General features: G+C 28.4%; 2 protein-coding genes across 4 annotated transcripts; one reads left to right on the forward strand and one right to left on the reverse strand.

Moving 5' to 3' along the window:
• Window positions 1-14787: 14787 nt before the first annotated feature.
• On the reverse strand, window positions 14788-34592 carry LOC113385741 (adenylate cyclase type 8-like). The gene is made up of 25 exons (XM_026623580.1): window positions 34440-34592; window positions 32583-32723; window positions 31644-31806; window positions 31311-31528; window positions 30900-31049; window positions 30699-30832; window positions 26107-26251; window positions 25660-25796; window positions 25275-25424; window positions 24929-25076; window positions 24451-24531; window positions 24047-24189; window positions 23406-23573; window positions 22972-23093; window positions 22319-22397; window positions 21411-21567; window positions 21222-21314; window positions 21018-21161; window positions 18925-19144; window positions 18604-18711; window positions 18445-18518; window positions 18031-18229; window positions 17802-17926; window positions 17287-17361; window positions 14788-14981 (listed from the first exon to the last, which is right to left on the reverse strand). Exons 1-25 carry the CDS (start codon window positions 34590-34592, stop codon window positions 14844-14846), a joined length of 3465 nt encoding a protein of 1154 aa, XP_026479365.1. The 3' UTR covers window positions 14788-14843.
• On the forward strand, window positions 27438-52546 carry LOC113384463 (CDK-activating kinase assembly factor MAT1-like). Of its 3 annotated transcripts, none has more exons than XM_026622178.1 (6): window positions 27438-27624; window positions 27736-28032; window positions 28202-28431; window positions 28901-29079; window positions 29392-29509; window positions 52361-52546. In XM_026622178.1, exons 1-5 carry the CDS (start codon window positions 27501-27503, stop codon window positions 29492-29494), a joined length of 933 nt encoding a protein of 310 aa, XP_026477963.1. In that variant the 5' UTR covers window positions 27438-27500; the 3' UTR covers window positions 29495-29509; window positions 52361-52546. The 3 variants fall into 3 exon arrangements, with proteins under 3 accessions (XP_026477963.1, XP_026477962.1, XP_026477964.1); XM_026622177.1 differs by lacking the exon at window positions 52361-52546 and adding an exon at window positions 34874-34978; XM_026622179.1 differs by lacking the exon at window positions 52361-52546 and adding an exon at window positions 32072-32270.
• Window positions 52547-63197: the final 10651 nt, after the last annotated feature.

A 63197-nucleotide genomic window follows, 5' to 3' on the forward strand; every position in this document is an offset into this window, starting at 1 on the left:
ATGAAGTTATACTCATTTTTAATGAAACTAGTCTCTTAAAATTAGTTACAACCCCAATGTATGATTTTACGCAACTTTTATTGAATTCAGCACCAGAAAACGTTTACTTGGATTTTGTTCCAAGTCAGTCATTTCAAGATACAAATATAAGAAAATCTACGACTGTCAATTCAGAATTTTTGAGAATAACGTATTTGTACAATGATACATCTCAACATTTTATTGATTACAAAAAATATTTTGAAACAAGCCACGTGCCAATGTCAATTTTATCAACTGATTTGACCTACGAGCAATGCTCTACCAAAGTTATCATCGATAACTCAGGCAATAATAAAAATACGAATATCATGGTATATACTACAGAGTCTGAAAAAGAAAGTATTACTGAGATTCATCAGTTGAAAGTAAAATCATTTCAAAAATGCACTTGTCATCAACTCAAACAAATGGAACCACATCAAGACTGGCCGACAAATCATACTTTGTCATCACCTTGCGACCAATTCGATGATTTTAATCCTTCGACTTTGAAAGAAGAAGTTCATTTCTTGGCAACACCATTGCCACTTTCAATCAAAAATAATAATAAAATTGGCGTATTACATAACGAAAGTGGATTATCCATTGTACAGTATTCTGAAAAAGTTTCTAACCAGACTAAAATTTTGCTTGAAGATTCTTGCTCCGGTATTTCCAAAATATCAGCCAAGCGTGTTAATATTATTAGGCAATCTAATATAGAAATTTTTATCTCAAAAGATCGAATTTCAGATTTATGGCATAAGAAAAATATTTTTGATACTTTAGCTGAGCTAGACAACTCATACTTGAACCCTAAACCTTCTGATTCAAAAACATTAAAAAATGATGAATTGTCGTCAAAATCTATTACTTCAAAAAAATTATGCATCAATAAGAAAAAAATAGAAAAAAATCTTAGCACTGATTCTAGTACAAGAACTTATATAACCGATATACTTCATGAAGTTTTAACTTCAACAACGATGCTTCGAGAAGTTGGTGAAGCTGTCAATTCTAGAAAAATTCGACTAGGAAGACGAAAACTCAAGCGAAATAAAAATGATAGAAAAAACTTTACAGAAGAGGAAAATGTTAATGAAAAATATACGGTTTATCATATTACTAAAAGTGTAACAATTGAGACAACAATGATTCCAGATATAAATACATTCGCTGTCCAACAAAAACTTAAGTTAAACAGAGCTAGTGAATATAACATTTATTCTACTGATTATTCGACCATTATTACTCCTACTCCATCTGAGTTGGGCGAAAAAAACTACGATAGTTTTTTTCATACAAAGAACCTTGATGAAACTGATACATACATGAGTTCTGAAGATTATTTACGTGGTAACGATTACGTAAGTATAACTTTAGAATAAACAGTACTTTTACTTTTCTTTTTAAATCTCAATTTACTTCTGTTATAGATGCTATCTTTTGGAAGATTAAAACCGATCGATCTAAATGAGATATTATCTAGGTCCTTTTCCAAAGATTATGTTCTATTTACTGATAATAGATCCTGGGAAACTGTATCTGAACAATTGGAAGTTACTTCAAAAATATTTGAAAAATATACTTTTGTATATTCCGATCAAATGGAAACATCACTGAAGTCCATAGATGCAAACATTAAGAATAAAAGTACTTTTACGGAAGGTGGTCCAAAAACGGTCATTATGCATAGCGCAAACTCCATATATACAGATTTTCCAACAGTTCCAGAAACAGAAGTAAAAATAACAATGTATGAACGACCAGAGGAGTTTATAAGTGAGTCATATACATTAATTTTTAATTATATTACTGCCAATCCTATACTAAATCCAATGGACTTGTATGGTATTGGTAATACTCATCTTCTGGTAAGTAATACAACCAAAAGCAATTTTATTGAAATTAAATTAAATGACTTATCGTCTATGTTTTCAAGTACAATTTCTTATGATTTAGAATTTATGCATAACTATTCTCTCGTCTCAAATTTAGTGAGCGATCTAGTTAAATCTAATTTTTATAATACAGACGATATCAATATAGATTACGAAGAAACAACAATTTATAGATATAATTTTTACTTATCAAGGGTTGAAGGAGAGTATGTAATAATGTCAACTACGCATTCCACATATTTTTCTCCGATGATTGACTTTTATTTTAACAGATTATACTATATCACAGAATATGATACTGGGACAGAATCACGTATTGAATTGTATATGAATAAACATTTTTTAGAATATCCTACGCGAATATTTAACTATAACCAAACTGAGACAATTGAAATTTCAAGTTATTTAAATCTTATAGAGTTTACTCAAACTGTAAATTTGCAACACATGGAACTTAATTCATATATGCTGAGCAACTTCGAACAAAATATTGATGAGCATACATTTCAGTATGTATTTCCCGAGGAACAAAATGTATCCCGTATTTCAATTAACACTATAAAATTGTTTTCACAAAGTAATCTTGAATTTATAACTGAAGTTGACTCAAATATAATACCACACGTCAATCTGGGAACGAATGAAACTTATGACACTTCAATTAATATCAGTATTTTGTCGGTAATTACAACTGAAGATCTAAAATTATTGCCCACTTCAGATATTAACGTTGAATTCATTTCTAAAGTCGGCATAGATTTTATAACAGTCTTCAATTTGGGAATGTATGACTTACACAATACGTTGAGTACAACTCGCAAAGAATTCATAATATTGACAGAAGATCTAGATTTATCGCACAGCTCAGTAATTGACTTTGAATTTATTGCTCAAGTTGGCTTGGATTTTATACCTGACTTCAATCTAGCGACGTACGAAATGCATAGTACGTCAAGTACTTTTATCGATGAATCCATAATAATGACTGATGACCTAAATTTATTGCACAGCTCAGTAAATGACTCTAAATTCATTGCTGAAATTGGCTTGGATTTTATACCAGCTTTTAATTTACAAATGAATAAAATGTACAATACATCGAGTTTACCAAGCAATCAATCAATTATAATGACTGAAGCACGAGATTTACTGCACAGTCCAGTAACTGATTTTAAATTAATTGCTAAAGTTGGCTTGGATTTTATACCAGACTTAAATTTAGAAATTAATAAAATGCATAATACGTCGATATCATATAGCAATGATTCTATAGTAATGGCTGAAGATCGAGTTTTATTGCATACCTCATTATATGATTTTGAATTCATTACTGATGTGGGTTTGGATTCCATAACAAACTTTCATTTAGGATTGTATGAAATGCACTATACACCGAGTACATTCAGAAACAAATCTACAATAATAACTGATGATCTATATTCATTGGACAGTTCAATAACTAACTATGATTTTACTGCTAGAGTTGGGTTGGATTTTATACCAGACTTCAATTTAGGAATGTATACAATGCACAATGCGTCTAGTAGATTTAGCAACGAATCCACATTAACAACCGATGATCTAAACTTATTGCACAGCTCAGTAAATATTTTTGAATTCTTTACTAAAGTTGGCTTGGATTTTGGACAAGATTTCAATTTAGGAATGTATGAAATGCATTATACATCGACTACGTCTGGTATTGAATCCATAACAATAACTGAAGATCTAAATTTATTTCAGAGCTCAGTAACTGACCTTGAATTTATTGCTCAAGTTGGCTTGGATTTTATACCAGACTTAAATTTAGAAATTAATAAAATGCATAATACGTCGATATCATCTAGCAATGAATCTATAGTAATGGCTGAAGATCGAGTTTTATTGCACAGCTCATTATATGATTTTGAATTCATTACTGATGTGAGTTTGGATTCCATAACAAACTTTAATTTAGGATTGTATGAAATGCACTATACACAGAGTACATTCAGAAACAAATCTTCAATAATAACTGATGATCTATATTCATTGGACAGTTCAATAACTAACTATGATTTACTGCTAGAGTTGGTTGGATTTTATACCAGACTTCAATTTAGGAATGTATACAATGCACAATGCGTCTAGTAGATTTAGCAACGAATCCACATTAACAACCGATGATCTAAACTTATTGCACAGCTCAGTAAATATTTTTGAATTCTTTACTAAAGTTGGCTTGGATTTTGGACAAGATTTCAATTTAGGAATGTATGAAATGCATTATACATCGACTACGTCTGGTATTGAATCCATAACAATAACTGAAGATCTAAATTTATTTCAGAGCTCAGTAACTGACCTTGAATTTATTGCTCAAGTTGGCTTGGATTTTATACCAGACTTAAATTTAGAAATTAATAAAATGCATAATACGTCGATATCATCTAGCAATGAATCTATAGTAATGGCTGAAGATCGAGTTTTATTACACAGCTCATTATATGATTTTAAATTCATTACTGATGTGAGTTTGGATTCCATAACAAACTTTAATTTAGGATTGTATGAAATGCACTATACACAGAGTACATTTATAAACAAATCTTCAATAATAACTGATGATCTATATTCATTGGACAGTTCAATAACTAACTATGATTTCACTGCTAGAGTTAGCTTGGATTTTATACCAGATTTCAATTTAGAAATGTATACAATGCAGAATGCGTCTATTACATTTAGCAACGAATCCACATTAACAACCGAAGATCTAAACTTATTGCACAGCTCAGTAACTATTTTTGAATTCATTGCTAAAGTTAGCTTGGATTTTGGACAAGGATTCAATTTAGGAATGTATAAAATGCATTATACAACGACTACGTCTGGCAATGAATCCATAATAATAACTGAAGATCAAAATTTATTTCACAGCTCAGTAACTGACTTTGAATTTATTACTAAAATTGGTTTTGATTTTATACCAGCCTTTAATTTACAAATGTATAAAATGCACAATACGTCGAGTATATTTAGCAACGAATCCATAATAATGACTGAAGATCGAGATTTATTGCACAGCTCAGTAACTAATTTTGAATTCATTGCTGAAGTTAGCGTGGATTCTATACAAGACATTAATTTAGAAATGTATACAATGCACAATACGTCGAGTATATTTAGTACCGAATCCACATTAACGACTGAAGATCTAAACTTATTTCACAGCGCAATAACTATTTTTGAATTCATTACTAAAGTTGGCTTGGATTTTATACCAGATTTCAATTTAGAAATGTATAAAGTGCACCATAATTCGAGCATATCTAGAAATGAATCGATAATAATGACTGAAGATCGAGATTTATTGCACAGTTCATCAACTAACTTTGGTTTTAATGCTAAAGTTAGCTTGGATTTCATACCTGACTTTAATTTTGGAATGTATACAATGAATAATACATCTAGTACATTTAGTAACGAATCCACATTAACAACCGAAGATCTAAACTTAATGCACAGCTCAGTTACTAATTTTGAATTCATTGCTAAAGTTGGCTTAGATTTTATACCAGACTTTAATTTAGAAATGTATAAAATGCATAATACGTTGAGATCATCTAGAATTGAATCCATAATAATCACTGAAGATCGAGACTTATTGCATGGTTCACTACCTGACTTTGAATTCATGGCTAAAGTTGGCTTGGATTTTATACCAGACTTCAATTTAGGAATGTATGAAATGCACAATACACCGAGTACATTTAACAATGAATCTACCATATTAACTGAAGATCTATATTTATTGCACAGTTCAGTAAGTAACTATGAATTCACTGCTAAAGTTGGCTTGGATTTTATACCAGAATCCATAATAATGACTGAAGATCGAGATTCACTGCATAGCACAATAACTGATTTTGAATTCAGTGCTAAACTTGACTTGGATTTTAGACCAGATTTCAATTTAGGAATGTATAAATTGCATTATATGTCGACTACGTCTGGCAATGAATCCATATCAATAACTGAAGATCTAGATTCATTGCACAGCTCAGTAACTAACTTTGCTAAAGTTGGCTTGGATTTTATATTCGACTTTAATTCAGGAATGTATAAAATGCAAAACAAGTCGAGTACAACTAGAAATGAATCCAAAATAATGACTGAAAATCTAGATTTATTGCACAGCTCAGTAACTAACTATGAATTCCTTGCTAATGTTAGCTTGGATTTCATTACAAACTTTAATTTAGAAATGTATAAAATGCATAATACGTCGAGATCATCTAGCACTGAAGCAATAATAATGACTGAAGATCGAGGTTTGTTGCACAGCTCAGTAACTGACTTTGATTTTATTGCGAAAGTTGGCTTGGATTCCATACCAGACTTTGATTCAGGAATGTATAAAATGCAAATCAAGTCGAGTACATCTAGCAATGAAACCATAATAATGACTAAAAATCTGAATTTATTGCATAGCTCAGTAACTAACTTTGAATTCACAACTAAAGTTGCCTTGGATTCTATACCAGCCTCTAATTTAGAAATGTATATAATGCACAATGCGTATAGCACATTTAGCAAAGAATTGACATTAACAACGGAAGATCTAAACTTATTGCACGGCTCAGTAAATAACTTTGAATTCATTGCTAAAGTTGGTTTGGATTTTATACCAGATTTCAATTTAGGAATGTACAAAGTGCACCATACGTCGAGTACATCTAAAAATGAATCCATAATAATGACTGAAAATCTAGATTTATTGCACAGCTCAGTAATTAACTTTGAATTCACAACTAAAGTTATCTTGGATTTTACACCATACTTTGATTCAGGAATGAATAAAATGCAAAATAAGTCGAGTACATCTAGCAATGAATCCATAATAAGGACTAAAAATCTGGATTTATTGCATAGCTCAGTAACTAACTATGAATTTACAACTGAAGTTATCTTGGATTCTAATTTAGAAATGTACAATGCGTCTAGTACATTTAGCAAAGAATCGACATTAGCAACTGAAGATCTAAAGGGATTGCGCAACTCAGTAACTGACCTTGAATTCATTGCTAAAGTTGGCTTGGATTTTGTACCAGACTTTAATTCAGAAATGTATAAAATGCAAAAAAAGTCGAGTACATCTAGTAATGAATTCATAATAATTACTGAAAATCTGAATTTATTGCACAGCTCAGTAACTAGCTTTGAATTCATTGCTAAAGTTGGTTTTGATTTTATATCAGATTTCAATTCAGGAATGCACAAGGTGCACCATGCGTCGAGAACATCTAGAAATGAATTCATAATAATGACTGAAAATCTAGATTTATTGCACAGCTCAGTAACTAACTTTGAATTCACAACTAAAGTTGCCTTGGATTCTATACCAGATTCTAATTTAGAAATGTATATAATGCACAATGCCCCTAGTACATTTAGCAAAGCATCGACATTAACAATTGAAGATCTAAAAGTATTGCACAGCTCAGTAACTAACTTTGAATTCATTGCTAATGTTGGCCTGGAATTTATACCACATTTCAATTTCGGAATGTACAAAGTGCACCATAATTCGAGTACATCTAGCAGTGAATCCATAATAAAGACTGAAAATCTGAATTTATTGCATAGCTCAGTAACTAGCTTTGAATTCATTGCTAAAGTTGGCTTGGATTTTATACCAGACTTTGATTCAGGAATGTATAAAATGCAAAACAAGTCGAGTACATCTGGCAGTGAATCCATAATAAAGACTGAAAATGTGAATTTATTGCATAGCTCAGTAACTAACCTTGAATTCATAACTAAAGTTATCTTGGATTCTAATTTAGAAATGTATACAATGCACAATGCGTCTAGTACATTTAACAACGAATCCACATTAACAACTGAAGATCTAAAGGTATTGCACAGCTCAGTAAGTAACTCAGTAACTGACTTTGATTTCATTGCTAAAGTTGGTTTGAATTTTATACCAGACTTCAATTTAGGAATGAATGAAATGCAAATTACATCGAGATCATCTAGCAATGAATCTATAATAATGACTGAATATCGAAGTTTATTGCACAGCTCAGTAACTGACTTTAAACTTATTGCTAAAGTTGAGTTGGATTCCAAACCAGACATTAATTTAGGAATGTTTACAGTGCACAATGCGTCTAATGCATTTATCAACGAATCCACATTAACAACTGAAGATCTGAACTCATTGCACAGCTCAGTAACTAACTTTGACTTCATTGCTAAAGTTGGCTTGGATTTTGTACCAGACTTTAATTCAGAAATGTATAAAATGCAAAACAAGTCAAGTACATCTACTAATGAATCCATAATAGTGACTGAAAATCTGAATTTATTGCACAGCTCAGTAACTAGCTTTGAATTCATTGCTAAAGTTGGTTTGGGTTTTATACCAGATTTCAATTTAGGAATGTACAAAGTGCACAATACGTCGAGTACATCTAGAAATGAATCTATAATAGTGACTGAAAATCTAGATTTATTGCTCAGATCAGTAACTAACTTTGAATTCACAACTAAAGTTGCGTTGGATTCTACAGCAGACTCTAATTTTGAAATGTATATAATGCACAATGCGTCTAGTACATTTAGCAAAGAATCGATATTAACAACTGAAGATCTAAAAGTATTGCACAGCTCAGTAACTAACCTTGAATTCATTGCTAATGTTGGCTTGGATTTTATACCAGACTTTAATTTAGAAATGTCTAAAAGGTATAATACGTCGAGATCATTTAGCAATGAATCTATAATAACGACTGATGATCGAGGTTTTTTGCACAGCTCAGTAACTGACTCTGAGTTTATTGCTAAAGTTGGTTTGACAATTATACCAGACTATAATTTAGGAATGTATGAATTGCTCAATGCGTCGAGTAATCTTAGCAGCGAACTCACAATAATAACTGAAGATCTAAACTTATTACACAGTGCATTTTCTATAACAACAACAAGCATTTTAACTAGAAATACTCAAAATATAACAATAAACTTACTCTCAAATCAGTGGAGCTATTATAATCAGAATTATATAATTACTACTTCTGAAGCTGGACTACAACGGTCTGAAATATTTCCTAAAATTTCGTGTACTTCAATTTCAATTAGTCCAGATATATATACATTCTTACATGAACGCACTATGGATGATTTATATATTATTTTTCATACAACGATCGATGATAAGTTTGGTGTACATGTCAAGATTAATCACGCTAAATTCCAAACTATAATCCATACTCAAGTAACAGGATTGTTATTCGATTACGAAAGCCAAAACTTTGAATTGAATTCATATTCAAGCATGATAACTTCTAATTACAGCGATGATATAATCGAAACCCTGACTACAAAATTATTAGTCTTTGGAAGGATTTCTGAAGAGAATAATTTGCGAACTGGAGTAACTGTAAAATCGACAAGTAGCGAACATATAATTTCAAGTAACATAAATAAACAATTATTTGATACGCCAGAAACAACCATTTCAATAACCGAATTTAAAGTGTCTGATATAAAATTAATGAATGTAGATACTCAATCACATTACAAAGCAAGTTCTTTGATATCTTCAGTCACAGAATTTATAGCAAATGTAAAAGAAGAGAATGAACTAAGAACAATTGCAGAATTAAAATCTGATATTTTTTTAACTTCAACTATAGTAATGCCAACAAGTTTGATCAAATTTATTGTAACAGATGTCATTGGACGAGATACAGTTAAAATATTTTCTGATATAAGCAATGCAAATAAGTATACTCTTGATACAATACACATTTCGGAATTGCTTACATCGACAATGCCATCAACAAGTATTATCAAATTATTTTTATCTACCAAAAATATAAAAAATACAAGTCTCCGAACAGAAAATGAATTTGAAATTTTTACATTCCAAAAAGATACTTCATTACTAAATAAGCCGAATGAAATATACTATGTGAAATTAGAAATAGAGAATATGCATGAAGTTAAAAGTAATTATGTACAACTTGAAACTACTCAAATACATTCGACAACAACAGACCATATTGCTGATAGATATACTTCTGCATTAATTGGAAATACTTCTACTACCGATATCATGGATTATACACAAAATATGCAATTAACTATAATATTTTTCACTATCAAATCGCAAGATATCTTAGTGAAAACTCCTGGAGTTGGAGTAACAATCAATGAAATGGTGGAATGGAAAATGACATCTAATTCAATGATGCATAGCACTGGAATAAAAATGGAATCTAGTGGATCTCAAAATGTAGAGATTACAGAAAGATTTCCGATAACTATAAGTCAGTTCTTTGCAAAATCAAAAACTACTCAAATTCAAGTACAAACAGAAACTTCACAAGGTTCAAATTTTATTTCAGCATTTACAATATCTCCAAACAAATTAATATATGTTGTGATCCACGATGAACAAGCTATAGGTCTAAAAACTAACAAATCGACTGCTGTTACTGTGAATTTTATTTTTAATTCATATTTAATTAATATAACAACTTCATCTACTATATCAGAAGATCATTTAATGCATAGGACTTCAGTAAGCATGAATACAACACCCGTGAAAATTTTTCACATGCCAAATTATATTCCAGCTGGTAAATTGGTGTCTCTTCAAGCTTCCGATATAAGCCCATCAAAAGAAGGGATCTTTTATGAAATAACCACTGCAGAAAATATTTTGCGAGCTTCATTATCTTCTTCTACAGTATTGGCATTCATCGGAATAAAAACAATAGGATTGGATTTTATAGATAATGAAAAAATTGTTGAAACATCACAGAAATTTGATGGTATGAAGATCACAATAAATGATTTAAACACTCAACCAAATGACGTTATTTTTACTGAGAGAATGTTAGATGAAATAACTTCAATAGTGGTTATAACAAGTAAATTATCAATATTGAATATATCTGAGAATATTATTTTAGATTATGAAATGAAGAAGGCGCAGTCGTCTTCGATGACTATATCTAAATCTGCACCAAAAATGGCTTCCGATAGCTCTAATTTAATTAAATCACCAAGTAAAGTATTTGATAAATTCAGTGAAACAACATTTACCGTTAATATGTTTTCTTCCTTCACTACAATGCCGAAAACTTATGTAGTAAAATTAATTACCTTTGATCATGAAACAAATTTTATGTTGACAAATAGGACTTTAGATATTGACATGCTCAATTCGACAACCAATGTAATGTTATATAAATCTCCAGAGAGAATGCAAAACTTTACTAGTATTATAGAAACTACAAAAGATTTACAGACATCAACTATTGAAACTATGACTCCAATAGACACAGCAAATTATACAAAAAATATGAGCAAAATTATTTTATTTTCTAATATAATGTCTGATATTTCTATTGTTGCTATTATAAACGATGTCACGGAAACACTAGCACCTGAACCAATTGTCAATCATACAATAACTACTCAAAATCAAAATGAAATACAGAGCACTGATAAATCTATAAATATTTTGAAAGTAACAAAACAATCAATATTAGTTTCTAATTTATCATTCACAAATTCTAGAAATACAGTTCTTTCAACTATCAAAATAATAAATGAATTAACTAGTGCAGATGCAGTAAGTATTTCCAATCAATCATTAGGGCTAACTGTAAAAGTCACCAAAATCTTTGTAACTGATATGGGAAAATTTGATATAACGGAGGCATCTACATTATTTTCAGCAGCATCTCCAGCGATATCAGAGCACTTAACTACTACTTTTAGTAAAACGATATATCATCAAATTATTCATATAAATCAAAGTATTTCAGTAGCTGCTACTACCGTACTGCCAATTGTGGAAGAAGCTATTGGTTCTAAAGTTTTATTCAATGTACAGTTGGATAGTTTGTTTAAATCACCATCTTCAACAGTACAAATCCCGTTAAATAAAACCATTGGATCGGATAAAATATCCCACATAATTATCGATACAGACATAATAGAAATAATTACAGAGAGAGTACTCATAGCTGGGCAGACTTACGGGTTAACATCACTCAAATCACCTACTGATTATATATCAAGCACCATGACACCAATTGAAACAATAAATGATTACAAAATAATTTATCCAAAAGAAACCTTAAGCAGATTACCTGATTACCAATATCAAATTGTTCAATCCAATTTGCTTGATGCATTGCAAACATCATATTCTGGAAAACCAAATGCGTTAACTACAACAAAGATGATTTCATCAATAGAAGAATCAAAAACTACATCAATATTTGTTGACCAAAGTTCATCAAGTGAACATCATATTCTGGATGTGGTGATATTGCAAACATCATTTTCTGGAAAACCAAGTGCGTTAAGTATAACAAAAATGATTTCATCAATAGAAGAATCAAAAACTGCAGCAATATTTGTTGACAAGGATTCTTCAAGTGAACACCATATTCTGGATGTGGTGATATTGCAAACATCACATTTTGAAAAATCAAATGCAGTAACTACATCGAAAATGATTTCATCAACAGAAGAATCAAAAACTACAGCAATATTTGTTGACAAGAATTCTTCAAGTGAACATCATATTCTGGATATGGTTAAATTGCAAACATCATATTCTGGAAAACTAAGTGGGTCAACTACGAAACTGATTTCATCAATAGAAAAATCAAAAACTACAGCAATATTTATTGACAAAAGTTCATCAAGTGAACATCATACTCTGGATGTGGTGATATTACAAACATCATTTTCTGGAAAAACAAGTGCGTTAAGTATAACAAAAATGATTTCATCAACAGAAGAATCAAAAACTACAGCAATATTTGTTGACAAGATTTTTTCAAGTGAACATCCTATGCTGGATATGGTGACATTGCAAACATCATATTCTGGAAAGCCAAATATCTTAACTACAACAAAAATGGTTTTATCAATTGAAGAATCAAAAACTGCAGCAATATTTGTTGACAAGAATTCTTTAAGTGAACATCAATTTGGAATTGACTTGGTATCCCCAGATTATGGCATTAAAAGTTCAGAAATGCATAAAATTAGCATAAAAGAAGATCAAATTTCGCATAGCTTGGATGGATATGAAATGGAAAGTCTTAAGAATGTTTCAAGTATACTCAGTTCGGACTTTACTAGAAAAAGTATTCCAAATATTGAAGAAGAAACCGTTTTTTCGTCGATAAAAACTGTATGTTGTGAATCAAGTACACTATCGAAAGTTTTGGAGATAGTTAGTGAACGCATCATTGATTATACTAAAATAAATAAAAATATTAGTAGAATTTTTGCACAATATCATCATGGAAAAAAATATGAATTCAAAGATGAACTGACTACTGGAGTGAAAGAAGTACATGCAGCCACAGTTACTGAAATACGTAAGACGATTGAGGAAAAAATTGGCGATTTTATTGTGAAAACTACTCCACACATTCAAGAAACAAAAGTTATGATGGCTTATAAAATGACTGCATCGGTAGCTTCGGTTATAAAAGGTAGCAAATTACATTTGGTTTCGGAAACTGAACACGAGGTTGGAAATAATAAATCAATATCACAAGCAATAAAAATAAAAGAAACATTAAAAAATAATTTATTGCATCGTGAAGTTAAACATAATCTGGACGTAGAATATGACTTCTTATATTATGATTGTTCATCTGAAAAAAGTCTTACAAAGTCTTACTCAGCAATGAATGAATCCAACGGTATTTACAGTAAGCAGCTAGGAAGCTATATAAACCCCCAATGGTTTAAGGATCACGCACACAAAAATATTAGTTTGATGATGTCAGTGCATAAATTCAAAGGACAGAATGAGATTTTGAAATTCGATTCAAGTCATAAAGATGACTATAAACATCAAGACGACATTGAAATCAAAAAAGAAATAATGAGAAACAAGATAAAAAATATGATCAAATTAAAACTTCAAAAACAAGCAAAAAGCGAATTGTAGTATTTTTCTAATAATTAATTGACTAGATTAACAAATAGCATTTTATTTTATAACAAATAGCATTTGCTTTAATTTAATTATCTAATATTATAAAATGATTGCTTATATTTGTACCTTTGTATATTAATTTGCACAAACATGATGTAGCACATGTAATTAGTCCACTTTTAATTATAAATTAATATAATCAATAAATTATATTCTGTCATAGCTGAAATTGTTAGTCATTGTATAAAACTAGAAAAATATATAATGATTTTTGTCTGAAAAAAATCTATTTTCCGATACACGTTAACATGTCATATGTTAATTAATTTTATGTAATTATAATCATAGTTAAGGTATAAAAACTAATTTTTGGAACAAATAAATCTAATTATATTTAGTTATAAAATGTATTTACAAAATAAATAAATTTATTCATTTTCGTGTTTTTGATTGAAAATTATATGACTACTACTACATTATTTACATTTATTGATGATCTAAATTGTATTATATTTATGTTCGTAAATAAAAGTTCATAGAGTCATACTTCTGGATCCATAACTGGATAAAAAAATGACTATATTATATTATATTATATTGGATATTATATTATAAAGATATGTACATTATATGATCAGTTGCTGGCTTTTGTTATAAATATAACCAATTTTTGTATTTTTTATAAAATACTATTGAACTTATAATTTTTTACAAAAAAAAGAGGAAAACTGTCGCCAAATTCATAAAAAAATATGGCCATAATGAATTTTATGTGAATGTGTATACGTAAGTGAGTATTATTTATTCAACTTTATTTATAAATATTTCTTTTCCATATTATTTTCAACCTAATATATAATTATAGCTGTTAGGAAATCCAATTCTTTGTATGTCTATGTATGTTTAATAATGTATAATTCTATTTGTCTATTTTTAAATAGTTCTTTTTACATTTTCGTGGCTTCTTCAGTAGTTTCCTCAAATTTTACGTATGAATTTGGTTGTATTGGAATTGCAGATGGCTTTTTCAGAAGTCTGTCGTTTTCTCCCAATCTTACGAAGTATGTTGTAGTCATTCCTTTTCCCTAAATGGTTAATATAAACATGTAAATATGAGATAATAAACAACCGATAAAACTACCCAAATAATATTACTAAATAAAATACTTTAAAATATTGAGTTATTAAAAACTGATTGTAGTAAAACTTTAATAACTTTTGAGAAGCTATATTTAATTAACTCCATTTTACTTTATCAAGTTGGTTTAATTAAAATCATATTTATTTGATTAAGATACTAAAAGCAAATATATAATAAACTTGTTAATGACAATCAATTACAATTTTTATCATATTATTTATTTTATTGTATGATTTTGTAATCAAGAGCCACGTATTAATAATTTATTAGACAAAAAATGTTGGAACACAGTCACACACCCGACATTTAGTTTGATTAGTGAGCAATTTTTAGATATATATATATATATATATATATATATATATATATATATTTGTTGGCACTATTTGTCTCCCTTACATTAAAAATCTCTTTCCTATTTGGAAAAAACTATTTGAATTCGCGGATTTGCGTTTAGTTTGCAATATTGATCAGACTCTCAACTTTTTATTTTCGAACTTAAAATCACCGACAAGTTTAGATCGTATTTCTAACATCGTGTATAAAATTGACTGTACAAATTGTGAGGCCACTTATATTGGCGAAACTGGACAACATCTAAAAAAACGTCTTAGACAACATTATAACAATTCCAAAAATAAAAATCAAAATCAAACAATGATAACTGACCACATACAAAGTTTCAATCATATTTTCAATTTTGATGTGGCCACAATTTTATATCACGAATCGAATACATCTCAGAGACGCTTTTCAGAATCTTGTCTGATACACCTTTACAAAAATAGTTTAAACAAAAGATTGGATACTTCCTCACTGTGCGAGAATTACCAAGTAGTCTTAAACAATGTCTCGAAATTCATACCTTTAAAATAGTTACCTATCATGATCGACGTTTAATTATATTAATTTTAATGCCAATTTTTCTTTTTCTTTTTCTTTTAATTTTGATCTCAATTTTACTAATTATGTCCACCCTCACAATTGTCATGTTTTCATATTTCACTATATGTACCCTCTCGCGTTGTCAAATCTTAAATTCTTTGGTCAGTTCGTTTGCCTTGTACCTTAGCCCTCAACATGTGGTTCGCACATTGACGTACATTCAGTAGTCACCCGTACATCGGAGCACAGAAATGTACGGCGTGATGTACTTCACAAATTCATAAAAATCTCAGTCAAAAATTTATATATTGTTCAACTTAAAATGACAAGGATTGTTTTTTAGTGCACTGTGAACATTTATAATATGAAATATAGGATGCATTGTGAATATGAAATATTAGGATTGTGCATTGTGAACATTTATAATATGAAATAATTAGGATTAATTCAATTACATGTAAGTTCATACCATATCACTTCTTATATATTAGTTTTATTTAATAATTTCTATCTGTTCTTTCAATCTAGAGTCCACTGAAGATGACACAAAACAATGTGTCGAAACGTATGGAATAAATAAAAATGTTTTAAAGTCATACAAATTTTTTAATTGATGTATTGCCCTGAAAACTGAATATCACATATTTCAACATCAAAATTATATAAAAAATTTAATATACACATATATATATATAGATATATATATATATATATATATATATATATATATATATATATATGTAAACGGGGTGATAGTCATGCAAGAAACTAGAATAAAAAATATCTCAAGTAGTTTGAAAATTGGAAGCTTTTAGATGCAACCTAAAATATAAAAATTTTTTGGTTGCTATGGTTTAGTTTTATTAATTTTGTTACATTAAGCTTTGAATCCGTAATCAAGAGACACCCTATACTTATATACCAAAAATAATTTGATATATATATAAATATCAAATATATATATATATATATATATATATATCAAATTAACTATTAAATATGAGCAAACAATGCTCTTTTATGTACTCTATATTAAGTATTTTAAATTTTAGAAACATTTCGTGACTCAGTTTGTCTCATCATCTCTAGGATTGTCTTAGAATCATGAGTCTTGTGCACTAAGAGAACACGAATGTTTTGGTTTATGTTTTAGTGATTTAATTTAAAATTATTACACTAATGATGAGACAAGCGGAGAAACGTTTTTAAGTTTAAAATACTTAATAAATAGTGCAAAAATAGAGTTTTGTTTGTTAATATGGCATAGTCTATAGTCAAGTATTTAATAGTTTCTGCAAAATAAATAAATTTCTGTAATAATTTTAATACAGAAATTCTATCAATATTTTAGAAGATAATCTTACTTTTATAAATATTTCATCACGGTATTCGCACTGTACATCATGCCGGGCTAATATCTGCGCCGTCCTTTGGTTCACCTGAAATAGAATTCATGGTATTATTATAGTTCATATATGTAATATGACTTGCCTTTATTTCTAAGAAGTTTCTTTGGAAAAACATTTAGACAATCATATTATAAAATCATATAATATTTAGTAAATATTGCCAGTAATTAGAAGACCCCAAGAAAAATTTAATTATGGATGCTAATTGATTATTGATAGTACAGTCAAAACGTTTAATAATTAGGTAAGTGTTAAAATTCAAATATAGTATATATTTTAAAGTTTTGTATATCACCCTTCCTTATAATTTGATTCTATTATATCTTAAGTTCTCATTGCCCTTTCTTATAAATTAATTCTATTCTATTCTCAAAAAATATTTTCAATATATAAAAAATCCTAATTAACATCAGAGAGAGAGAGAGAACACTCAATATATGGTAGGTTGCACCTGAATTTTTGTGTTTTACCTGAATTTTTCCAGCTTGTCCTGTTGTATCTAATCTTGAAGCCATATTTACTGCGTGACCCCATATATCATAAAGCGGCTTTTTTGCACCGACCACTCCGGCAGTTGCATTTCCGTAATCTATTCCTGAAAGTTCAATTTTTTTATTCAGCAAGTTCATAGTTTATATCTTTTCAAATGCATACATTTAGAAGATAATAAAATTTTTAATGTAAGTAATAATTCGTTACCTATTCTAAGTTTGAAAGTTTGAAATGTCGATCGATTTTCTATGCGGAGAGCGCTAATCATATCAGATGCAAATTCAGCCAAAACAAGAACCACGCCTTCATCTGGATTTTCCTCCTTGCGCAGGCCGCAAGCCGCCATATAAGTCCAGCCTGACATTTTTATTTTCTCCACTGAAAATTTTCGCTTTTGAAATAATAGCTGCAAACACATAAAATATTTATATATATTGAAGTCAGAAGGCACTTACAAAATCTAGTTGCAATTATTAAACTTATTTATCCAATTATGTTCTATAATAATATACATCTTCTATAAAGGTATGTACTATAATATATCATTTCACAAAATAATTTTATTCTGCCTAGTACAGTAGAGAGTACTAATAAATATAAATTTAACATTGATATATTTACCGTATCAAAAGCACAAATTATAGTGTTCAGTACTCCCAAAACACCTTTTTCCGATAGTTGAGCAACTTCTTCACCTAATAAGTAATATTTCAATTGTTAGATAAAATATCAAATATCACATTCGATAAGTTAATGGAAGTTAAGTCCAAAATAAGTTACCTGATACCAATTCTGCGTCTGTTATGGATGCAAATAATACAGCAACGTTTGGATGTTCTTCATAATATAGTTCGCCCATATTTTGGGCTGGGTCTAAGAAATAGTTCGCTGAAATCAAATCAGATTTAATAAATTGACGTTTCAGCAAAGAAAACAGATAAATGTATTTGTTTATAAGTTTTTCTTTGTTTTGCAATATATTTGAATTACTTTGATTATCACTTTCAGAGTTATCTAGTGTTTTCAAGTCAATAAGCTTTGTGATAAGCATTGGATATGAGCTAAAAATTTGAAATCGTGTCTAGTTTTTTCTCTACTTGCCTGCAGCTTGTGGTAGTATATTGGCCAACAATACTTTGTTTACGAGGTAAGCAGTATTAAAACTTTCTCGTTCATTGAGCAAAATCTGTTTCCACCTGAAATCTAATCGCTGCACCCGTTCACATTGACGATCCGTTGCAAAGACCATCAGGAACACCACGCTCACCGTCAACGTATGAGCCCATCGTGGATCTAGGGTCGCATTCCAGCTAGATGAATTCTTAACACAATTATATATAATCAATTTCCTAATTTCTTATATTCAATATCACATATTTTTATTCAATGAACGAGTGCCTATTGGATTTTTAAGGTAAACAGGGAGGTCATGGAAATAGGATGAGATTATTGATGATTACATATCGTATTGCTGATGACATGATTGCAGCGAAATTTCAGAACAAATTTTATGATAACCTGTTTTTTATGAAGAAGAAGAATTCTGTTGTAAGACATATGACGCTATATTTTTGCTGCGCAATAGAAGTTTGACTTTTTTACCGTGATATAGAGGATTTGTGCTTTATCTTATATATAAAAATGGATCGCAAAATATGTTGGTAAGCGCATAACTCAACAACGCCTGGACCAATTTGGCCAATTCTTTTTTTAAAATGTTCGTTGATGTCCAAGGATGGTGAGAAAAAATCGAATAATTGCCGGAAAACCCTAAATACAGCCCTTTCTTTTTTACGTACAAACGTTTTCTAACTAAAACGTAGAATCCCTTTCCTTATCTATGGTAGAATCAATTTGAGCTTTAATTTTTTTATAATGTGTAAATAAATAAGGTGAATTAGCGAATTTATAAATGTAAACTGGTGAACAGGTAAATTGGAGGATATATAAAAAGGTAGAGAGGAGAAATGGTAGATAGACGAATATGTAGACAAATAAACAGGTTGACTGGTTAACTGGTAGACATGTAGCAAGGGATAACAGGTAAATTTGTAGGCTAGTAAAATGGTTGATTGATAAGCAGGTTGATAGGTAAATTAGTAGACAAATTGTTAATCAGGTAAATTGTTCAACAGGTAAATTATTGAACAGGTTAATTGGTAGACATTTAGAACGGGATAACATGTAAATTGGTTGGCAGGTAAAATAGTGTATTGATAAACAGTTTGATAGGTAAATAGGTTGACAGGTAAATTGATAAGCCGGTAAAATGGTAAATTGATTAATAAGTTGATAGGTAAATTCGTAGGCAAATTATTGAATAGGTAAATTGTTGAACAGATAGTAGTAACGTTAAACTAAATGTAACAAATACACATCTTTGTTCAACTTTTCAATTTAAGCTAAATCATGGCAAAGCGTGAACGGGTACAGCTAGTTATTGATATAAATGTTTTTGGATTCTGCCCCATTGTAAGTTGCACTGTTAAATTAATATTTACAAAATTTCAATCATATGCATAACCATTATAAAACTTATTCCGAAGTTTTGGGTTCATATTAATATAATATTTTGGAAACATCGACATACCGAACTTAAATATCTTTTTTTTATTTCGACATAAAGTCGACGGAATTGAAATTGCCTAATTATATTGCGCGTCAATTTTTAATTGAACTGTTACCAATATATTTTATTTAACAATATATTACTTATATTATCATTTTCTACGTTGTACCAAAGGATTCATCTGTGACTTATAAATTACTTTTTAATAACTTTTATTTTCATATTATTTTTCATAGTTTATACGGAATATTTAAATAATTAAACTTTTACTAAATGTTGATCTTTAACGGTATCTAATTGCGTATTATTATTATTGAAACTCCCGATAAGTAAATTGAGGCGTGAAAAATAAATTTATTGTAAAAGACCGAAAATGTAAAATGCAACAGAACTTTATATTGAAAATTATATAAATTTTAATAAGTTACGAGCAATGATTTTATGCCTTCTTATTTAACTACTATTACCGTAAGATCATAACTCATTATTCTGTTTCAAAACCATGTCATTTTAATAAGCATAATTTTGAACTAGTTTTAATAAAATTGTATATTACATCAATGAAATGTATTCTTATTTGTACTTATTTTGTATAATAATTTTACCAAATGTTGTATAAACTTACCGAATATAAATCAGTTCTAAAAAACCATATTATCCAGTAGTATATTATAATCACAGTCAAGCCAGTCGATAATTTTAATAAATAATGAATTTTATAAAACATAAAACACATCATGATAACTAAAGAAACACTATAGGTTGTGAACTGAAATAAAAAAAAAGTTAAATATATACTAAATTTAATAATTACATTTTGTAAACATACCCACACTGATATGGTGCATTTAGTAACAACTCGTAAAGCACTTATTTCATCACGAGTAATGGAAAGGCGTTTTCCAAGATTATCACAAAAGTGCTGCAAATTCACATTCAATGTCATTATTTTTATATTCTATCCTCTAAAATATATTATTAACTTAGTTTAGTTATTTAAAATTAAATTGGTAATTACCAAATTGATCATTGCACATGTGGCTAATATTAATATTAGGCCGCAGTAGACAAATGAACGAATGGCGGCGCTTGTGACAATTTTCCTTGATACAAGATATAACGCACGTGTTACAGCCCATTTTGGTTTTCGTTGAGGAGAATCCGGAGAACTTGTTCTAGAAAAATGCGTTTTATTTGAATATATATATAAATGTTATGTATGGAGCATAGCTCTGTACGGATCAGAGACATGGACTCTGAGAAAAGCCGACAAGAACTATCTGTAGAGTTTTGAAATGTGGTGCTGGATGCGAATGGAGAAGATAAAGTGGATGACAAGATAACAAATGAAGAAGTCCTAAGAAGAGTGGGCGAAGAAAAGACTCTACTGAACACGATTCTGAAAAGGAAACTGGATCGGACCCATTCTGCAAAATAATGCATCCTGCACGACGGCGTTGAAGGCAAAATAGAAGGACTCAAAGGATTGGGAAGAAGAAGAATGCAGATGATTGATGACTTACGCGAGAAGAGGAAATACAGGAAACTGAAAGCCGAAGCACAGGACCAGGAAGCATGGATGCAGAAGTTTGTAAAGAAAAATTTATAAAAACGAATATAAAGTGATTAATGGTCATTAATAGTAGTTAATTAATACTAATAGATCGGCAATGAGAATAATAAACAACGGAGGGGAAGGACATCATGGATTTGGTGGTGCTTCTATTTAATATTTATTATTATATATAAAATTATGTGTAAGTACAATTTTAGCTTGAAGAAAGTTGCAAAAACATGGACGAAAAATTGAATCGTCATGGTTGCATACAAAATTTTATTTTAATTTCTTTGCAAACGAATTTAAGTTTCTACTAATATAAAATTTACCATATGATAAATTAAAAAAATATAAAAAAAGCTTCTTACTCCGATAGTCTTCCAGGTACAGCAATCGATGTTCTGTTAGCTCGAGAGCTTTTGGTACTCTTTCTGAATATGCCTAAAACTGTGCAATTTGATCATGAATTTTTTAAAATTAATATATAATAAAGTGAATAATAATATATAATAAAGAAGTATAGTGAATGGGAATCCAACAAAAACTTAAAGAACAATTTTAATTTGATCAATCTTGAAACTATAATACACTTTATTTGCCATTTCTTTTCAAAATTATCTTTCTTTTTTGCTTTTTATGTTTGATGTCACATGTAGTAGTCATATGAAATAAAGAAATAATGTAAATCTGATCAAAGAGGAAAAATATTACATCCAAAAAAATATCTGCTATTATTAACTACATTTTAATTGCATATTAAGCTTATTTAGTTATAGCTAACTATTTACAAAAAGATTGATATAATTAGAAGTTCAAGATATTAGATGGAATAGAATTATTTACTTCAATATTTAATCATGTAATATTAACTACTTAACTTTATAGTACTATATACTACTTATCTCAGTCTATAGACTATATAAATTTTAATATTTTAGCCATTATCGATATTATACTTTAGATACAAATATAACATTTATATAATGACTGCATGTCTGTATTTTGTTTCTAAATTACTAACCTGATGATGATCTATCTCTTGTATCATATTTATGCCACATCCAATGAGACCAAGATAAAATGATTGTTATAAATAATATTATCGCTGATCCCAGAAATATTATGCACATTGTTGAATCCCAACTGTAATATTAAATAAATACTGTAAATATCTAAATAAATAAATAAGTATAAATATCATACAAATATCATAAATATAAAATTTGTAATTAATCCTCGTTATGGATCATAGTATATGAGTTATGATATGAAAGTTCCTTAAAGTGTTTTGATTGAAATTTGCTAACAATGTATAACATTTTAAAAATCACTTTATACAGGTCGATAAATTTTAAATTTATCTTTCAGAATATATGATGCCATTAAAAAAATTGATCTCTATTTTTGTAAACAATGTAGTTACAAATAAAATTAATGGAATAGTTGGTTACTTACTCTACTAGTGAAAGCCTCTCTATCATTATTATAATTATTAATACAAAGCAAGCAGCAGCAACGTAGTATTTGAACAGTGGATCGTTTTGTTTCATATATGGCAACTCCCACGAAGAATTTTTGAAAATTGTAAACATTGGCGAGCAATTATTGCACGTAGTAAATTGCCTGAAAAAAAAGAAATTATTTTAGGCGTTTAAAAATAATACTGATAATAATAGAAAAAAATAATTAAATGCTCTTTTCGGAAGCAAGCCTGTAAACTAAATTATATATAATTCAACTAATAGATAATTTCAAAATGAAATACAGCACTTAGGATTGGTCTGAGTAAAATATTTTTGAATCTAAGCATCAAAATATAAAAGCCATCTATCATATTTCTAATTATTCTAGGTACTTATGTATTTTTTGAACACTTGGTGCAGTTTAAAATAAAATTATATATTTGTAATGACTCATTTTGCTTATTATACGAAGTAATAATTTATTATCTTATAAGTGCATTTGTTCAGTAAAGTCACTCGTTCCAAGAATTTTTTACTTGGGTTTTCTAAAGATTAGTCTTGACGACTTTTTAAAAAACGATATTTTTTCAAATTTAATAACATTGCAAGTTAATATTAAAAATAATCATTTACCTGAAATCACCTATTGGCAATTCATCAATCGATACCAACATATCTTCATCTGCTTTTTGCTGTATCATAACACTTCGTTGCGAACTGCTGTTCATAAATGTTCGTCTTTGTGAAACGATAGCAGAATCAATATTTAGAGACAGCTAAAATTTATATAAAAATAAAATTTAAATTTAAATTCTTAGCTTTATCTAAATACAGAGAAATCTTAGATGTTCCAATGCAGAACATCCATTTCCAATTAGAAAGTCGTAGGTTTTTTGAGTAATTTCATATACTTAAACAAAGCAAAAATAAATAAAATAATTCATTTTAGTATAAATATTTTGCATTGGAACGAGAGTACATAGAATGCATAAATAGTACAAAAAAATAATGAATTTCAATTTTAAAATATATCTTACCGAATGTGGCTCATTTCGGATGCTGCTTTCGTGTGAGGTTTTTGAAACTTGTCTTTGATAAATCCTGGGAATATGATCCTTCTATGAATAAAAATTTCAAATACTTGATTATCAACTTAATTAATGTAGATATAATATTTCTAATTAATAAGTATAAATGCTGTGAACTTGGAAATTACCACTGAATTTTACGTTGACAACGAATTTATATACTTATACAATATATTATTACAGTTTATTTGATATACATAGTAAGAATAACTTTAAAATTATATTGTATATTAAGTTACTATCATTTTATCACATAACCTGGAGCTTCTTTTGCTTTATTTGTATTATATGGAATAAAATTCTAAATGTTATATTTTTTTTAAAAAATAAGAGCCCTTTTACAATTATTATTGTCTTTGTTAAAATGCATGATTTTGAAACTGAATAATTATAAATACAGTTTTAATTTGATTGTAATTATACTTACAGTTTTAATTTGAGTGGAGATCAAAAATGTTTCAATATTATTTTCTACAAGTAGTGGATGAGTTCGGGCTTGAGATTTTTTTGGAGATGGCTCATATTTGTATTTACCATCCAAAAGATCCAATGTTTGTTTTGTTACATGAACTTTACTAAATAAACAAATATATTGGAAATATTTATTAGTAGAAATAATGAAATTTATTGTAGATATTTGACTTCGTATTTTGTAAATTTCTTTATCACTTGATAATACTTAAGAAAAAAAACTATTTTCCATTATATTATATTGTGTAATATATAATCATTAAAATGCATCAATATAGTTAGTTATTTTGCGATTTACGTACCCTGGTGCACCAGTTGATTCCATGATGTTGGCTATTTTTACGTCGCGGGACCATATATCATACTGCCACTTTTTTGCGCCCAAAACTCCACTAATTACATTTCCAGAGTGTACGCCAATTCTCATATCTACGTCCAATGATCGACGACGTCTATTATTATATTATATTATAAAAATTTTATAACTCATTTCTGTATGTAATTGCTACATTGCTACATAGTATTATGATCATGGATCAGTATTATATTCTACAGTTAACTTAATTATTTTTCTTGTAGGCAATTTAAACTATTTTTTCGGACTACACTAATTTTATATTTAATTGCAGTTTATATAAGATCTTAAAATATTTTTTCAAGATTATGTGTTCATTATAATAAAACTACCTCACTTCACCAATAATCGTGATCATCTCCAGTCCGAGATCAACGCAGTTTCGAGCATGTCTAGGATCGTGTTTAGGAACTCCTGAAACACAATAGTAGCAATCTCCCAGAAACTTAATTCGCAATACATTATGTCTCTGGAAAGAAAATCTCAATTAATAAATTTTAATTTAGGAACATTTATTTTGAAAAAAAAAACTGCTATTTCAATTGTATTAATAAGTTTCACAAACGTTTTGAAAGAAACAAAAATTTAAAATGATGTTTCTGAGATGTTGCTTAAAGACTGAAATAGTACAATATATAAAAGGAAGTAAAATAAAGTTCAAATATAACAATGCTGCAATGCAATTTTTCACAACTTTTAACGCAACTCAAACTAACTAACTTCAATTTGATAGTTTGGAGTCTATTATATTAATTAATGCTTTACTCTACTATACTTACTTCCGAGGCTTTATCAAAATGTCCAAATAATTCATTCAGTGTTTCTACTAATTCTCTTGCTGATAATCTTGTAGTCATTTGTGTGTAGTTCACTATATCTGCATACAAAATAGATACATCCAGAAATTCCTGAGCGTAAATATCTCTGAAAATTTATGTTAAGGGTTGTGAGATATATTGCTAAATATTTAAAAAATTAGAAACAAGTAGTACAAGTTTCAAAAGAATGAAACGTTTAAATTGGGCTATTGATCTTAATCAATGTATATCTTAGCTATTTTATTATTATTAAGTTTTTTTATTATTAGCCCTTTTCACTCGGATGCCGATTCTCCGGCGGCAAAATACATACAAATTTCGTAATTCGCGAGTGGAAAGGGTTAACTTCTGCGTGGAGAAGTTTGTTTGTTCTAGATAGGTCTACTCTCCAGTATATTATAAAAATCACCTATATCTTGATATCCTTGTATTTTTGATTTTCGAATAATCTATTAACTTCCCGTAGGGTAAGTTATTATAATCGTTCAAAAATCAATTTTTTTACATATCTTCACATTTCAAAGGTTTATGAACATTTTGGCATACCTCAGAAAAATGGATGTGTGTGTGTATGTGTGAAGACAATTTTTCGTCGACGATTTCGGGCGTATGGATGAACAGATTTGTAAAATTCGAAAAGCAATCGATTCCTATTGATAGAGAGATGCGCTGATTAGCTTTTGCCAAAGGTGCTAAAAATGGCAGTTTTTGAGAAAACTTAGCCGATTTCAATGATTTAAAAATATATATAAACGTCGTCGTCCAATTCAAAAGTTCTTATGTTTCATCTATAAACTACGAATAGTGGACGAAGTTACAGTACTTATAATAATCTATTTGAAAACATTTAATATTCCTCGAACATTGTGTTCCGGTAAGGGAAGTTCCAGCAATTTGCCTTAAGGCACGATGCCCTACACCACTAGTCTTTGTCTTTTTCGTAAAAAACTATTGTTGTTTTACATTGAATACTGAGTGATGACTGAAAGCTTGAGCAGTTCATGAGGTTGAGGAAAAACTGCGATTTAAAATAAATTTTTCAAATGTTAATTATAGAAAAATGGGCAATAATTTTTGTGAAAAATAATTAACTCAAATTAACTGATAACTTCATATACCCTTCTTTTATCTATGGATAACTTATTGTTAGATTGGGCTGTGTGACGCAACCTTTAGCATAGATAAGAATTGGTTTTCTTACATCTATACTTCTTATCTATGGTCTAAAGATTGTTGTATTAAAATAAACGTCAAATTTTCTATTATAACCACAAAAATGTATACATAAGAATTATTTTTTTAAGAGAAAATTTGTAGTGTATTTTTATTAATATAAATTTATAAATAATTATAAAATGGATGATCAAGCGTGTCCGAGATGTAAAACAACTAAATACAGAAATCCGTCACTAAAGTTGATGGTAAATGTTTGTGGTCATGCACTTTGCGAAAATTGTGTTGATTTACTTTTTCTTAAAGGTATACATCATACATTATTTTTTGTAATATTATATAATTTTTAATCATCGAATAAAATTGATTATTCATGACTATTCAATGTTTGTTTACTAATATAATATTTTTTTATAGGATCAGGTTCATGCCCCGATTGCAATGTACCTCTACGTAGAAGTAATTTTAGAGTTCAAATGTTTGAGGATCCCATGGTTGAAAAAGAAGTTGATATAAGAAGAAAAGTTATTAGAGACTTCAATAAAAAAGAAGAAGATTTTGCATCGCTGGCTGAATATAATGATTATTTAGAGCAAATTGAAACAATTATTTACAATCTAGTCAACAATATTGATGTATTGAATACAAATAAATTGATTGAACAATATAAGAAAGATAACAGAGAAATTATCTTGAAAAATAAATCAAAAATAGGTAGGTTATGTACTACCAAAATATTATTAAAGAAGCTGAGTTTATTTCTCAGCATTTGAATCCCCATATTTCCCCTACTATTAATATTTTCTCCATCTTCATATATGTATGTTTATATTTATGCATAATTTGTATTTTGTTTTAATCTTATGCCTAATATTCAAAATAGGGCGTGAAGAATATGAACTAGAAGAAATGTTAGAAATGGAGAAAAGACATGAAGAACTTCGACAACAACAAATATTATTACAAGAACAAGAGACAGCAAAGAAAAAACAGCGTGCGAAAGATGCATTGATTGATGAACTGATGTTCAGTCATGGTGACGCAAAAGATATTGTAAAAACATTTGCTACCAAACAAGAACAAGTAAAAGAAGAACTCAAAGAGATACCAAAGGTTTGGATAATAATCATTAAATTTTTGTCTCAGTGACATAGAATGTTACATTTTAATGATAATTACGTTCTATAGGAATGAGAAATAATTGAGAATATTGTTTTTAAGTTAAGAGCACAATATTTCATAAATCAATAAAATTGTAAACAAAATCTAGAGTTGGATATTAAAACATATATGTATGCTTGTCTATAATGGGTATTCCTCAATTCCTAATTATTGGTATTTATCAGTTCCTAATTACTGGTATTCCTCAAAATAATAATTTTCAAGATTAAAATAATCATTCTTGAAACATGTGTACTGTTCAAAACATAATTCTTGTGAACCGTGTATTTTATTTTATTGTTTTTTTATTTATTGTTTGCCTTCTTTATGGTAAAGTTGTGTGCACATTTTTCATTGTACAGTTTATGAGACTTGTGGATATTTATATATCGAAATTAATATTTTTTCAATTATATTCTAGATAACTCAGTTTTCAACTGGAATTCAATTTGGTCGCTCTGGGCAACATCAGTTTTTACCAGTACCTCAAGTGGAAGAAGGTCCTTTATATCAGTACACTGAATTCAGAGTAAATATTGAAGGACCCATGCCTCCCACATTTGAAGAACTAGATAACTTAGGATTTATAAAACATGTCAGGTAAAAAAATTAGAATTGTTAAAAATTGATTAAAATATAATAATTCTAAATACTTAAAAAATGAAGAAAATGTTTGTAGTAAATTTGAGCAAATAAATGTTCTATGATTTACCGTCTATAAGTTTAAAAAGTGGAAAATAGTTTTTTTGTGTGTAAAGAGAAAGAGAAGTTTATGTGAATTGGAAGCAATTTATCTCTAGAGTGTCTGCCTAACTTTTGAGTATTCATTGTATGAAAGTAATATGTATTAGATCGACTGAGCCTGATATATCTTCAAATTTTGATAGTACTAATGAAAAATAATTTGTTTAGATCAACGACAACTACTGAAAAAGCAGGCGGATATACAGCTCAATTAGCGTGTAGGAGAGCTTTAGAAAGTGCTCAATCTGGATTATATTTTCAAGCAGTATAATAAGAAATTTAATTTGTAAGTACTAAATGATATTGAATCAACTTTATATGTTAAATATGAAATGTAAATATAGTTTTGTTAATAATTGTTTAAGATTGTTTAAATTTAATTATTTTTAAAGTATAATATTGCTTATATATATATATATATATATATATATATATATATATATACGAGGTCTGTTCAAAAAGTACCCGGAATTTTCGTTTTTTCAAAAAAATATTTATTTATTCGTCTACATTAATGTGGTCCCCTTCAAAGTAGTCCCCCCCAGATATAATACACTTATGCCAGCGTTTTTTCCAATTTTCGAAGCACCCTTGATATTCACTTTTTGATATGTCCTTGAGCACTCTCAGCGATTTTCTTCAATCGAGGAAAACCGCCGTCCTTTCATGGGTCTCTTCAACTTTGGGAATAGGAAAAAGTCACACGGAGCCATATCTGGTGAATTTTTGCACTTTGCAACACTTTATTTCATTTTTTACGCAAAATTTAATACAAATTCTTTGACTTTTCAATTCTTCCATTGTAAAAATCGCCGAGCTCAGAAAAACACGTCGAACCTTAGCGACTACCACAGACAAAGTAAACAGTGAATATAGCTGAAAATTTCATCATACTTTAGGGGCATGTATACCAACACAATAAAAAAAAATTTTGACAATCAGACACTCCAGACCCGCGAAATTTAATTATTAGTAATTCCGGGTACTTTTTGAACACACCTCGTATATATATATATTTGAATAGTCTTGAATTATATATATATATATATATATATATATATAATTTTTTTATTGAAATTTGCCTTAATTTTATCATTTCTATTATTTCATTTTTGTGGTATCTTTTATTTTAATTAAGATATATTGAATATAATTAATATACATTGATTATAATTAAGATATATTGATTAAAATCAATAATTATTGATAAATATTTTTGATAATCAAGCTAGATTATCTTAATTATTTTTTTCATGAGATATACCTTTTTTAAGATTATGATATACTTTTTAAGTTTCAAATTCCACTCCATAGTAATGGAATTAGAATGAAAGTTTCATTCCATTCCATAGTAATGGAATTAGAATGAAAAAAATAATTATCTAGAAAATTATTTGAAATTTTGTATCATTCCATTAAGTTATGGCAGTATATGTTATTATATAATATGTTTGTATAAATACTATAATACTTACTTAAATGGACTACGTGGTTTATGAATAATCGTCCCTGTATCATGTTTTCCAATCAGTTTCATGCAAGCATTTCGAATATCAGCTTTCATTTCTTGCATTATATATTCCGGAAGAATGCTTAACATCAGTCTCTCCTTAAAATATATTTTTTGAGAACTGTGAAAATCAGTTTTTAATTCATGTTCTTAATTTTATGTATACCTCTTGATCTTGTTCGTATTTTAATTGTTCAGCTGTTTCTAAACATGCCCTTCTGTCTAGAAATATTCGGCGTAGCAGTATTTCTCTGATGTATCGAAAATATATGCATAACGCGTTAATGCAAATTAAATACAAGGCATCACCAACTACCTAAAAGTAAAAAATATTATAATTGTTTACATATAAATTAAGATATGTGCAATAAGTTTACATTCAACCAGTGAAGTAAAAGAGAATTATTCATTCTTTTTCTAAAGTGTGAATAACATAATTAAAATAAATAAATTAGAAAACATATTTAAATGTTGCAGCATAAAGGGCAAGTACTAAATTATGTGTTATCTACTAATAGTACTAGTAAGAGAGTAAACAACTCTCATTTACTAAGTAGTGTCATTAAACATAAATTACCAAAATTGCAACATTTGATTGATCGCGATGTGTTATGAATGTTAGAACTGCTAAGTGTGATGCAGTAATGGTAAATCCCATGATAACTGTATGAAGATTCCTTAGGACAGGTATTAAAAGGTGACATGTTAAAATGGCAATTGAAGCTCTTGCCGGACGCACTGGCTGGGCTTTAGTATCTTTCTCATCTCCCCAATGGCCTAAAGGCACTGCAAGATCTGTAAATAATATATACTATGAAATATATATTATGAAAAGAAATAAGTTTATTGCATAAGTTAGCAGTGTTTAAAAATCAATATACTTATAGCTTTTTATATTATTTTTATTTACCTGATACCACAAGAAGAAATATGGCTACTGATGAAATTACATATTTAGCCCAGTGAAATTTTCTATGAAGTTTGCTATAAAACAGTAATCCCAGTAATGGCCAAACAAGAACTGTAGCAAATCCATAACATAAATAATCTATAAGATAATTAATATCTTGATCCTAAAATAGAAAAATGGTTGATTAAAGTAAATATAACAGCCAAAATCGATCAATATCCCAGATTAACTTCATAGAGTTAATACAACTTATGAAAAAAGTTGGTTACCAGATTTTTGGGATTTGTACTAATTTTGAATTTTTTAATCATAACTGAAAAATTTTGTGCAGAATTTTCAAATGTTTTAATAAATATGGGAAATACTATAACTATAGTAGTTTAGTGTGCATTCTACAACAAAAAAGTCAAACAGCGTCTTTTCTATAGAGTTAAACAGAGGTGCACAAACAATCACTAACTTGCGTGATGGATTGTCTGAAGTGGATGGTATGGAAAGCGAAGCTGGTGGAAATGTTGTTGCAATAGATATAGAGAAATGTTTTAACAGAGTCATCGAGAAAGAATTCTGAGAAAAAGTAGTGGACAAAAATAGACAAGAGAGAAGAAACAATTGTAAAAATAAGATGATGGCTGCCAAAGAAACAATCTTGATCAAGACCATAACATGAGAACATTGCCTTAACATTGTACCATTGACATCGGAATTTTTCCAATGATGAACTCCAAAGAAAATGATCATAGAAAACAATTGCATAAACACGCATACAAAGTTTATTTCTACAGGTAAAATCAGATTCTTTTCTACAACAAACCAAACATCAGCTAGGATTCAGATTGGACTAAAGCTAGAAGTAAAAAACAAAACAAAGTGGTTGGGTAGACAAAATAATTTTTTATATTAAATAAAAATCTATCTTCAACAGTTAAAAACTTTTACCTGTTTGTTGTAAAGCAGCAGGCCTATATGCACAACATTAAGACTCGTAAATATGTAAAGAAATATTGAAATGTGGCTATATTCCAATCTTTTAGAGTATTGTTTGTATAAAACTTCCAGATCTCGTGTCAAAATTGTATCCTGAAATGTAAACAGCGAATTAATGTTACCAATAACAATAATAATTCTATATAAAATATTGGTTTAAAAATAATCAAATTAGCGAAATAACTTTTCAAGTATATTTAGTGCAAAAAATTTAAAGGCATATTATTTATTGAATTGATTTGTTTACTCATTGACTTTTCTAACATTTAGAATTGAATGTTAAAGTGAGCATGAGTAAGTACATATAATATAAAGGTATTTAGTTTGGTAGGGATTTTTCCATTGTTACTTAATATTAATATTATTATTCATCTAGAGAGAAGTGGACTAAGGTACGCACTAATTGCTCAGTTTTCTGTGAAATTTAACTATAACCAATTAATGAGCTTAATAAATTAAGTTTGCAGTAGGACTATGAATATTACTTACAGCGCTTACTATTAATTTAACTTCTATGGGTATCTCAAATGTGGAATACAATTTTGGAAGATTTTAATAATTCATAAACCATAAAGCATACTTATTCAAATTAGAGCTCGAGTACGATTTTTTAATTTACTTTTAAGTGATCGTTAATTCCACAATACCAAAATTAAATTTTAAAACCGCAAGTTTTAATATGGTGGTACTGAATTTGTTAATTTTAGTATTAGAAAAAGTTCTAACCGTCTTTAGGTCACATTTAATTCAACTTTTCATTGAATTTTTATTTCAATAATATTTGATTTTTTGATTGAATGGTTTTTATGCAGCAGAATTAAACTGGTGCATATGAAGTCTTAAATTAAAATTATTGTACTAAAAATCCATTTTTGTTTCAAAATAGTAAACAAATAACAGTTGGTCATTATAAAAATTGACTTTCCAAATTAATTTTATAAGTGTGTATTAGAATCAGGAAACATGTTCATATTCTTGAAACAAAACTTCTAAACATACAAACTTTAACTGTTTATATAAAATATAGAAAAACTTCAAAATGTAGATATTTTTATAATTGGCAAATTTTCAGTGTTTAATTTGATACTTTTGGGTTGGAATACTTTATAATATTAGGCAGTTTTTGCGCTAATAAAAAAAATATACATTTTTGAAATAATTGTTCCTTGCGTTACAAATTATCCTCCTTGGATAAGCGAAAAAAATGTAGAAGTTTTTAGAATTGGCAAATTTTCAGATTTTAATTTGATACTTATGGGTTCGAATATTTTATGATATTAAGCTTTTGTTGAATTTATATAAAGTGCGTTGATATTTAATGCAATATAATATGATTTAAATTTATAGGTTTTCGCGCTAATAAAAATTATAAATAGTTGAAATAGTTGTTCCTTCCGGTATAGGTTATTCGCCTTATATAAGCGAAATGCTATAAATCTCTGTTCTCTTTCGAATGGAGTTAAAAATTTCAGTGTGGAATTGTAATAATTGATATAATCCAGTCATTTAAGCCTAAATTAGGTAAGAATCTCGGAAATCAAGATACCCAGCTATAAGTCTGTAAGTACTTGTATTTACCTACATATGGTAGGGTGTACGCAACATATGTAGGCTTTGAGACAACTTTTAGGGTGCAAAATACAAGTATTTACAGACTTACAGCTGGATATCTCGAATTCCGAGGTGAACTTACTATAATGACTGGACTAATATTATTTTAAAATTTAGTCATAATCGTGTCTCAACCTACAAGCTAAAGTTAGTTGTGTATTTTGTTAGGACAATTTCCATTCATTTATGATAACTTACGCGTAAATTTTGCAAATTCCATGATTTATCAGTATTCCTTCCCTCTGCTTCAAGAGTCTTTAAATCCTTGTTATTCACTAAATTGTTGATACTATTACGGGTTGCAATTTCGACTCCTTTGGTTTCTCCACGAACAATACTAGTTCTGGACATTTTATGAATTATTCTCTTTTATTGTTTGTTTAAGTTTAGTTTTTCAATATAAAATAATTATTAAATATTTTGAATAAATAGGCATTCACATAAAAGAAGGCGGAATTGCATTGACTGCGATATGGTGTAGTTATTCATGCCTAAACTAATTTTTCAAAATAAAATTATACTTTACACACTTATCACATCACTACATTTATATTTTTTTCAATTTTATATATATATTATAAAAAAGTATAAAGAATAAACTTGAATAATAAATAGTTTGTGTATGTTTTCAGATTGATTGATTAATCACAGAACCTTTAACAAGTTTAACAAGAAATCACTCGATCACACACACACACCAAATCATATCACAATTAAAATTTGATAAAATAGCCAAATTCCAGTTGGTGTCAATGATAAGTTATTTACAAAAATCGTTATCATCTAATATTTCATTGGAAATGTACAATTGTTAACAATATCTGCAAACGAAATCTATAATGCCTACTAATAGCCATAAGGTTGTACTAGTACCTAATTAAATCTTATATCTTCTTAGAAAATATTAGCTTGAAAATTTGCTATATATTTTTTGTTATTATATTAAAATTTAATTTTCGAAATGTGTATGGGAATATGAATTATATTTTTTATTTTATATGTACGATTTGGTGTATTTTTGATTTCATGTATTTCTATGAAAATAATTTTATTAACATTAAAACATGCCATGGGTCAAAGGAATTTCAGTCCTGATAATATATTGATGCATTATTATTTTAGTTAAAAATACATGTACCTTCGCTCTCATTAAAAATTATGTTATACCATTATTATATGATTCTTAATCTTGTATATCTTTGATAACTGCTACTTATTATAATTTAACATTTGAATTTTTTTCAATGATATTTCTTATCATGTCATATTTATTGATAAGAAAACTTCAACCTAATACGATGGTAATAAAAAGTTATAAAATGAAATTCAATACCTGAGATAAAACTATTTAGACATTAGTCTATGTCCGTATTTCCGCCAGAACATCGAGATTTCCTAATTTTATGTATTCTGGACGTGCCAAGTCATTCTGAATTCTTCTTGAATATGTAGGTGTATGTAGACAATAATTTGACCTTTCGCCGACGTTTTTTTACAAATGGCAGGACCGACTTTAAAACTCTAAAAGCCCTTTGATGGAGCTCGTTAAGAACTCACGTTGATCAGTTTGCCGAGCCTTTCTTCAGAATTAGCCGAAAATGTTCTGATAAATTTTTACATTTAAGTGTCAAATTTTTATCGTTTTTGCAATAAATCCTGAATCGGTTACTGCAATTAAAATGTCACTAATGTCTAAACTAAATCAAACTATTTTAGTTTATTACGAAGAAACGATCTGAACATCTGAAATCTTTGACAACACGATTACCAACTGATACCATTCAAAACATTAACGGATTTTTGGCGAAAACATGGACGAAAAAAAAAGAATAATGTTAAAGAAACAGTTTGACGGATTGTTTTGCAAAATTAAACAACGCAAATGGTTTTGAAATATTTGAAATATATGGGGCAATTTTTAAGAAAAGGCCGACGGAAGGGCTCACATGTACACACGCACACACAATTTTTTCCCAATGGGTTTCAAAGGCTTTAGAGCGACTTGAAACGTCAAGAAATGTATAAAATCAGAATATCTGGTAAAAACTTTCCTTTGGAAAGTTAAAAAAGATTCTATAAGATTCCCATGAAATGTTTATACTTATAAGTTTCCTTTTCTATGCATATAAGATTCTATTTCTACATATCAAAAACTTCACGTCATACTCCATTAGTTTGGTTTATTTTGTACGGTGTTTCCTGGACGTTTCAAGTCATTCTGAATCGTTCTTGAATATGTAAGTGATTATAATCTAAACTTTGACCTTTTGCCGGCCTTTTTCTTAAAGACGTTTGAACCGATTTTAAAACTCTAAAATCCCTTTGATAAAGCTCGTTAAGGATTCGTTTTGATCAGTTTTCGTAACCGTTTGTTTAGCATTAGCAGAAAATGTTGAATTGGTGAATTTTAACATCTAAATCTCAAATTTTTGTTAATGTATTTGCAAACAATCCTATAAAGGTGACTGCAATTAATGTCCAAACTTCGAAAATCAACCTTTTCTGTTAATTTACTACGAAGCAACGATTGATAACACGATTACCAACTGATACCTTTTGAAAAGCCCAACGGATTTTTGGTAAAAATGTGGACGAAATAAAAAATAATAATTTTAAAGAATTATTAAGGCCGATCATTTTGAAAAACTAAACAATGCAAATGGCTTCTAAATATTTGAAATATTTGCACCAATTTTTGAGAAAATATCGACGAAATGCCTCAAATATATACACACACTTTTTTCCCAATTTGGGTTTCGAAGGCTTTAGAGTAACTTGAAAATTGAAATTTCTGGCAAAAACATACCTTTTCCTTTGCAAAGTTAATAATGATTCTGTAAGATTCCTACAAGATTCTATCTTTACTTATCAAAAACTTAATTCCATTCGTTTGGTTTATGTCTACGATGATTTTATATTCCCGGGACATCTATATGTCTATGCTGAACCAACTATAAGCAGCGCCATCTTTGCCGTGTACATAAGTACTATCGCCCTGATAGCGTTAACAGTTACGACACAACGAAAGATCGCCTTTCGAATTCAATTCTATTTTATCAGTCATTCGAGAAGGTGCTTGACAGATTTGACCAATTTAAATTTCGCCGCTTTTTGCTTTCTTCTAAATGTCAATGTTATTTACAAACATACTTGTGTAACTATGTAGTTCAAAAATATATAACTCGCGTCCTGTGAAATATCATGCTATTTTTCGTATTTATCAACTGAAAGTTTGAAAATGTTTTATTATTTACACAGTGTTGTTGAAATTATGACCTGCAGAGATATGATTTTAGCAAGTTACTGACATTGAGCTATTGACTTTTAAAGGTATGAGATTAAATATATTTAAGTAATAGTTCTGTTATTTTTAAAATGCTACGATTCTTTTTCGCTTGTCATAATTTATTATTTACGCAATTAAGAATGTTTGTTTACGATATAGTTTGTGTCAACGTTTGTACTTTCGCTCCTGTAAATAGACGCGGAAGCTTATGACAGCTAATTTGATTAATAATATATTTTACTAATCTAATACTACTAGTTTTTGTGCAAAATATGCAAATCCTAACTAGTTTCAAAATTTAAATTTGGCTCCAAGCCAACCGGCTTTTGTATGTATATATTCAAATCGTGCTTATTACTCACTGTCATTGATTTATTTGAAAGTGAGCGGAAAAAAACTATTTTTCATTAATAAATCATGACACTTTAATAGTTGTTTAATCGCATCTTTTAATCGTTAATATTCATAATTGCTATGACGAATTAAATAAAACAACCAAATGCAATTAGAGCAATAGTTCGCTAGAGTTCAGTGTACAAATACTTATTTATTAAGAAATTATAGAAACATGTACGACAATTGCATATCTGTGGTGTTTATGTATATGTAAATAACTAAATATTGATATCTTTTATGGAATATTTTCACTTAAAGATATAGATTGTAATATGTTTTCAAGTCAAACTAGCCCTTCCCAGCATTCGTACAATAAGTTAATCACTATTAGTGAAAGGGCAACCATTGGGGTGCCTTCTTATAAGAATACATTAAAAAAAGAATAGGACAACCGTTGGACTTTTTTCTAATTGTAATGAACTATGTTGAAGAGATGTAATCATCTCTTAATATCATAAACTTTCAGTTCTGATTAATGTTCAAGAAAAATAGAATAGAATACCTACATCAACTCGAATGTAATTTTAACAATCCAGCGATTTTTCTGTGATAATTTATCTCTTATGTCCTGGAAATATTTGGCCTACTTCAATAGTAGGCTTGAAAGTTCACGGGTAAAAAGAATTATTTAACCATAATATTTGAAAGTAGAGGGAAACATATGTATAACCAGCCATCATGTTGATTCTTACGACTTCGCTATCAGGGGCTAAACAGCCATGTTTGAAAATCCATAACAAAAGTATTTTCTTTGTTGGTTGGTCTGTGTTGGTTTTCGTTGTTAGCTTTTTTGGTTATGAGCACTGTTGTTTAGTTTACGAGACTTTATCATTATTTTTAAATATACGGTACTTAATTGTTTATAATATGTATTGTTTTTTCATATAACTCCTATAAAATCTTACATGTGGGCGGGATAAAAAGGACCAACTGACTTTACCCTGGAAAAGGTGTAATCAATAAAAAATAGTAAATAGAAAAGTAAATTAAGTTCAAAAAAATAATTTAACAAAACGTAAATTAAATGAATAGTTGTTCTAACCCTGCTGATAAATATTTCTGACAAAATATTAGACCAAGGTTATACACAGTATTCTTACTGTAAAAAGTATATCCAAGAAATTTATATTTTGTATCGGTTGAATAATGTCGCTATTATTTCGTAAAATCTTTTTAAAATTAATAATAACACATTGAATTTGTTTGGTCCCTGGTCGTCCCATTTTACCCCGTCTAAGGGGCAAAAACAAGCAGGCTACAAATTTCTGAAAACAGCAAACTTTAACATTTTTACAATGATGAATTGACTGGCAATTTTGCTGAACATAGTCTGATATTTGCTTGTTTGATTACTGTTATTTGTTTCGATATAATTGGTTTGGTTTTCACAATATAATTGCTCAAAGTCAAATTGGCCCTTTGTGCCCCGCCCTAACATATTTATTGTTTGGCTAGTATTAAATGGTGACCCAAAGTTTTTATTCTATTTTATTCAGTAAAGCTTATTTTTAGTAGCTACATCAATCCTAAGGTTATACAAATCTAATTTCAAAAAATCGAAAAAAATATCAAATTTTAAAAAAATCTTTTTATTTAGAAATATAAACTATGAAGAGAAGAGATAGTTTAATGCTTAACATTTTGGAATTATTAAAGATGTTTGAAAAACTAATTCCAAAGAGATAATAATTCATTGAGAAAGAAAAAATAAGTTATTATCTAGAATTCTACTCTATTCGAAGATGTAATTCTTGTTTTATTTTATTTAAATTCAACTCATCATTTCAACTTCATTATTTATTGATTAATTAGGTCAAAAACACTAAACACTGGCTAATTATGTATTTTATCTAATAATTTGTTCTTCATTATATTAATCATCCTAATCAACTATCAGCTTGTACTTAAAGTTATCATCAAATGATAAGAAATTTACAAATATATTTTTCTATTAACATTGCTTTTACAAGATATAAATGATATAAATATAGATAAATTATAGTTTTAAGAAGCGAATCTATGATTCATTCTGAATACTTTGATGTTTTATGTATTTATAGCAAAATCAAGGATCATAAATTTAATATTAAATTGTTTATAAAAGTTTATTGAACCATTGGCTGGAAAAAGTATATAAATTTGAAACTAAAAAATTAGAAAACGATATATTCTCTCCTTGATATTGAAAGGATATACAAGGAAAAAAAGTTATTACTCTATCGTATTACTTTTCCACAAGAAAAGTTATTGTAATTGATTGAAAATCGAAATGCCGACTATTTTCAAAATAGCTTAGGACAAATGGACATGCTACTGATTGTTTTTATTAAATTTTTGCAAGATTTGATTTCGATACTATGTTTCGAAAAATTGTCATTTCATGTCTCATGTGTTTATATAAACATAAACTCATCGAATTTTCTTTTATAAATAAATTAAGCTCAAGTTTGAATTTTTATACTAAAATATTGAAATTCTTCCAAATAGTCACACAATTGATTTTGAAATTGTAATCAGTAGCTTCAAAAAGTTATAAAATAGTTTATGCAGATGTATGGTTGATTTTTTTCGTATTTTTTGGATAGTTTGTTTTATATAAGGATATGCCATTTGCAAATTTAATATAGTAGATCGAATCTTTCATGTATACAAATTTTCTTACATATGATTTTTATTACCTTTTATCGCACAACGGCGAAAAATATTGGTGCAAAGTATTCATTTTTGATTTTTCAATGGCAATCGTGTCTATTTCTTACAATTCTTTTAGTTTATTCAAAGAAGCAATAATGTTTTTCAAATTAATTCATGAATGAATAATAATAACATAATGTTATTATGAGTGTAGATGTGTAAGTTGATAATAATTACAAATTTTTTGGGAATTTTTATTGTGAAATGTTGTATCATAAATGCTAAGACTGACTGAAATAAGTTGCCAGCCTAAATTTACCCTTGTAGAATGGAGCACAAATGATATTCCGCCAAATTGTCAATTGTGTAATATAATAATTTATATTCAATATATATGATATTATTATTAATAAAATGTGGTTCATTCTTACTGAATTTTAACATATCCAATCAACTATTTATTTCCAATTATTTATTTTACTGTCAGTGGCTGAAGACTAATATTAAGAGTAATTTTAATGTTTAATTCAATTTTTGACGCAGATAGATAATTTAGCTTATAAGAATTTAGAGAAATCACTTTTACAATTTATTTTTCTTATCTAGTAGAAAATTTTCTTTCTTTAGGATAAAATGATTTCTAAACTTAAATTGTTATCAGTTTGAAGATACTAAGATTATGCTTAATCGATAACTAAATGGAATAATAACTTTGTTATCAATTAATTACTATTCAAGAATTAAATATAAAAGTTGACATACCTCCAAGATATAAGGTATAAATGATTTTTTACTCAAAGTTTGGCTTGATGGTAAAACTGAAATAAGTGCTACTATACTATCTAATATAATAACAGATAAAGAAGCTGAAATATTTTATTCCATAATATCAGATATCAATAATTAAATGTGTTTAAACATTATTTATATGTGCCTACATGTTGTAATTGAAAAATGTATCAATTGTTTGAAGCATTCACTCAATTTATGTAAAAATAATTTTTCCCGCTATGTTTCTTCTCATGTATTGTAGTAAAATATTCTTTAATTTTTGTATTTCATTTTATTTTTATATATATATATATATATATATATATATATATATTAAAAATGCACAAACATATAATTTTGATAACTGATGTCCGTACGCGAAAATTAGCGCGGTATAAATGTGAAAGTTGAAATATGATTCGCATCATGTAAATTTATTAAAATTTTTACAAGGACAAATGAGACACTATATCAATTATATAATGTATAAACATATTTTGTTAATATAATATTCATTTTAAAGCAAATTATTATCTCATTTAATGATGCTGTTGAAAAAAATCTTGGAACATAATTCTTTTATAATGAATTATGGATAAAAGATAATAGTCCTCTGGTGCAGAATCTGAGTATCTAATAGAGCTGTAATATTTTCTAAACATTTAATATTTTTTTTCTCTAAAATTATTCCAAAATTATATTAGATATGATATAGTAAGAATATGTCTGTTGAAGGTAGAAATCAATTCAATAAGTCCGTCAGAATATTTCAAAATATGTGCACTTATCTAAAAATTATGTATCTTATAATCAATTAAATTATTACAATATTATGATATTTATCAAAATATTTATAAACAGCGGCTCTTAATGATATTCGCGATTGCAAAATTTAGGTTACCATCGAGGCAAGCGTTAGCAATAATATTAGAAAGTGTTTATAAATTAAATCAAAACCGAAGCTGACTATAAGTACAGATAGCACTTGGCGCATTATTTAAATTTAAATATATAAAAAATAAATAAAAATCAAACAAAAGTAAAACTACTTACGTTGGGTGTTGTTTCTATCGCCTAATTTTATGATTTTTATGTTCTTCGGATTTGTCCCAATTTGTCATATTTTTATTAGCGCTCCCGAAAAAAAAACGATTAAAAAATCTGAAGTTGAAAATTTTGGTTTCAATATATCAGAATTAACAAAAAAAATAGTTTTTTAACTTTCCGTAGGGTAAGTTATAGTAATGGGCCGAAAAGCGAAAATAATTTTTTTTTGCATTTCTTCACGTTTCAGAGGTTTATGAACGTTTTGGCATACCTCAGAAAAATGGATGTGTGTGTGTATGTATGGAGACAATTTTTTGATGGACCGATTTGAAAAATTCAAAAAGCAATCGATTCCTATTGATAGGGAGATGTGCTGATTAGCTCCAGCGGCTTCGTAGTTATGGAGCAAAAAGTGCTAAAAATGTCAGTTCTCAAGAGAATGGATCGATCGATTTGAATGATCTAAAAAACGTTTGATTTGTAATGATGGGAAGAAGTGGTGATTAGATTTGGGCAAAGGCAGGTCCAGCCGTTTTGGAGATATAAGGCTAAATGTGCAAAAAAATGGCAGTTTTTAAGAGAACTAAGCATCCGATTTGAATGATTAAAGTAAAAAACTTTCTGCTTGTGTTGACGAAACAATTGCTTTCAGGTAGAGAATTTTCTTTATATGATTTTTCTTTTTAATTTTCAAATAAAAAAAAAAATTTGAATATCGAAAAATAATTCGGATTTTAGTTCTAATTTTAGCTAAAGTTCTTATCACTTATATACTTCAAATAAATGATTTTAACTTTGAAATTCAGTTTATATAAAATTAGAAATATTAGACAATGTTCTTCATTTTAAATCCGATTGATGAAGTTTTGTTTATGTACTGTTTATAAAATAAGAATAATAAATGTTATATTATTTTGAACAATCTATTTGAAAACATTTAATATTACTCGAATATTTTATTAAGGTACGGGAAGTTCCAACAATTAGCCTTAGGGCACGATGCCATATACCACTAGTTTGGTTTTATTTTATGCTTATTATTCTGCTATAAAAATGATTGTTTGCAAAACTGCAATACTATCTAAACTCATTACACTCGTATTTCTGCCAATTTATTTTTCCATTCATATGACAAAGTTGAATAGGTCAATTTCCTAAACGCCCTTTACTTTTTAATGATTGACATGTGTCGTTGTCATTTTAAAATCAATTTTCGCAATGATCGCAAAGAATATTGTCGCTTTCTTGTCATTGTAGATGTAAAAAGCTGGAAAGCTTTTATCATTAGAGATTTTGTATTCTCTTTTGATGCCTGATCTAATGAAGTGAAATAAGTGAGTGATAACTTTAGTATTGGGATCAGATCTTTGAACTTTGTCGAGTTTATTGAGCTAAAGAATATCGTCATTTGATTAGTCATATTATTTTGACTGTAGAAACATTATACATCTTCTTAAAATACCAATGATATACTTTCCTTGCAATCAAAGCTTAGAACGACAATTTTAACTTCTGGAATATTTCAAATAAGTTCTATATTTTAAAGCATTCGAAAAATAATGGTAGTAGGGGTACGGTTGTGCCAGTGACAGTCTTCATAACAGCTGAACTATACTGATTTTGAGAAAGTATCCAAAGAAAAAAATATGTAGTATGTTTGTTTGAACATGTTCCCATTATTGCTTTTAGTCGGCCCACTACGTTAACATGATCTGTAGACCACATTGTTTTTAAATAGTCAAAAGCGAGTTTTTCTGTTCGATTTCTTTTAACTTGTTACTTGTATACAGATAGATTACTTTGTTTGTTATTTTGCTATAAGTTGAAAATTAGTAGTTAATTACCAGTAGTCAGATTTTGCGAAGATAATTTGCTCGATCATAACCATGATTTGTCTCTAAAAGTGTGTGTTGGGTACGGTTGTGATAAATTGTGTGGGTACGGTTGTGACATATATTTTTTATCTTTTTCGGGCATAAAAAAAATTAATTTAACTAACAATAAGACAAAATGTGAAAAAGAAAGGAAAATTCAATATAAACAAGGTTTTACAATGATTATGTTTTGTTGTGTTACATATTTCGGAAAATAAAGTTGTTTCTAACAATAAAATTTATTTTGATGTTTATACCTATTGTTTTTTAACATATTTTTATGCCTATCACAACCGTTCCTGTTGGTGTGGATGGTTTTATCGGGTGTCGTAAGTCAAGAACTTTTCCATCCTATAATAAATATTTTCCTGATATTTTCACAATACCGTAATACTTCAGATATAATATTCCTACTCTTTTGTGTAGATACAAATTTCTTTCTATGTAGATTTATTTTAATTTTCTCATTTTTTAGATTATTTATGTCATACTTTCGCATTGTTAGAGCACTATACATGAAGAAATAAATCAAATTTAGTATTTTATCAGATAAAAATTTTCTACTCAATTGCAGTAGAATACGAATTTCTTTCTATATAGATTTATTTTAATTTTCTTATTCATTTTGAATCAAAATTTCCCAGATTGTTTATGTCAGTCTTTCTCACAGTTAGAGTAAATATTTGCTATACATGAAGACTCTTAACTCAAATGTAGTATTTTTCCAATTTTTTTCCAAGACTATTTTCAGTTACTTGTCAATAGTGTTGTCTATTAAGTGATACTTTTATACCCACCATTTCAGATGTAGGTAACGATCCTGATTTCCACGTCATAACTTCTAATTCGATTTTGGTTCTTAATAATGCCACTCAATCATTTTCGTTCTTTTGAGCAGTGATGGGTTTTCTTCCTTTTGTAATATCAGCAATTCTCTAAGCAGATTTAATTTTTGTTGCAGTCTCCTCCTGAATTCTAGACTATTGTGCCATTTTGATTCAATATTATCCTCATTTGCTTTATTTTGTATCTATTTCCTGTGAGTTCTTCAATCGATTCTCTATTCTCTTCAAATCGAATAATATATCTCCATTAGAGTGTTCTACTCTTCAATATGCAGAAGTTTTATAGTCATATACTGCAGCTTTTTTAGGAATTACATCATAATGTATATCATTCATGTGATTTAAACCCTCAAGTTTTGGGCATTGCTACATGTTTATAGAATAGCACCATCTTAATCGTGATGTTCATTTTTTGGTCTGTGTTTTTGAAAAGTTTTGAATTATATATCAGCCATCCTTAGATAATTTGATAAAGAGTTGCCATGTGAAGACCATACGAGTTTTTAAGGACTTTTTAAATAATATTTCCACTCGCAAAAATATATCAAACAATTTTACCAAATTAAAACATATTTAGCTAAAGCTGTATATGAACATCCTTGCTGAATTTAAAAACATAATGATCATCGAATTTGATTTGTTAATAACTGACGTAAAAATTTAATTTCATCGCTTGAGGAAGATTTTATCTTGCATTATGATGGAAATTAATTCATGTAATGTAAATTTATATATATATATATATATATATATATATATATATATATATATATATATATATATATATACTTTGATGAAGTGTTATTTCAAACTTGAAGACCGCCACCATCACAACACGTTATAAAATTCATTAGCCCTGATAATTTATTGAATATAAAAATTCTATAAAATAATGAATATTTATTATATGATGAACTGTGTGAAGGCCAAATGAATAATCTTAATAGAATCACGATTTCTTGCGGTCAATACACGCAAATTGTAATTTACAAGTCCCACCATAAATATGATAAAGTGATGTAAAATATAGAATAATGTTGTATAATGTGTGTATATATTTTATTATACTTATAAGGAATAATATTTAATTCTAATTGTGAAAGGGAGGATAAACGATTGGTTTAAGTACCTACCTTAATACTGATATGTAAAGTATTGATTACTTAGTATTTATTTACCTGGATATTTTTTAATTGATTATATAATAAATATTAATCGCTAACTAAAACAAAAATAAACTAAACTAATACGCTTGTATACTGTTTTTTTAGTTTAATTAACTTGTTGACAGACAATACAATTCACATCTTACAAAATGTAAGCATTTTTAACTTATAAAAATAGAATCGTAATTAACAGTCATTGTTCATTATAGGCAGTTTATACTGACCCATTTTGCTTTACTCTAAATCAATAATTTATCAAATACCGAATGATATTTTGAATGATCTTGAAGAACTTCAAAACTCTAACAATAAAAGGAGGATCTTATCTAGGAATGATCATTATGTTTTAAATCTCGGAAAATGATAAAATTGATAAAAAATGAGTGATAGGCTTCTACGTTAGTAATAAGAAGTGTTGTAGAAAAATAAGTAATAAGTCCTACCTTGAATTTAAGGCGTGCACGCCTTAGGGGCGCCACAACGAGATTCGGATATGAATTTTATAATATAGTTTTTTCAATATCATTCAAGAAATATATAATTTCTTTGCATCTTTTACTAATCTTGAATAATATTTTTTAAATTTAACTTCAAAACAACAATCTGATACTATGTGGGAAAGTGTAGTGCTCTTACGATCAATTAGGAGAAGTTTACGAGGCAATTTTAGATATTTTAAAAAATGAAAAATTAAATTAAAATTATCGAACATGAAGTACCAGTGTTATGTAAATATAATAATGAGAGACTACCCTTTTTTGCTCTTCATGCTTTTCTCAAAAGCATAAATCGCACAAAACAATCAAAATAAATAGGTAAAATATTTCTAATTTCAAATAGTAATATTACACATGCGTTAGAATTAAATGAAAATTTAATAATATTCTAGCAAGCAATAATAAACATACTGAAATTTTTTAATGTCCGAAAAAGTTTGTATTCAAAATAAGAATTTTAAAATAGTTCGTTAGTGCGACAACGATAAAAGGCACCACAATTTGAAGCCTTGATCTTCTAAATAAATTTAAAATCAATGTATTTTATGCGCTTTTAGATTAGCACAACCAATATTGTGTGTACTAAATCCAGATTTATTAAAAAATATTTGAAATGGTCCTGTATACATATGTGATATTTGATTTATTGACGTATTTTCAGAAAATAATTAGTGTAATAAATAATAATAATTATTTATTTATAAATTAGTTCCATAATATTATATACGTTCCGAACGTTCATTCATATCACTTTTTTTAAAATCTTTTAATAATTTAAAAAGAATTATATAAATGTTTATCATGTATAAAAAATATTCAAAATAATAATATTTAATTTTCCTAGATTGATTAGATATTTGAACTAAAAATATTCCGAAATGGTAAAATCTAGATGTTTACCAAAAAAAAAATAAAATGATTCTAAATTGATAAAAATTGCTAATAAAATTGATAAATGTGAGTTTTTAAAAATTATAACATAATTCTATATTTTTAATTTATCGATTCTTTGATTTTATTCATCTAATATTTGTTTATATTAAAATTACAATGAAAGTTACAGAAATTGGATTTATGGTATAAATTTCATATAAATTGCACAATGTTTTTGGTTATTGATATGACAAGTGTAATGTGCTTGATATTTTATGTATCACTTGATTTAAATCTAAATCTGTTGTGAGATGTAGCTTTACACTAATGAATATGATTAATCACCAGTGCCTCTGATTAGACAAATGCTTGCGAATGTTCGTACGGTCAAAGCAATAAATTTAAGTCAGTTTTCCATCAATCGAAATGAGTATTAGACCAATATGAAAAGTGAAAGCGTCGAGCAAATCAAAATATTTTGGCCCATGACATAACCATAACCCATGTCCGGTGTAATGAACAGAATTGGCAAGTGCTCTTTTCTGTTTGTACAGAGCGAGAGCTTGATTTTCAATGGCCCTTCGAGCCGGATTTTCACGAGTGCCTGTCACATTCACATGACCGCCTCGCATAACCTACGCCCGTTGTTGCTAGATTGATAATTTTGTAATCGGCATAGATTATCAAGATTTTAGCAACACCTGCATTATTCAATTTACTATGAAAAAGTAATAATTTGAATATAAACTATAGGGTAGAGCCACCTATATCTCAATAACAATTAAAGTTACGAATTTTTTAACAACAATATTTGAAAGTAGAGGGAAATTGATGTGTAACCATATACCACCTTGTATCTTGCGACGTCGTTATCAGGGGATAAACAAAAATGTTTGAAAATCTATAACAAAAGTATTTTTGTTGTGAGTACTGTAGTTTAGTTTACGCGAGTTGAATATAATATTGAAGTATACGTAATTTAATGTTTTACAAGATGTGTTTTTGTTTTTAAGATAAATTTAACAGTTTTTTTGCATATAACTTCTAAAAAATTGCTAACAATAAAAAATAGTAAATAAAAAAGTAAATTAAGTTAATTAAAGCAAATATAATATAAATTATTAGTTATTTCAACTCCGCTGATGAATATTTCTTACGAAATACCAGGTCAAGGTTATATACAGTGTTATCTCTGTAAAAAATGTGCATATGAAATTTGTTTTTTGCATTTGTAAAATAATGTAGCTATTATTTTGTTAAATCTCTTTGCAATTAATTAAAAGCTAGTGGGGGCTGGTATGACATCGTGCCTTAAGGCAAATTGCTGGAACTTCCCGTACCAAATTTTTTTTTAACAGATTAACATTTTTGAAAAAAATTTACTATGAAAAAATTAGATTTTTGACAAAAATGAACTTTTTTTTTAAAAAAACGACTTTTTGAAAGAAAAAAGTTTTCTTTATTTGAAAAAATTTTGGAAATTCTAAACTTTTTTTCAAAGCAATGTTTTAACTACATAGAGACGTTATATCAAAGCGCGTAAGCGCTGCGTCGCCGTCTAACGGATAAACATTTGTACAGAACCCATAAGATTGTAAACAAAATTTATACTTATTGTTAAAATCCTATAAAAACTCTGATAATTTGATGTGCATATGTCCCGTACCTTCGGAACGGCTAGACCTGCTTATGCCAAAAACTAATAAGCACGTCTCCTTATCAATATCAATCGAATGTTTTTTGAAAAATTGAAATCGGTTGAACCGTGTTCCAGAAATCGTCGACGAAAATTTGTATCCGCACACACAAACACACATACATCCATTTTTTCTAAGATATGCCAAATTGTTCAGAAAACTCTGAAACGTAAAGATATATAAAAATTTTCATTTTCGATTTTTTTGCGAGAACTATAACTTGGATGAATCTGTTTGCTCCCTGGTGGTCCTCTTTCTACTCGGTATATGATGGGGTAAAAAGAGACAGATGACTAATTTTAGAAATATAGCTACAAAACTTATTTCTATAATAAGGAACTAGTTGGGAATTATACTGAACATAGTTCGATTGTTGTTTGTTTGATACGTGTTTTCAAATGTTGTTGCTAAAAAAATCTTTACTTATTTTTGAGATATCGGTGTTGGACCGGTGCACCCGGGAAGCTCCACCTTACTCTAATCTTAAGTAAAATGTATCTACGACTTTTTTATAGCTTATTTATATTATAAACATAAAATTTCTTTTATTATTCTTTGTTTAAATTTGTCTTACAACTTTGAACGTGTAAACTAAACAATAGTGCTCACAGTCAACTTTAATGCAAAAAAATCTGTTCACATACAAACACACACTCTCACACACATACTTTTTACAAATTTGATCTCATTCGATTCAGAATGGCTTGAAACGTCGAGAAAACATAAAATTAGCGAATCGGATTTTTTTATGAAAACATAAACTTCTCCTTCGGGAAGTTAATAATATGTGACATAATAAGATCCAATAAATACTTAATTTTTAGGGGTTTGTATCAAACGGAACTTATACAATTGTATCGTTGCTGGCTTTTTCCATTCCCTAAATTAATCTAATTCGTGATCTAATGTGGGTAATATGAGTATTTTTTCTAAGTACGAGATTCATGATTTTTCTTCTATTTTTATTTTAAAACTACCAACATGATTGTCTACTAACATGATGTCATGATTTATTTGGACTACGTTGATTTTGAAAAAATAATAATGCATGTGAAATGAAAATGTAAAAATATTTATTGAATATTATTATTCTTAATATGCGTAACGCATATCATTTTAAGTTTTAGGCCCTTTAGACTACATTACGTAGTTTATGCCAAATACTAAAACTCGCAAAACTATTTCCTGGTACTGTCAAAGGCTTTGTTCTAGAAAACAGTGCTCTTGTAATGCCTCATTTTATACACGTGTATAAATTCTATACGTCACATAAAATTTTAGAAGTTTCGTTATAATATGTGACATTTCTGAATTGCTACCTTTTATCTTTGGTAATTTGTAATAGACTTATCAAATGAGAAATTTTGATATGTATACATATTAGAGATGAGTAACTCACTCCGAGACAACTCCTTCCTCGGAGTGAATCCGAGTGGAGTTGTCTCACAGGATTTGTCATATCCGACTTCCCTACACTAATACTAAATCTGTTAACATGTGCAGATATTTGCTTGAGATTTTTTACGAATACAAAGATTTGGGTCGTAAGAAGTGGTCTTTTCCTCGTCTCAGTTTTAGGACTTTCCAGGTATATAATGTCTCAAAATTATGCTATTTTGTATTCTTATTTGATTATGTTTGTCCGTAAATGAGCTCTTTCAATGGTATACAACCAGCTAAAAAATATTTAGTATTATATTATAACTTTTACACGATTATGATTTTATAATTGTGTATAAGTAATAGAATGTTAATCAAACTACCTGATGTATAATTAATATTCGAAAAGGAAATAATTAAAGAATGTGAGGTATTATTATTTTGCGAAAAATATTATACACAAAGATTTGTTCTTATTTCATTTATAAGGTTTACTGCATCATTTTCATATAAAAATAAATATATTGAAAGAATTCTATATTTTCTCTTAAAAAATAATTACAAAATTGATTTTGATTCCCAAGTTTTTTGTCAATTTGAGATTTGTATGCATATTGAAATGCATAAAATAGTAATTATTATAATAAAATGAACAAAAATATATGAAATATTTGTAAACTATTTCCAAAGTCTTAATAAATCCTTAGATATGTTAACAACCCACTAGAGAACACATTTGTGTCAAGTATTATGTTTCAAAGTTGTCGGAGTCGTGGAGTTGTTAAGTGGATATAACTCCTCTCTGAAGCGGAGTCAAATTCTAACCGATCCGGCTTCGGATATATAAAGCCCATCTCTAATACATATACATATTTCAGATAGTTTTCCTGCAAACGTTATTTGGCAATGAATTTTTTATTCCTGGTACATTTTTGTAATAAAAAATAACATATTCCTGATATAGAGGTATGTGTTATATAAACGAAAGGGGTAGCAAACACAAATTACATTGATAGTTCACCCAAAGCAACGCATGCTACATATGTATGTTTTTGGGTCATAATAGTTATTGCAAGAGCCAACCTAATCTGAAACCGAATTCGTTGAAATTGAATTGGCACATTTTGATAATTAAGCATTTTGATCCAATTTAAAAAAAAAAACGAGCAAAACACAACCATTTATATTTGAATTCGGTTGCGCCATGCTTAGCGAATCGAGTGAGATTTCAAAAGCTCTGAAAAGATTTCTAGTTCCCTTTTAAAAACAATTTTATCTTCAGTTTTTAATATTGAATTTCTATATTTTTAGTTAAAATTGCTTCTTCTTTAAGACAAAATTACTTCTACGATAGCATAATATTGCATTAGATGGATAATTTGATAGATTTTGTTTTATCGGTAGTAACCATTTCCTCGCCAATATCTAAGAATTTTTTATATTGAAAAAGTTGTAGCGTATAGAGCGGATAAACTTAAGGTTTTTTATAAGCTCAGAAAAATCTCGATCAAAATTCAATGAAGAACGTTCAAAATAGCGGATAATTGATCAGTTATCAAAAACATTGAAATTATGTCAAAGTTGATATTTTACAGAATCTTCACCTCAGCCACCAATGAAGCAATATTTGAAAATTTCAATATTATTTTGCAGATCGATGAGATGTCTTCGCAGGTGGCGAAGGCATTGGGGTCGGTGCGGGGCTCTGGCGGTGTCCCGCACTCGCCGGGCGAAGATCGCGAGACCTGGGGCGGCAAAGTGGACTTTTTGCTGAGCGTCATCGGCTTCGCTGTCGATCTGGCTAATGTCTGGAGATTTCCCTATCTTTGTTACAAAAATGGCGGTGGTAAGTTTTAAATTTGACTTTTAAGAAGTGGCTTATAATTAGATATAATGTATTAACACACAGTATTAGGTATAATGTATTTGCAATCACTTTGAAATATAGTCACGAATTGGTGCATTGGTGCAACTAAATAATATCTGATCACTATTTGATTAATTTTAAAAATCAAATATAGTTAGGTTAATCGTTGGGTTACTATCTAAATGCAGCATGAGAAGAAGAAGTTCGAACACAATAGCTCTCGGAACTTTAGTTCTAATTGCTGTTAAAAAAGGGAATATAAAAATGACTTATGGTGAGAGAAATAAGCGATTTGATTTGTATTTCTTACACTCGAAAAAAATCTGAAAAGTTTTCAATTGCCTTTTCGCAATATTGCCCGATCAGCTTAATTATCGCAATTATATCCCGATAGCAAAGTCATGAGAATCGAGGTTATAGCTGGTTTTACATCTTTTTCCCTTTACTTTCAAATATTGTTGTTAAACAATGCTTAACTTTACTGGTTTTTGACACATTGGTGGTGGACTTTTACACCCCCGGATCTTCATATATTACTATCTATTCTTCGATAAATTCTGGGAAATTATAACTGGAAAAATGTTATTCGACTAAATGTTCCTTTGATCGATACCAAATTTTGAATTTAAATAACATAAATAAAAAATAATATAACCTAAAAATTTTTTATAAATACCAATGAGTATATAATTAAACAAATGAGATCTTTCAGAGCACCGTGTTTGAAGTGCATTTTCATATAAACATTTCAAAAAAGTTAATATTTTAAGTTTCTAGTAACACGATCCGCATAACGTTTTTGCATATATATAAAACAAAACTACTTACTACAATTTAATCATAATTAAATAATATTCACGTAAAACGTCCTATTAAACGTAATTGAACATCATCTGTCAAAAACGTTTGACATTTGACGGATTAGCCACCGTCCATTGTTTTATTTAAATTACGCTTCTACAAAAAATTTCAAATTAAAAATGTAAAGTTTCTACGCGATTTTAAAATAATATCTCACCTTTCTGACTATCTCTGGATTGGCACGAATTTTTCAAGACCTAAGACTGGCTAAATCGGTTTAGCCGTTTTCGAGTTTTAGCGGATCATTTGATCGAGAGCTCAATTTTTATATACATGGTCTGTTCAAAAAGTACCCGGAATTACTAATAATTAAATTTCGCGGGTCTGGAGTGTCTGATTGTCAAATTTTTTTTTTATTGTGTTGGTATACATGCCCCTAAAGTATGATGAAATTTTCAGCTATATTCACTGTTTACTTTGTCTGTGGTAGTCGCTAAGGTTCGACGTGTTTTTCTGAGCTCGGCGATTTTTACAATGGAAGAATTGAAAAAGTCAAAGAATTTGTATTAAATTTTGCGTAAAAAATGAAATAAAGTGTTGCAAAGTGCAAAAATTCACCAGATATGGCTCCGTGTGACTTTTTCCTATTCCCAAAGTTGAAGAGACCCATGAAAGGACGGCGGTTTTCCTCGATTGAAGAAAATCGCCGAGAGTGCTCAAGGACATATCAAAAAGTGAATATCAAGGGTGCTTCGAAAATTGGAAAAAACGCTGGCATAAGTGTATTATATCTGGGGGGGACTACTTTGAAGGGGACCACATTAATGTGGACGAATAAATAAATATTTTTTTGAAAAAACGAAAATTACGAAAACTTTTTGAACAGACCTCGTATGAGATTGATGTGTAGGTATATTTGTAAATTGATATATATCTCACATACTTACGTTAATCCTAATTTTCTATCGTACTGTATACTTCCTCAAAAATATATTTCTCTTATTTAATGACCGTCTTGCACTTGGCTGCATTTTTTATTAGTCGTTATCGTTATCATTATTAATATAAATTGACATTCGGAATAGTTGCAATCCATAACATTTTGAATGCCTCATAAAATTTAAATGGCATATGAAATTAATTAATATAACTATCAAGCGTTTTGACTACAAAGGAGCCCACCAACATACTTTATTATCGTTGGTATTGTGTTATAATAACACACTTATGATTTTTTTTTTTGGTTTATTGTTCATAGCAAACTATACACAGTACATTCAGCTATATATTATTACAGGTATATATTATTACTCATAAATATGATACGCTATATTTGTACATAGGTATAGGATTAGGCGTTGGAAAATATAGGATTTTAAAAGGTTGTGATAAGTTTTGGCCTTCAGTTACCATACATTATTACTAGACTTATTGTTTAGCGGATTGCGACTCATTGGCGCCTAAAAAGAATTTTATTCTATGCATGTAGGGTGGTAAATTCTTCTATCGCGTAAAGCAGTGGGTTCCAACCCTTTAATATCCCCCCGTTTCTCTAGAAAAAATATTACGTCTCTCTAAACCTTTCTAACAATTTAATTTCATTAATACTCAATATTATAAATTATTTATCAGGTATTTAATAATTTACAAATTCTATATAAATTGAACATTTTTAGTATATTTTCGAAAGTATTATTATGAGAACAGTTGTATGCTTCCCTGAGTGGGTGCGCCCCACGGGTTGGGAGACACGGGCATAAAGCCTTGAGGGAGAAAATTTACAATGCGTAGCAGCGAAGAAAAGGTTCTGTACAGATTTTTTATCTTCTAAACAGATTTAGTTTTCTTCCTTATTTATGGAGATATTTGGTTTAAAGCCCATAACTTTTAAAACAATGTCAAAAATAAATTGGAAGTACCAACATCAATTGAAAATGAATTAAAAGTAATTATTGAAGATTAAATTAAATATCCGCTCAGTCATATTTACTTTTCTTAGCCTAGTTAGAAGATATAGAATTAACTCTATAGAAATATAGAGTAATTCAAAATTATAAAAGATACATTAGTGTATTGTAAAATATTAAACAAAATATTACTTATCAAATGTTACATAATGAAAGAAAATATACACCGATCATCCTTTTAATACTGCACTCAATCGCAATGAAAGACGTTGTAAGTTTGAAAACTGGTCCTTTAAGTAAAAGTTACGTTAAGTTACGTTTTTAATGATTATTGTTGCAAGTTTCTTACAGATAAATTTAAATACTTCAGTAAGGATACTAAATCAACAAAGTGACTTTTTATTGACATAAATATATTCATGCACGCCGACAAGGCCATTCTGATAATTCTTATGTCAAACAATTATTACTTTAAACACTCCTTAAAGAATATAAGTATTTTAATGAAGAATCTATCAAATGAGCATTAAGTTTTAGATACCAGTTGAAATCAAAATAGTAAACCGAAACAAAAATTGATCTGATCCTATGTATTATTTAAGAATTCTTAAATAAAAAGTTCGAATTTGAAGACCTCCTCTTTTAGATAATTTCACAGTACATCCATTATTACATTCATTATTGAATTGTCTTACAATAAGAAGTAGCAAAATATCAATAATGTGGTTCATAATTCATTATTAGATCTAGATCCCTCTGCAAGTACATATATTAGTATCTCTTTCTCGTGAAGAGTTATATCGAGGACTAACTCTTATAGCAGATAAATTGGTTCGATATTTCTTAATAGTACTATGAGATAACAGGGATCTGTGACCCAGGATTAAGGTTTTATTGCATTGAAATTCCTTATGGATTGTGAAAGTAAGAAATTAAATGCAATTCTCATGGGTAATGCGTTATAAGTCCTCGCGCGCAATTTTTATAGTAGCGTTTTATAATATCATTGAAGGGGGATTCAATACCAGATTATAATTTTCAAAATATTCTTGTACGACACAATTGATATCTTTGTACGTGCATATATTATATATATATATATATATATAATATTTTTGATAGTTTTTTTCGAAGTTGATATATTCATAATATTACAGCCTGCATCGAATAATAATAATAAATATTGGTTCGAACCTCTTTCAGCAGGCAAAATACTTCAAATTATAAAAATTAAATAAATACAATATCAATGATCGAGATTTCAAAAACCATACCCTTTGGAGTCAGAATTAAATGATATTGGAGTCAAAGCATTATGGAAAATGGGAAAATAAAAAAAAATTAAACACTTTAACAAAATCTTCTTTTATCTGACAATTCAATATTTTTATATGAGTGTATCAGTTGAACGTAAAGAAGGTTTTCTATGCTAGCGTTTCTATGGCAATTACCTATTTTTAATTATGATAATTATTAAACTGAAATTTATTCTTTTATGAATTGAACTTTCATAATAATTTTAAATAAAATATTAATTTGAAAAAGCGATTTATTATAACAAAATATAAATAATATATTAATATTATTAAATTAAAATAAATTGAATCAAATTAAAAAAAAAACAAGATTTAAATGTTTAATCATAATAAGAAAATCAAGTAATACTTTCTAGCAAAATGATTATCTACTTGCCATCAATTAAATCAATTACATATATTAACATTTCATAATATAGATATTTTGAATTTATAAATATATGCCATTTAATTGATATAATATTATTGAATAAATCATTTTATTTTTGAATACTGATATCAAATTATATTTAGAATTTTATGTGAAGTTCTCATTTCAAATCACATTAGAAAATTATTTATAAACCAACCTCAAATCTAAGAAAGTGTGTGCTATTCCTGGATTATAATAGACATAGAAATGGGAAACCAATGTGTATTGTTTAATCACAGTTGGAAAGTCACTCAAAAATATCTGCCAAGAACGACTTTTACCAATTTTTATTTGTAAATTATAAAAAATATTGAAAGTGAGGGAGTCAAAAGTTGCACAAACATTTTATCGATTAGTATTAAAAAACGCTACATAGATGCACAGCTTTTCATGTTTACCTCATATAAGTTTTTTGAAAATAAATTCATAATTAATAACTATTTCTTACTTCTGATCATAATCTTGATTTATGTAATCCACGTGCGCTTACAATCGACAAATTATTTTTAATATGAAACTTATACGATATTGGATCATATGATCGCTTTCATTTTGTATTAATTTAATTGACTGGATTCTAACGATCGTTCTATTTTATGTTAATGTTTGCAGATCGTATATAAGTGTGAGAATAATTATGCTACGAACGTGACAACATATATCATCTAAATTTACGATCTCGGCGTAAATTACCTCATAATATACCGAATTATTACTATCCGTATCTTTACATAAGCGAAATTGATATATTATTTACTTGGGTCTTTGACATATGAATAAAAAGCTCATTATTTACACAAATAATTCACGATAATAAATAGATACTAATTTATATTAAGTATAACAGGCACTGATATCTCAAACGTCACGCATTTTATAAAGAACAGGCCAAGATCATATTTATCTACGAATAATATATATATATATATATATATATCGGTTTTAACTAATTCTACAAATTGCATTCCTAGTTCTTAAATTTATCACTAAATTTAAAAATTTAAAACGCAATGCACATTGTTACCTAATTTCACATAAAAATAGCGAATTCTGTTCCGAGTACGAGAACTTAATTGATTTTAATTACTTAAATGTGAGTTATACTTGTTTTGATCGTTATGTGTGATCATCTTCCAATTGACAATTGTAATAAACATGTCAAAGTTAATTGAAGTCGCTTATAAATATTAGAAGTATTGTTTATGTATTTACTTTAACTTGGTATTGTATATAAGAAATAAAATTATGGTAATAAAATTAGTAATTTTTGCCAAAAATTTAAATTAAAAAACTTCACGTTCCACCCAATCTTTTTCACTTTAATCTGTATAAAATTCTTGTACGTTACAACTAGACCCAAAGTTTTGATTCAACTAACCTCAAGTGTGTTTTTTTATTTTAATTAAGATAACTAATTAAACAATTTAGCGATCAGAAAAATTATTAAAGTTATCAAATACTGATAAATATAAAATAAAATATAATATATAATTTTTTTTATTGTTTTATTGACCTTGTAATCTAGTACCTTAGTCAAAATTGACGGACCTGCACAGTTCTGTATATGGCGTCGGTGTGCGGGACAGTAGCTATGACTATGCGGAAGGGAAAGCATGTACAAAAAAAATATTTTAATATTGTTGAAAAATGCGTGTTACAACTTACCCTGTTGCAAAAAACCCTTAGCTCTTCTACATGATACCTATTAGGAATGATAGTGCTTAAGTAAAAATTTTGGTGAGAATTGAACTACTGTTGTTTTATTATTGAAATTAGCATTGTAAGTATTTATATTATTTATATAATGAATTGCCAAACAATGTTAAGATGACCAATGATGACGACAAATTTAAAAGAAAAATAAAGAAATATTATAAGGAAACTGAAGATTGAATAGATATTTTAATTATAATAAATATTATATTGTAGTATAATGAAATAGACAAATGATATGTATACAATAAGAAAATTGTTTTATAATCTCCCATACCATATACCCCTGTCTGACTGAGATATGAAAATAATATATAAATAAATAAAAAAGTACCACACATATTCTGAAATCACTCATAATTAAGCAGAGTAGAGTAGATTCATTCATTCTCATTATAAATTTATTGCATTAACCATATAGAGTAAAGATTCATAGGTAAAAAGGTCTACCACCGATATCTCATAAACAAAGTTAAGATTTTTTTTAAAAAAATCACCTTGATTTTAACGACGTTGCTATCGTGAGATAAATGAGAATGTTTGAAATTCTATTAAAAAAGTATTTTCTTTAGTCGTTAGTTTTTTTGGTTGTGAGCACTGTTGTTTAGTGAATGATGAATTAGCTGGAAGTTTTATTGAATATAGTCAGATAGTTGTTATTTGTTTTGATATTGTTGGCTTGGTTTTCACAATATAATTGCTCAAAGTCAAATTGGACCTTTGTGCCCTGTCCTACCCTAATTAATTTCTTTAAATAGTTTACAATCATTTTTAATAATAAAAGTTTGAACAACATATAAGTTAACTCTGGTGTGCATCAGATCTCTTAAACCAGACAAAGGCATAAAAGCGAAGGCGACTAGAACAGTTATCCGGATGAGCAAGGGAGCGAGGACGCGCATATCCGGAATTGGAGTCAGACCCGGAAATGATTGGTAATGTCTGCTCATTTCCGGTTCGAAATTGGTGCGAACAATCTGCAGAGCGAAGACGTTCCAGAAACTTTCGACAATACTACGTATACGGCAATAATGTACCCGCAGCCATTAGGAAAATGTCATTGTAATGCTATGTCTCAAACTACTTTAGTCTTATAAACCGGGAAATGAAAAAAATCCAATAAGATGCACTTGGCACTGGATCGTAAACATATATTTTGAGATGAAGGTGCATTTTTATATCGAGCCGTACATATCAATTTAATAGAAATTGGTGACGTTACTGGTTCATAATATCTTCGCCACTTTTTTGAACACCAATGTTTCTAGTTATGTTATTATTTTGGGTGAAGTTGCTTAAATCGCGCACCTCCAAAAAAATATTTGCGTAATATTTATTTTATTTAAATTACCACATACTGAATGTTTATTTAGATGTCTTGTATTTAGCGATTTGTACGTTTAAGCTAAAGGTACTTTAACGTTTTACAAGAATATACTTGCGATAAGAAGCGATGGCCTTATTGTTAGTCGTATCTACTTTGTCGTATCTACTAGTCTTGAATCAACTTTTCTTTAGTTACTAGTTATCAAGCCTAAAAAGCTTTAGAATATCACCCACAATATATTATAAAGCTCTAAAACTTATTAAACGTGATAAATTATAAAATTATTAACTCAGAGCACTAAAAAAGACGAAGGAACTGTTCATGAAGATCGCCTATATCTTCATGAATCGTTATTCATTACACACACTTGGTATTTTTATTAAGAGCTTTACTAAAACTGTGCTATATTGTGTTCACTCATTATTTCTGTCTAAGGAATTTTGCATAGGTACGACTCAAGCTCCAAGATCTCCGAAAAATGAAAATTAAAACTACTGGCATAACTTAAACAAATTTTGTTCTGACTAAATTATTTCCAAATAAGTAAAATAATTAAATATTAGTAAGGGAAAAAATCAGAATTATATTAATAATTTAAACGGCTTTTAACTGATAAAATTATTAACTAGTGGTTAATGGCATTTTTGTTTTTAATAATTGATTGTATTGCATTTAATAACTTCCCGTAGGGTAAGTTATTGTAATGGGCCGAAAATCGAAATTAAATTTTTTACATTTTTCGACGTGTTGAAGGTTTCTGAACATTTTGGCATACCTCAGAAAAAATGGATATGTGTGTGTGTATGTATGTATGGATACAATTTTTCGGTCACCTTTTCGGGCGCATGGATCAACCGATTTAAATGGTTCAAATAACATTCGATGCCTATTGATAGGGAGATGTGCTGATGTGTTTTTGGCAAAGGCAGGTCTAGCAGTTACGGAGATAAAGAGCAAAGAGTGCAGAAAATAGAAATCGAGTTTTTGAGAGAACGGAGCATCCGATTTGAATGATCTAAAAAACATTCAATTAGTAATTATTGGAAGAAGTGTTTATTAATTTTTGGCAAAGGCAGACCCAGCCACTTCTAAGATACGGAGCTAACTGTGCAAAAAATGGCAGTTTTGGAGAGAGATAAGCGTCCGATTTAAATGATTCAAAAAACTTTCTGCTTGTCTTAACAAGATAATTGATTTTGGAAAAAAAAATTGTTTCAACTTTTTTTTCATTTTTTTTTTCAAAACAAATTTTTTTTGTGTATCGAAAATAATTCAGATTTTATTTTTATTTCTGACTATAGTTCTAATATACTTTAAACAAATAATTTAGACTTTGGAATTCAGTTTATATAATTCTTATAAATATTAGACAATGTTACTATATTTATAATAATCTATTTGAAAACATTCAGTATTCCTCGAACATTTTGTTACGGTACGGGAAGTTCCAGCAATTTGCCTTAAAGCACGATGCTATACACCTCACTAGTTTCATTTTATTTTATATGTAGATATAAATATTATTATATTCAAATATTAAGCAAAGTTTCTTAAATTCAATATTACGAATGTAGTAATTTTTTCTAACTGTATCATAACAAGTAATCATATTATTTGTTTTTTCTCACAACTAGCGTAATAGCTACTCCCCGCATTTCGGTAATTGAGAAAGCTTGATCACGACATAATGCTCTCATAACGTGCATTTGACAAGAGTGGTCCACGCGGAAACGTGTGCTATCCACTTCCCCATGGAATATGAATTTCATTGAAAGCTCCACCTAATTGCAAATTTCTCTGTAGACAATTTTTGTGATGAATATCAAAATGAATTGCCTATTCAATTTTCCAACGAACAATTTAAATTTGCTAGATAATCCGATTTGATCAGTTTGTTGCTAATGCTTTCTGGCTTTATTTAAGTCATTCTGGATCGCTGACACCAAAAAATGTGAATGAAAATTTTAGATTTGGTGGAATATAAAGAAAACGCATATATGATTTATAAAATTTACATTTTTCCTTACGACAAATTATTATTTTAAATACCGGTTATTATAAAAATAAATAAATGAACAAATATCAATAGCATAAGAAGATCATTCACTATAGGTTCTAGAATCTAGATGAAAAAGATGAACTGTTTATAAGATTTAAAAACCATTGGAAATCCTCTATTTTTTTCTTAAAAAGTGTAGCATGTAAAATTTAAAGAAAACTAGCGGTGTATGGGATAGTGCCTTAAGGCAAATTGCTGGAACTTCTTGTACCGTATTGAAATATTTGCGAAATATTAATTTCGGAGGATTATTATAAATACTGTTACTCTCATTATTCTTATTAGAAGAGAACATAAGAGCTCATGAAATGTAAAAAATATTTTCTGAACACAAAATAAAAATTATTTTCTCTAAAGCAATCGTTTCGTCAACACAAGTTTTTTGAATCATTATTATCCGATCCTTGATTCTCTCAAAAACTGTATTTTTGCAAATTTAGCTCCGTATATCCGAAACGGCTGGAGTCTGCCAAAAATTATTCCCACTTCTGACTATCAATTTAAATCGAATGTTTTTTCAACCAACCAAATCGGTTGATCCGTGCGCCCGAAAACGTAGACGAACACAACTACTTTTTCTCGTAATCGTAAAGATATACAAAAATTTTCAATTTCGATTTTTGTATATATGTATATATTTTATTTATATAAGCTTACATACTAGACTATACATTGAGTTTTGCAAATAGAAATATTTCCTTCGTCTCATACAAGCTTTCGCATCCATATATAATTATGTCTTTGAATTGAGATTCATCGGATTATTTATTCATTATTGATAGCACTTGCAAGCTATCATTGCAAAATATATATGAAAAATTGATATTCTTTCTCTAATATTTCAATTTGCATGAAGCTGTTTCATAGCGTTTGATATTATTACTCCGTTCTGCCAAATTCAATTTACGGAAAACTATTTCTTGCTTTGGCTTCAAATTTATTCATTTTATTTTATATTAGAATTTTTTAAATTTCATTGGCTTCACTATGCACATAATCTTCTTAGATTCATCAAATTTGATTTGGGAAAAATTCTTTTAACATTTTATATGATCTTATGCTAATTGGGTGAAGTTTTTCTTAGAGAT

The sequence above is a fragment of the Ctenocephalides felis genome, unplaced genomic scaffold, assembly GCF_003426905.1.
Source record: "Ctenocephalides felis isolate EL2017-DRISC unplaced genomic scaffold, ASM342690v1 CF-g0.4_SCAFFOLD_03571, whole genome shotgun sequence".
NCBI classification, from domain to species: Eukaryota; Metazoa; Arthropoda; class Insecta; order Siphonaptera; family Pulicidae; genus Ctenocephalides; species Ctenocephalides felis.

Excerpts from the sequence above, each read along its gene's own strand:
- LOC113384463 (XM_026622178.1), top strand. The coding sequence starts at position 27,501 with ATGGATGATCAAGCGTGTCCGAGATGTAAAACAACTAAATACAGAAAT. Across the intron at positions 27,625-27,735 it reads TGATTTACTTTTTCTTAAAG|GATCAGGTTCATGCCCCGAT; the intron begins GTATACATCATA and ends ATTTTTTTATAG. Across the intron at positions 28,033-28,201 it reads GAAAAATAAATCAAAAATAG|GGCGTGAAGAATATGAACTA; the intron begins GTAGGTTATGTA and ends TATTCAAAATAG.
- LOC113385741 (XM_026623580.1), bottom strand. The coding sequence starts at position 34,592 with ATGTCCAGAACTAGTATTGTTCGTGGAGAAACCAAAGGAGTCGAAATT. Across the intron at positions 25,797-26,106 it reads ATTTTGATAAAGCCTCGGAA|AGACATAATGTATTGCGAAT; the intron begins GTAAGTATAGTA and ends TTTTCTTTCCAG. Across the intron at positions 21,568-22,318 it reads GTACCTGGAAGACTATCGGA|AACAAGTTCTCCGGATTCTC; the intron begins GTAAGAAGCTTT and ends GCATTTTTCTAG.